Here is a 71,823-nt window from a genome sequence, read left to right as displayed (position 1 = left end):
AACCCAATCAACCAATAATCAAGCCTGTAACACCAGTGTCATCTTGTGCCGTCTTTGAAGGATGGCAGGGTGGTCGACAGACCCATACCCAAATCATTTAAAAAAACAATATGTATTTGTATGCATAAAAATATGTATTTTTAATGTTTAAACTCAATTATTCACTCATTTAAGTCAATTTAATAAAAAAAATATGTTTGCACAACCTAAATCATAATTGAGTAAGCTCATTCAAAAGTTTAATTGTTTAAACCCAACAAAACAAAACTTTTACTTAATTATAAATCTTTGTTCGCATTTCAGCCCAAAAAATTATAACAATTCTCGAAAACGGCCATGTTTGTATCCAAAAAACATACACATGAATAACATCAAACCTTTTAGTTCGAATCTATTATCTTTCAAGCGCAAAGTTAGTATGATGTTACATAAATAACAACACATAAGTTGTATGATTGATTATTTTATAAAATTTAAATGAATTTACTGATGTACGTATTTACATAAATAAGTAGAGGATTTACTTTATGATTTTAATAATTAAGAGTGTAGATTGAAGTTATATTCAGAATTTACTAAAGAGGGCTCACGTGGTAAACTGTGATCAATTGATGGTGATGCAGTGGTCGTGTGGCCCGTGGGAGACAGGTTGATTCAGCGTCGGAAATTCAATTTGTCTCGTTGTTGCAGGCAAACCCACTTTAATGAAGTAATTAAACACTTAAGAATATTTCTGGTTAAAAACGGGATGTGATATTCTTACATCCTTTATAGGGTGTACATAAAGATAAGATGTGTGTTAAAGGGTGTATAAATATCAGAAAAATGGTGTGTGAATAACCATTGTCTTAAAAACCTTTAAAGCGCACCTTTTACTAATGGTAATTTGTATAAATATAAACACAGTTTTAAGGTTAAAAAAAGGCTACAAAACAACTTACAATGCTCCAAGTTAAGAAAACTGAAGCATACACCATTTGTGCCAAATAATAGATGTATCATTTACTCTACTTTTCACCCATAAATACCTAGGGCTGTTCACGAGCCGAACCGAATCGAGCGAAGCCTTGCTCGTTGCTTGGCTTGTTTATAACTGAACCGACCGAACGGCTGAAATTCGAACCGAGCGAAAACCGAAACGAGCCAAAATCGAATCGAGCATTTTTCGATCGAACATCGAGCGATTTCGAGCATGATTTATTTATTTTTCACTTTAAAATTTTTAATAAGAAACAAGTTTAAAGGTTGTAAATTATATATTTTATAAATAAATTAGTAGTTTTTAGACAAACGTGTATAGATTGTAAATTTTTATTAAAAGTAAGTTTGAAGTGAGATAAAATGATCATGTAAACACACTTCTAGTATTCTAAAAACTTGAAGGGAACAAATAAAACTATACAATTGACGAAATAAGAAAATTTAAAGGGGTTAAAAAAATTGTAAGCTTATATTTATGTATTTTGTCTATATATTTTTTATATTTGTTCAGGGTTGAGTTATAATAAGAAGATTAGCTTTCCTATGAAAGATAGGAAATAATCTTGTCCATTCATTTGAGAATTAAATGGTTGAGATTAGATTAGAGAGATCATCAAGTGTAAAACAGGGGTAATGGCATAATAGGGATAACACATTTGTTGACTTTATCTCTTCACATGCAAGGCACATGTCAAATTCCCCCATTATTTTAAAACGTCCATAACTTTTTTATACGACATTTTTTTTTCAAAACAATTTCATCATAAAAACGAGTGTTTTTTTTATCTTTTATATGAGTACCATATTGCTTTATAAAAATTAAAAAAAATTCGCGGGTTTTTACAAAGTTTGTTTTACCATAATTGTGTTTTACAAAATTGTGTTATACAATTGTGTTTTATTTTTTCATAGCGTTTTTTTGTATTGTGTTTTTTACATTGTGTTATTTAATTGTGTTTTCATTGTGTTTTTGTCATTGTGTTTTTATTTTCATAGTGTTTTTTCCATTGTGTCTTTTTCATTGTGTTTTTCATAGTGTTTTATTTTCGACGAAATTTCCGAAGACTTTTCCGGCAAGGTGGTGGCGGGGGTTGTAGGAGATAAGTGAAACTTTAAGTGAGTTTTAATTAAGTGGTTTTTTAAATTAAATTAAGTGGGTTTTCAATATTAACGTATTAGACAAAAATGCCCTTCTTCTTAGCATTTTTAGGAAAATCAAACTTCTTACTTGATCTGTTCTCTATTTGTTCATATATAATTATATATAAAATAAATTAAAAATATTCGAGCCGAACCGAACCGAACACACCTTTGCTCGTTGCTTGGCTCGTTTGCAAACCGAACCGAGCAGAGCGGCTTGTTTACAATCGAGCGAAAAAACAAGCGAGCAGTTTTCGAGCGAGCGGCGAGCGAGTTCGAGCGACGAGCGGTTTGGACGGCCCTATAAATACCCCAATGCTTTTGTGTCTTCAATAATTGATTGAATGGTCGTTTCCTTGTATTGTTTTGTGCTTTCCAAATGCACCAACACGTCGCCCTTAATATCGCTCCTAAAACCTTCCTTCTCCTTTTGCATCCCGAGACAACTTGTGAGTATCTAAGATATCCTCTAGGGAAAAGGTGAATATTGGTTCGATCTTGTACTATTACTAATCAGAGTCATAACCATATTTGCAAGTTCATAAGAAACTAGTAGGTGTTCAACCATCTCCTCTTGCAACCCACACAAGGAGCATTGATAGGCGCTCAATTATTTCATTCATGACGAGATTTCTCTCAGTGTTATGATCCCCGTCTAGGCACCACTTCCATGTGTCTCGTCTATTTGTTAAATTGATGTTATTCAAAAGACAATTATCATATTTACATCTATCGTTTAAAAATATTATCTTTTCTCATACCTTACAAACTCTACTCATATAGTCATATCCTTTTATTTATAGTTGTATTTTGTATTTTTATCTTGGACTATATCCTTATATTTATAGTTTTATTTTGTATTTTTATCTTGGGCCTCTCTCTAGTATCCGTACATTTTTCTTTCAATAATTTTTATGAAAGGCCCAACACTATTATAAACTTCAGTTCTATAAAAATACTCAAAATCTTAATTCTATGTTATAAACATTTTGGTTTTATAGAAATGATCACGTTTTAAAATTACTTGGTTTTAAAACATTACAATTTTTTTTATAAAAATGTAGTTTAGATTTATAAGACTTTGTCAAGTGATTTTCATTGTATACCTTTTGGTGTTACCGATCTTTCCCGCCTTATCACTGGATATTTTGTTTTTTCTCGATCTTTAGATGGTTGATGCACAGTCTAGCCTTAGCATTGAAAGTGGACTTTTCTTTTCCTTGTGCAATTTTGGAACAAGGTTAGAACATAAAACATTACGGTCAATCTATGGTCTTCATGATGGATCGTGAGAATATCGTGCACTTCTGTAAAGTCCTGTTATAAGCTCTTTATTGTGCATAATACATGATACGTACGATGCTTCTTCTATTTTTTGAACTTTGAAATGCAACTTCGCGTTTGTTGTCAATAAAAAAAGAGAATGATATTAATCTAAGATGAAGAAATCGCTGATAGAGTAGTTTTCGCTTCGCCCAAATCTCACCAAGTGATGTGAAATGGTGAATTACTGAAGTTGTAAACTAGCGTTTCTAGCCCGCCTGATGTTTTTGTCTTTTTATTTCAGCCCATATAAACAAATTGTAAAATTACTTCTAGCCCAAAATACTTTTAGCCCAATATGATTTAACACGTAACGGTAAATAATGATGTTTGGGTCGCAAAACCTGCCAAAAACGTATTTTATTTCGATTAATCCTATTCCAAATTATATCATCTTTATTCGGATACTAGTTTTTATCTCCCGTATTACGGGGGCTGTTTTACATTACTCGTTTTTAATATTTATATACTTTTTTGGGTTTAATTTTATTTATTGTAATAAAATTTATAATATACTTAGAGTTTGATGATAAAAAAGTTTCACAAATAACTAAGATGTTATAATCCGGTTAAAAGTTATCTGGGTTTGGTAAGATTCAATACCCGGTTTTTTTTACTATAAAATTGTTTCTTAATTATAAATATTTTTTTTTTAAATTATAAAATAATTTTTAGTATATCCTATAAAAAATTTCACATCAATAATTTAGTTAGAATAATTTTTAATTTAGTGGGATGTTATAACCCGTTTAAGGAATATCTGGGTTTGGTAAGACACATACCCGTGAATTCAAATTAATTGCATGAGAAGCCTCCATTTTAATATGATGACTTCAAAAAAAATGGGAGCTTCCACATCGCGACACGTAGAATTTTTATATTTTTGTTTATATATATTATAGATTTGAACAACTAATTTGATCTAGGTACTTTATTCAAATAATTATGGTTGTACATACATGTATACATTTAAGTGAGCATTAGATAATCAACTTAAAAACTAAAATGAAAAAAATATCCTTACAAAATTAATAAACTAAAAAATAATAATAAAACAGTATTAAAAAATTAGTTAAACAAAATCATCTTTCTGTTTTTCTAAATGAAGTAAACAAGAATAATTGTTTACGTGAGCATTTTGATTGTACAAAAATGATCATAAGTAGCATTTAATAAATCCATAAATATAAAATTCTAAGCATTTTGAACGAGTTTATTTAACACTAGTATCTATATATGTAAACACAATACCATAAAACTTGTCATGGTGAATGGTAAATTTGTTATACATCAAAATTGTCCCAAATTAGGCCCAAAATATTTATTATGAATACTAGGATAGTACCCGTGTTACACACGGGTTGACATTAGATATATAACAAAATGTATATAAACTACCATACAATATCATAATATATATATATAAACAACAATAATATATCATTAAATTTAGAACCCAAAAAAGATATAATATTTATCTATATTGGAGATATAGATAATAAGATAGTCTACATAAATTGTTAATAATTACACAAACTTAATTTTATAATAAAAGTCATTACAACTAATTAGATGTTAACGTTGCTATACCAACATGATAGTCAAAATTTGCAACCTAAAACAAAATCATCAGTACCTAAAACCGGTTTGATATTAGATATATAACACAAGGTATATAAACTAACATACAATATAATAATATATAACGATATATAAACATTCAAAATATAATAACATATAATGCTATATAAACATTCATAAACATCCACAAAAAGAAGTACACCAAACCATTGTCTACATAATCACTAATAGAAACAAACGATTCATTGTCTTATCAACCACATTAAACCATTAGATATTAACATTACTTGAACAGGATGACCTTGAAAACTTCCGTCCAAAACAAAACCATGCACCTTAACCACCTGAAAAATATAAACAAACCATGGAACGTTATTAAGTATTAAACCAAAAAGTTGATATTGATCAGATAGTTGAAATAGAGTAAAAATAATTTAAAATTGGTTATAAATGAAACCAAAAGTCGGTTTAACCCAGGTCATCAAATTGTAAACGGGTTTCTTGAAAATATAAACATTATATTTAATCTTGGAATATAATATTATAACCTAGATATCATATCTATGGTATTTATATTGATCTTATCTTAAACTTTAATATTTGTAGAATTTAATTAAATTATTTTAAGTCTATATTGAATACATTTGTTTTAAAAATATTGAATTATGTAATCCAAAATTTAAATAAATAAATTTTTAAAAACGTAAAATAATAAAATTAAAACTAAAATATATGAGTTGCGATAAACAAAAAAACCAAAATAAGTTAAAGGATAAATACAAGAAATTAAAAACCACAATCATAAATAATAAATGCAAAACCGAAACATAAAGTCTTCAAAAACACCACCAAAATGAAGTCTTAAAATATAAATAACACCGAACACACTCAGGTGTATTTATTACTAATTACTAAACGTAAATAAAATAAAACCAAACAATGAAGTCTTCAAGTCACTTCTCGACCTTCGGAGTAATAAACTTAACACCATCCTTGCTTGATCCAACAACGCTAACCAACTCAGAATCATCTTGAACATCGCTTATCTTAGACTTAGTAGAAGAAAATCCCGATGGTTGATCACCCTCAAAAACATCCACAAGCTTACGCTTCAGTTTGTCATCTGAATCACTACTTGACATTTTGATCTCATTCACTTCATCATCAACCAAACGATAAGAAACTGGAGTCTTGTTATCCCCAAACTCATAAATCTGTCAAAAAAAAAGGTGTAAACAATATAAAAACAAACCAAAAATATCAAATAATGTAAAGTATATAGAAGTGGAAAAAACCTTTAAAGAAGCAGAACTTGTAGACTGAAGATCAGTTAAAGAATTTCCAAAAGTTAGGGATCTAGAATCAGAAGGCTACAAAATATAATACAAAGAATTAAAACATAACGCAATAATGTAGTTGATACAAGTTAAAGGAAGATGAATTTACCACTATAAACTCAGGCATTAGTCTTTTCTTAATAGCAGAAATTATTTCTTGATCGTCTGTTAGCTTTGATATACCGTATACCTCAACATCATTCCTAAAATTGAAATCGGCAATCTCAACTTTAAAAGCAAACTTCTTTTCTAACAAACAGTTCAACTCCGTGGGAAATCCACTATGCCCAACATCATCCTAAAAATTTATAATAAAAACATGTTACATAAAAAGTGTTTTAAATAAATAAAACATTAAGCAGTAGAATATGAATACATAAAAACATAACCTCATCTTTAGTAGCAAGCAATTCAGATGTTGTTTTGTTGATAATAAGTTTGACATCCCGATCAAAAATGGTCAACGAAACAACACCACTGCCATCTTGAACTCTTAGCTTAATCTTAAACCTGAAATATTTTTTTTAATCAACAACATAACAACATTTATTATTAAAACATATTTACATATACAATATAAAATATACCTAGGAGTAGGTGTAACACCCAAAGTGTTACATCTCTGATTCTTGCATTCATAAACATCTTCGCCTTTCACCACAGTCACGATCACCTTACGACTACAGCTATTACAACCGACATAGTACCATTCTGAATCCGGACAAACCTCCTTTATGGTCCCGAGTACTATAATACTCTTTGGCTGAAATAAATCAATAAAAAAAGATAACATAACGTTATGTTAAAAGATATAAATTATAATTACATATTATTATAAAAATATACCTGCAATATAGTGCAAATTTCACAAATGTTGAAAAATGATGTAGCCATCAGAAACTCTTCATCAAGAGTAGACATCAACTTTACAGGAATCGGCCTACGAACAACACCATCAACACTGAACTCTAAAAATTCAAACAAACTGCAAAACAAATTTATAAGGATTTAGAAATGCAAAGGAAATAATTATTGAATAAACAAATCAAGAGATATATTAATAATATTACCGTGTTTTATAATCTTCAATCTCAGAAATACTATCATTGAGGAACACACGAGTAACATCAGAACCGTATGAATTAAACATACGGTTTCTCTAAAAATTTAAACACAAGATAGTCATTATGATATTAAAATAAGAAAGTCTTCAATAAAAATTAATTACATATTAAAGATAAAAAGCAAACCTTTATGGTATTTAACTCTACCAAATTGCATGAGAATAATCATATGTGATTCATCAAAATGGTCAACAACATACTTAGAGAACTGTGATACGTAATCACCCCAAAAAGTAACGTAAACACTGTCACCCGCTGTAAAAACCACAAATATTATAACAAAAAGTTTATAGTGTTCCACAATTAAGAAATATTAATACAAACTGAAATATAAATTAATGAAATACATGTACCTGATATCAGAAACCTCCATAGTTAATCTTGCATTTCTTTTTACACCTCTCAGATTATAATTGTTATCTTTAAAAACATGAACAACATGTCCAATTATGTCTGGAAGACATCGGATTAAAGAATTCGAAATACAAAAAATGTTGATAAATAAAAATAAATAAACTACTTAAATAATACCTATAGTTGCTTTCAATGGGATCTCTTTATCAATAACTGACTTGAATGAGTAAAACTTAAAACCGAATGTATGACCATCAAACTGGCTACAAGGATTAATATGGGTACTGGAGTTTAACACTAACTTATTAGAGCAGTCGATAACCTTGTAATTAGACACATTAGATCCAAGGCTAGGGTTGACTATAGTTAGTGTAGCATTCTCGTTTTAAATAACGTTTAAAACGGAATATATCTTGTTTAAATACTGTAGACTGCATTCGGTTACCCTGGATTTAAAAAAAAAACAAACAACAAATTATGAAACATAACAAAAGGGACAAAAAATAATAAACATAAATGGTAAAACTAAACATTACCGATTCATCCATAAGAACCATCTCAATCAAGAAATCTTCATTAGGTTTAATGTTATCCTTGACACTCCAAACCTTCAACACTTTTACCTTAATTGTACATGGAGTAGATCTAAGAACATCAATCTCGTGTAACATAGTAAACTTCTGGGACTCCATTGACCATAAGAAATAAGAACAAAATGAATTAGTAACGTATAATGAATGAAAAATGTGATAGATAAAACAAAAAATATTAAATTAAAACTAAAAATGACATTAACTTGGATGAAGAAAAACAATTGAGGATATAGTTGCTGAAGGTGATGAGAAAGATTAAGAAATGAACGCATATATAGTGTAAATTATTTAGTTATTTATGTAAAATGAAATATAAATAGAAATGATTGATAAAATTGGGAATTATTATTATAATTATGGAAAAATAGATTTGGACATCATATAAAAGTATCAACTTGATTTTGACGGATTTCGAATTATATTGTTCCACCGATAAAATATTTTTAATGTTACAAAATAATCTAAAACATTAATATATATTATTTAGACTAAGATATCTTTAGTGTTACAAAATATATTTGTCACATATATTGTTTAAATAAAATAAAATATATGTAACATTAATTAGTTAAGGGATTGTCAACATTAAACCAGAATAAATGTGATTTGAATGAATATTGACTTTTTTCAAAATTAAATGAAACATGTTAAATAGGAAACATGAGACTTTTTGACCGTATATTTAATGAAATTAAAAGGAAACATATCAATTAATATGGATTTTTTGTTTATTATAAATTAAAATTAAAAATCAAATAATATAACAAAATGTATAGATATACCATAGATAAATTGTATAACTTGATTAACAATTTAAAGGTAAAGTAGTAAAGTTGTTACTCCGTATTATGTATTATTATTTATAGATTATGAACATTTTATTTTAAAAAAAATTGTATAACTTGATTTAATTATTATTATGTAAATTACGGTTAATTAATATTAAGAATTTTAGTATAAATGGTAGTAGTGATTTACTCATTGTATATTAATATAAATTAAATTAATTGTATTAATTGAGGAAAGTCAATGTATACCATGGTCATTCGGTTATGTCCATAAATTAGGAAAGTCAAACTATTATAAATGGAATAGTTAATGGTTTAATTTATTAACAAAATGGAAAACAAATAATATATATAATTGAAATATTTAAATACATGAATATTGAAAATTAAAATAAATATATACATGAATAAATAATAAAAATACAGATACTAAAGTCTTCATCAATAGTGATATTTGTATAGATTGGTCGAACAATATCCTGAAATAATAAAAATGAGAATTAATCATCATATTGTGGACTTTTAAACAATAATTAAAAAACGGAAAATTTAAAACGTGTTACCGGAAAAATGATATTGTCAGAATGACCATGGTATACCGGAAAAGCGATAATAGTATAGATGAGTCGAACAATAACCTGAAATAATAAAAATGAGAATTAAGAATTATATTATGGACTTTTAAACAATAATTAAAAAACGAAAAATTAAATAGGTGTTACCGGGAAAACGATGTTGTCATAATGACCATGGTATACCGGAAAAGCGATATTAGTATAGATGAGTCTAACAATAACCTGAAATAATAAATTAGACAATTAATATATATATTATGGAATTTTAAACAATAATTAAAAGACGGAAAATTTAAAAAGTGTTACCGGAAAAACGTTATTGTAAGAATGACCATGGTATACCGGAAAAGCGAAAGAAACATCTATTAATCATGAAAGTTCATATTTTGATTAACAAAATTAAATGAAGTATTGAAACAAATATAAAAAAATCATCGTTATAAACATGATAGGAAAAATAAACCGGCAACACTTACCGGAAAATTTTAAAACGTCCACATATCACCTTCATGACCGTTTTTTATTACAACTCAAATTGATTTTTTTGAAATCATCCATTCCTGAAAATAAACATATAAAACTTGTAAGAAAGAATAACCGGAAAAAATAATAAGGTTGCCGGAAATTAATTTATATAAGTTTACCTTGCATCGGAAATATTAAGCAGAAATAAGAGGCTAAGAGCGGCAATTAGGGCTTGTGAATAGTGCAAGCAGAAGAATTTAGACTTAAATATAGTATTTGAATTTACGGGTTAATGGGTTAATGGATAATGAAGACCCGCGAGAAATATACCTAAAATGGGTTAATGGGTTAAATGTAGTTTAATTGGTGATTTGGCGTGATTAACAAAGGAAATTGGTGACATGAAGTTGAAGTGGCATTCTATGTGGACACTCTAAAAGGATGCCATATGAAAATTATTCCTTGCTTTAATAGTATGTATAGATAACAATTGTACTAGGAAATATTCTTAGACCAGTCCTGTTTTAGAAAACCCTTAATTATTTTATTCATCGTTTTAAATTAATACGTTAAAGTTACATTTTTTTAATATTATTTTGGTTTGACTAAAAAGAAAAACCCTCTTTTTCACTTTTGCAGTTTTCATTTTCATTTTCATATTCCCAACATGCACTCTCTGTAACCATCTTCTTCAATCTCTCTACTAAACAAACCATGACCGCATTAAAACCGACCGATAACCTCCCATCCCACGCCGGAAAACTCAAACCCATGAAACCATCAGTCTACTACATCCACCACCGCCTCCGCTTCACCACTTCTTCACCCAAATGCGCACTCTGGTGGCTCATATTCCTATCATTAATCATCATGCTCTTCTTCCTCTCACCAACATACCGCCCTGCCACGTCACCCGCCCTATCACATTACCAAACCCAGATCAAATCATCCGCCAAACCCATCTCCGGCAGAACCCACGTCATCCTCGTCACCGGCGCCGTGGGCTTCGTCGGCGCTCACGCCTCCGTCGCCTTAAAACGCCGCGGCGACGGCGTCGTTGGGTTGGACAATTATAATAAATATTATGACGTCACGTTAAAACACTCACGCAAATCAGAGCTCTTAGACCGGGCCGGTGTGTTTGTAATTAAAGGGGACATAAACGACGCCGTTTTGCTAAACGAACTGTTTGAATTAGTCCGGTTCACTCACGTTTTACATCTGGCCGCACAAGCGGGAGTCAGGTACGCTATGGTAAACCCTAACTCGTACATCAGATCAAACATTGATGGTTTCGTTAGTCTTCTAGAAGCCGCGAAATCAGTTTACTCACCGCCTGCCATCGTCTGGGCGTCTTCTAGCTCCGTGTACGGTCTCAATTCGAAGGTTCCATTCTCCGAATCAGACCGCACGGACTCCCCCGCGAGTCTTTACGCTGCCACGAAGAAAGCCGGTGAGGCGATCGCGCATGCGTATAATCATATCCATGGATTATCCATCACTGGATTGAGGTTCTTTACTGTCTACGGACCGTATGGACGTCCGGACATGGCGTATTTCTTTTTCACGAATAATATAGTGAATAGAAAGCATATTTCGGTATTTGAAGGACCGAACCACGGGACGATTGCTAGGGATTTTACGTACATTGATGATGTGGTGAACGGGTGTTTATCCGCGATTGATACTGCGACTAAGAGTACTGGGAATGGGAATGGGAGGAAGAAGAAGGGGGAGGCGCAGTTTAGGATTATTAATATTGGGAATACGACGCCGGTTTCGGTTAATAAGTTGGTTAGGATATTGGAGAAGTTGTTGAAGGTGAAGGCGAAGAAGAAGGTGGTGTTGATGCCTCGAAATGGTGACGTGCCTTTGACGCATGCGGATATTAGTTTAGCACGGAGGGAGCTTGGGTATAAGCCGAGTGTCGATTTGGAGACCGGGTTGAGGAGGTTTGTGAAGTGGTATCTTGAGTATTATGGTGTTAAGAAGAAGAGTTCAGGGTGAAGATGGTGAAGATGAATAATAGTTGAAGGAAGCTTAAGGTTTATGCATGGATTATATGTTTGTTATAAACTTATAATTGTTATGGTGTTTTAATTTTTAAACTAAAGTAGTTGTATGGTTGAACTAAAGTTTTATTATCATTTATTTGTTTTATTTTACTTGCATTTTGATTTACACTATAAAAAAAATCAGGAAAGCGGTCATTTTGTAGGTTGTACATGTCTAAGATTGTATCGAGATCTGTTTTAAGTATATAGTCATGACTTGCAAGCCAATTTGATGCATCAATTTTGACGCGTGTATTATTTAAGATAAGTTGACGTATTAGTTTTTACACGTGTATTATTTAAAATGGGAAAGCAAAAGTTGTGGAGACACCAAACTTTAGAAGAAATATGTGGATTGTTACTTGTTTTCAATGCAATGTTATGTGAATTTGAGTTTGATAGAACATTAATCATGGATGGGCGAAAATGTATTTTGATATTAGGCTAGTAAAAATATATGTAGTCATGTGTCATGATGAGTGAGAGTAAGACCTTCCTCATGGCTACTTCAATCTAGTAAATATGTATAAAGTTATGTTTCACGAACTCATGTGGCTAGTGTAACTGGGGTTCGTGCCACGTCACGCTCATACCCTCTTTTCACGGATCATAACATCCTATTGGAACAGAATTTTTTAAGTATTAACTACATGTATAAATTTTTTCTAAGATGATAAACATGTATATCACATTAAGAATTCTGGAATTAATATCTCTATTTTTTGTGATAAAGGTACGATTTGTCTATATCTATCATTCTGATACCCTAGTTACAGCTTTCCTATTAATGAATTTCACTAGGCATAGTGGTTGTATAGTTTTTATATTTACTTTGTTAAATCTAGTAAAAGATATAAAGTGATACCATAAAGGAAGAATAGAAGATATGATGGCTCATGAAAAGCCTATAGCCTTGTTGACTGACCATTTTCATAATTTGTACTGATTTGTGGTAAACCTATAAAATAGCAACTTACGCTTTCAAATGTTCCAATAAGACCACCAATTTATTTTATTTACACATACCAACAATAAGTAAGTTTTTAAAAAAATATTAATTTTTTAACATGTTATCATTATATATACCTTGTCAAGAACGACAACTTTGTATTTAGGCTATCGCATACTTCAAATTTAAAGTAATTTTCAGAAAAGAAAAAAAATTGTAAATGTAACATTATTTATTTTATTTTAAATAAAATAATGTTAACATTGGTCTTTGAACTAAATGTTATATCATTATTTGTTTTAATCAAATGTCTTCCTAACATTGGTCTTTGGAATCGGAACAACTCAGATATTCGGTATTCATAGAAATATTCAAAATCATCATCAATCACCTAAAGTCCAAAAGGCATATGTCGAAGCACGAAATAAATCTAACCTGATCCATGACGATGTTTCCACGGATTTTCGAGATGAACGAACCACGTCTTGATCTTCTTCATCAACTGCGCCTGAGACCTGCAATGGTTTTCGGGGGTGTGGAGGTGACTGCTAAGATATCCTGAGGATTTCTTGTTCACAGACACAAAAAATTGGTGGTGGCTCTTCTTGAGCATGACCCCTAATAAGTAGGTGGAGACCTCCTTATATAGAGAGTCTCATGGCCACCATCATGGTACCCTAATGGGCCTAACCCAATTAGGGTTACCTCCACAAAACCCCCTCAGCCCAATAACATTGTATTAGTCCATATAATAAAATAAACCAAACATAATAAATTTAGGATCGTACAACCGGGTTTAGTACCATACCCCTACAAGCCCCCCCAAGTCCAGTGTTGCTCCTGGACGCGCAAGCGTCTAGGTGGAGCGCTGGACTTTATGAGGTGTGTTAGGCTATGAGGCGGTTTTTTCCCTGTTCTTTGGCATTGTCTTTATTGTCTTTGAGTTTTGGGAGATTTTTTTCATGATGGTGACGAGCTGTAAAAAAAATGAAGCCTGCGCGTGAGGCGGCTTACGAGCTATAATAATAGAGCCTGCGCGAGTTGCGGCTTACGAGCTGTAATAATAATGAAGCTTGCGCGTGAGGCGGCTTACGAGCTGTGAGTAATAATAATGTCTGCGCGCGAGAGGCGACTTACGAGCTAAGAATAATAAAGCCTGCGCGCGAGAGGCGTCTTACGAGCTGAGAATGATATAGCCTGCGCGTGAGGCGCCTTACGAGCTATGAGAATAGTAAAGCCTGCGCGTGAGAGACGTCTTATGAGCTTTGAGAATAATAATTAAGCTGGCGCGCGGGGCGACTTACGTGCTGAGAATAATAAAGCCTGCGCGCGAGGGGCGTCTTACGAGCTGTAGCATAATAAAGCCTGCGCGTGAGGCGTCTTACGAGCTAAGAATAAAAAAGCCTGCGCGCGAGAGGCGACTTACGAGCTAAGAATAATAAAGCTTGCGCGCGAGAGGCGTCTTATGAGCTTTGAGAATAATAATTGAGTTGGCGCGTGAGGCGGCTTACGAGCTGAGACTAATAAAGCTTGCGCGCGAGAGGCGTCTTATGAGCTTTGAAAATAATAATTGAGCTGGCGCGTGAGGCGGCTTACGAGCTGTGAGTAATAAAAGCTCGCGCGCGAGAGGCGTCTTATGAGCTTTGAGAATAATAATTGAGCTGGCGTGTGATGCGGCTTACGAGCTGAGAATAATAAAGCTTGCGCGCGAGAGGCGTCTTATGAGCTTTGAGAATAATAATTGAGCTGGCGCGTGAGGCGGCTTACGAGCTGTGAGTAATAAAAGCTTGCGCGCGAGAGGCGTCTTATGAGCTTTGAGAATAATAATTGAGCTGGCGCGTGAGGCGGCTTACGAGCTGAGAATAATAAAGCTTGCGCGCGAGAGGCGTCTTATGAGCTTTGAGAATAATAATTAAGCTGGCGCGCGGGGCGACTTACGAGCTGAGAATAATAAAGCCTGCGCGCGAGGGGCGTCTTACGAGCTATAGCATAATAAAGCCTGCGCGTGAGGCGTCTTACGAGCTAAGAATAATAAAGCCTGCGCGCGAGAGGCGACTTACGAGCTAAGAATAATAAAGCTTGCGCGCGAGAGGCGTCTTATGAGCTTTGAGAATAATAATTGAGCTGGCGCGTGAGGCGGCTTACGAGCTGTGAGTAATAAAGCTTGCGCGCGAGAGGCGTCTTATGAGCTTTGAGAATAATAATTGAGCTGGCGCGTGAGGCGGCTTACGAGCTGAGAATAATAAAGCTTGCGCGCGAGAGGCGTCTTATGAGCTTTGAGAATAATAATTGAGCTGGCGCGTGAGGCGGCTTACGAGCTGTGAGTAATAAAAGCTTGCGCGCGAGAGGCGTCTTATGAGCTTTGAGAATAATAATTGAGCTGGCGCGTGAGGCGGCTTACGAGCTGAGAATAATAAAACTTGCGCGCGAGAGGCGTCTTATGAGCTTTGAGAATAATAATTAAGCTGGCGCGCGGGGCGACTTACGAGCTGAGAATAATAAAGCCTGCGCGCGAGGGTCGTCTTACGAGCTGTAGCATAATAAAGCCTGCGCGTGAGGCGTCTTACGAGCTAAGAATAATAAAGCCTGCGCGCGAGAGGCGACTTACGAGCTAAGAATAATAAAGCTTGCGCGCGAGAGGCGTCTTATGAGCTTTGAGAATAATAATTGAGCTGGCGCGTGAGGCGGCTTACGAGCTGTGAGTAATAAAGCTTGCGCGCGAGAGGCGTCTTATGAGCTTTGAGAATAATAATTGAGCTGGCGCGTGAGGCGGCTTACGAGCTGAGAATAATAAAGCTTGCGCGCGAGGCGTCTTATGAGCTGTGTGAATAATAAAGCTTGCGCGTGAGGCGTCTTACGAGCTATAAGAATAATAACAGCTTGCGCGCGAGGCGTCTTATGAGCTGTGTGAATAATAAAGCTTGCGCGTGAGGCGTCTTACGAGCTATAAGAATAATAACAGCTTGCGCGCGAGGCGTCTTATGAGCTGTGTGAATATAAAAGCTTGCCCGTGAGGCGTCTTACGAGCTATAATAACAGAGCTTGCGTGCGAGGCGTCTTACGAGCTAAAAGAATAGTAACAGCTTGCGCGCGAGGCGTCTTATGAGCTGTAATAATAGTGGAGCTTGCGCGTGAGGCGGCTTACGAGCTACTTTATGTCCCGCGCCACGTGCAGATGTTGCATGCGCGTGCGCGTAGACTTTGGTTTTGTGTTATGCGCCACGCGCAGATGTTGCATGCGCGTGCGCGTAGACTGTGATGTGTGAGCATGTGATGCGTAAGCATGTGTAATATGCGTGAGCATATGTGATGCGTGAGCATATGTGGTGCATGAGCATGTGGTAAGAGGATTCCCAACCTTTAAGTTTGGCGCGTAGCCATATGGGATATTATGAGGATTCCCAACCTTTAAGTTTGGCGCGTAGCCATATGGGATATTATGAGGATTCCCAACCTTGAAGTTTGGCGCGTAGCCATATGGGATATTATGAGGATTCCCAATCTTGAAGTTTGGCGCGTAGCCATATGGGATATTATGAGGATTCCCAACCTTGAAGTTTGGCGCGGAGCCATATGGGATATTATGAGGATTCCCAACATTGAAGTTTGGCGTGTAGCCACATGGGATATTATGAGGATTCCCAACCTTTAAGTTTGGCGTGTAGCCATATGGGATATTATGAGGATTCCCAACCTTGAAGTTTGGCGCGTAGCCATAAGGGATATTATGAGGATTCCCAACCTTGAAGTTTGGCGCGTAGCCATAAGGGATATTATGAGGATTCCCAACCTTGAAGTTTGGCGCGTAGCCATATGGGATATTATGAGGATTCCCAACCTTGAAGTTTGGCGCGGAGCCATATGGGATATTATGAGGATTCCCAACCTTGAAGTTTGGCGTGTAGCCATATGGGATATTATGAGGATTCTCAACCTTGAAGTTTGGCGCGGAGCCATATGGGATATTATGAGGATTCCCAACCTTTAAGTTTGGCGCGGAGCCATATGGGATATTATGAGGATTCCCAACCTTTAAGTTTGGCGCGGAGCCATATGGGATATTATGAGGATTCCTAATCTTTAAGTTTGGCGCGGAGCCATACGGGATATTATGAGGATTCCCAACCTTTAAGTTTGGCGCGTAGCCATACGGGATATTATGAGGATTCCCAACCTTTAAGTTTGGCGCGAGGCCTGGTGCGCACATGCACGGCGATGGAGTGGTGACTCGTGTGTGCGCGTGCATGGCGGAGGTCTCTTGCGCAAAGCCCAGATGGTGGTTTCCGCGGCGGCACATGCGCGGCTGTGGAGTGAGAGTCCGCGGGCGCGCGTACATGGCGGCGGAAGTCTGGTACTTTCTGGATTTGCAATTTTAGAATCAGATCTGCAACTTTAGACCTAAAATCCAGGTCTGTAATCTAGACCTAGATCTGTAAATCAGATCTGGACAGATCTGAAGCCCGGAGCAGATTTAAAACCATCACAGATCCGAAGACCTGATCATTCGAATCAGGCCGTTTCTTCTTGCACAGATCTGGAAGCCTCTTTTAGATTTATGGATCTTTCTGAGCTTTAATAGAACAAGCCTTGAAGCCTTTTTCTGTAAAACTTCCAGATCTGGGTTTTTCCTGGGAGAGATCTGACAGCCGAGATGAAGATCGAAGGGTAGTTCGTTGCCGTCCCACGGATGGCGCCAATGTCGAAGCATGAAATGAATCTGACCTGATCCATGACGATGTTTCCACGGATTTTCGAGATGAACGGACCACGTCTTGATCTTCTTCCCGGCTGTGCTTGAGACCTGCGATGTTGAGACCTGCAATGGTTTTCGGGGGTGTGGAGGTGACTGCTAAGATATCCTGAGGATTTCTTGTTCACAGACACAAAAAAGTGGTGGTGGCTCTTCTTGAGCATGACCCCTAATAAGGAGGTGGAGACCTCCTTATATAGAGAGTCTCATGGCCACCATCATGGTACCCTAATGGGCCTAACCCAATTAGGGTTACCTCCACAAAACCCCCTCAGCCCAATAACATTGTATTAGTCCATATAATAAAATAAGCCAAACATAATAAATTTAGGATCGTACAACCGGGTTTAGTACCATACCCCTACAGCATATATCATATATGGATAAGCCGATAACTCTACTAACCTTTCCTACAATTATTGTCACATGTGTTTGAAAATGTTATAGCCCATGGGCTACGTGTCTACGTGAGCATTTGAAAAGTGAGCTTGAGTATACATGAATGAGAGACGGAATGGAATAGACAATTACCATGGAATGGAATCACTCATTACCATATTTATTTCATTCCCTCTAATACACCCCAAATTCATTCCATCTACCACCCTTGTTTTTTTTTCATTCCATCCATCTTTCACATTATATCATCTCCACCACCCAACCACCATTACTACCCATTGCTCTCTCACCACCACCACCTACTCACCACTGCCTATGCCGCCCGTTACCACCCACCACCACCACCGCCTTCGCCGTCGGCCATCACCACCACCCGCCTTCACTGCCCACCGCCACCACCACCTACCTATGCTGTCACCACCCACCACCGCCACCACCACCCATCGCTCCCCGCCACCACCCCCACCGCCCACCAACCGCCATCACCAACAATCACTCCTGCCCATCGCCACCTACCGCTTACCACCGCCACTGCCAACACCGCCTGCCACCACCAACAATCGCTTCTGCCCATCGCCACCGCCGCCCACCACCGCCCCCACCAACCATCTCTCCCGGCCATCACCACCACCACCACCTGCCACCGCCACCACCAACAATCGCTCCCGCCCATCGCCATCGCCGCCCACCACCGCCACCACAGTTTTTGCTCGCCTTCCACCATCGCCACTCACTACCATTTTTATCTTATTTCGGCTTTTTCTAGCTTAACAAAAAAAATAAAAATAAAAATAAATAATTCATGTCATTTCCACATGGTAACCAAACATGTCAACGGAATGGTAATGAGTCATTCCATTACCTTGTTCATTCCATTCCCAAGCTCATTCCATTCGATCGCTCATTCCATTACCTTATACCAAACAGACTTGGTTGGAGGTAATTGAATGAAGGGGGAATGGAATGGGAGAATGAATGGAATGAACAAGGGAATGAAATGAATCATTACCATTCGTTTGTTTTGTTTGGTTAACCTATGGAAATGAAATGAATTATTAATTAATGTTGTTTGGTATCCAAAGAAATTGTAGGAATGAAATATAAATAATAAAAATACTTTTATCTCAAAGTAAATTTTTTAACAAAAAAAAATATAACCTCCTCAATGGCGATGGTGGTGGGGGTAGCTCCGGCGACGGTGGTGGTATTGGAGGCCATGCAACAAGGGCGGTGGTGGTGGAGGGGCGGCGGTGGTCAACCGATTTATTGCATTGGTAGTGATGGCGATAGTAGAGTGGCGACGACGGTGGTGAAGCTTAGGTGGTGGTGGTCAGGCACCGACAGTGGTGGTGGTGGTGATGGTCAGGCGGCGGCAGTGATAATGGTTGCGGTGGTTACAGTGACAATGGTTGTGATGGTTATGGTGACAATGGTGGCGGCGACAGGGGCAGTGCTGGTGGTCAGGTGGTAGTGGTGGCGGCGGTGGTGGCAACAGTGGTAGCACTGGTGGTCAGGTGGTGGTGGTGGCGGTTGTGGCGGCGGCGGCAGAAGTGGTGGCGAAGGTGGTGGAGACGATGGCGGTGACGGTGGTGGTGGCGGCTATGGTAGTAGTGGTGGTTGTTGTTAGATGGTGGTGGTGTTAAAAAAATAGGGTGGATGAGGAATGGAATGAAAAAAAGAAAGGGGGTAGAAAAGAATGGTTTTGATGGAATGGGATTTCATGTGTAATTGATGATTCCATTCCATTGAGCAACCAAACACCACTTTTTACATTCCCAAGCAATGAATTATTTCATTCCCCCTGTGATTACTGCATACCAAACGCTACCTTAGAGATACGGAGAACGTTTCTTAAGCTACATATCTTCTCTCATTCTACAAAAGTATTAATATGTATTCCTAATGTTATATTTCCTTACATGTGGTAGTGGTTCAATTTTTGCAACCGCAACTTCCACCATGCATATGATAATCTTATGTTATTGTATATATTAGTTTTGGATTTTAGACTTTTAGTATGATATGCATGCGATAGTTATTATTTATTAGTGATATTGTATATTATTGTTTGTTCTTGATATAATATACAAGACTTTGTTGATCGTTTAAAAAAAGATTTCCCTTATGTGTCCTTCATGAGTATGTATCTGTTTGGTTCATGGCAGTGTCGACATTTCTATAGTAACCCATGTGTGTAAATAAAAGAAAAGGACTTGAATAAAATTTATATTGAAACATATATAAAAATCTACACGTGTTCAGTTAATTATGATGGTTCCTCGGCTATGCACATATATAAAAATCTACACATGTTAGGTTTATTATTATTTTTCATGTTTACTTTTTAACTAAATAGCAAATAAATCTAACATATAAATTATTAAAAATAAACAAAAGTGAAACATGAAAAAAGTAGAAAGAATAAAAGGGAAAAAAAAAATACCAACAAAAGACGAGAGGAAGGGGAGGGATCAAACTCACAACCCTAGTTTGTTAAATTACTTCCGTGCTACTTTTTATTTAGTTTTTGTTTAGAACTTTGGTGTGTCAAATATGTTAAAAAAATTTCATATTTAAAGGCATTAAAGATGCATGTTTTGAGCACTAAGATGAGTTTGGATGAAAACCCGAAGAACGAGACATTAACTGAGCATGATGGGTTGATAAAAAAGAGTCAAAGCTCCACACGGGTATATTCATGGGCTAGAAAACGAGTCACAGGAGACATAATATATGAAACTTAAGTTTCTTGGTGAGACAATTCCAAAAAGGAGAAAATTGGTCTCTCGACCACGACACCAAAAGGGGTGTTGCTGATGGCATTTTAAGCGAGTGAATTCTGGCGTTTGGCAGCCAAAGTTGGCGTCCCAAACCTGGCGGTGGCATCCCGACTCTGTTGACGTGTTTCAAGCATGGATTAAGGGGAAACAACTACTTTGACCGAAGTTAATTAGGGGTTTCAAATCCCATTCAATTATATTCGGTTCTAGGGTCTTTTTGGAGTGTACACACTATTATAGACTTATTCTTGAAGACCAATTAAAGATCCTAAACCTTATTACAATAAAAATGAAGATGATTTTCACAACCATGAGTGACTAATCCATTCATAATTCCCGATGTAGAGTTTTGTAAGTTCTAGGGTTTATTTTATATCTATGAACTGAGACAATATTTACACTGAGGGTAGTGGGGGGTGAGGGGTGGGCGCGGCCGCCTACGTGGCTCGCGAACACTGCTACACCCCTCCGGTGAGCGAGGGGGCGGCCGGCCGGCGTGGCTGTGGTCGCGGGGCTAACTAGCCGTTGGAGGGTGTGTTGACTGGTCAACTTTACCGTTGGCCAGTTTAAATATTTTTTTTATCTATAAATACAAATCCACATTTTCTATAAAAACTCAAACCATACATTCTCTCTATCAAAACTTCTATTTATATATTTATAAATGGCATCGTCGTCAGCGTCTTCGTCTTCCTATTCTACCGAATAAGACGAACTCATTTTTCAAGCGGTTCAAACGACGATAAGCTTTTTGAGAGATCAAAATTGCCCACGAGCCCCATTGTTCCGCCAACCGCGTATTCGTGATCGAAAGACCGCTAACGAAACTTTGATACGTCACTATTTTAGTCCCAATCCCACATATGGTTAGGATAGTTTTAGAACCCGTTTTCGAATGACTAGACGATTATTCATGCGTCTAGCAAATGATTTGCCTGAACACTTTGAGTATTTTCAACAAAGGGATGACGCTAGAGGTAAGCCCGGGTTCACGGCTACTCAAAAAATTACCGCCGCTCTTCGACAACTAGCGTATGGTGTTGGATCGGACATGTTGGACGAGTATCTACAAATGGCTAAAAAGACCGGATGCGATGCGCTTAACCACTTTTTTAGAGGTATATATTTTTTTTATGTTTGTTTATATATTTTTCAAATATTTACATAACTTATATAACTTTAATAATTATATTTAGGGGTCATATCGCTATACAAGCGGAGATACTTACGTAGACCAACAATGTATGATATCCAACGCATATACGAGGTGCACGGTGAAAAGCATGGTTTCCCCGGATGCTCGGTAGCCTTGATTGTATGCATGTTGGTTGGGCTATGTGTCCCACTGCTTGGCGAGGTCAATTCCATCAAGGTGATCACCCCGGCCCTACTATCGTACTTGAGGCGGCGGCGTCACAGGATCTTTGGATTTTGCATGCATTCTTTGGGGTTACCGGGTCTAATAATGACCTCAATGTTATCGATCAGTCACCGATAATCGATGACCTTATCGACGGGGTAGAACCTCCTCAAGCTTTTTTTGCAAATGGAGAACATTTCAAGTACGGGTACTACCTCGTTGATGGTATTTACAACGAATGGGGGATACTTGTTCAAGCTTAGGCGGCTCCAGTTTCTGACAAACGAGTACTTCACGAAGAAACAAGAATCGGAAAGGAAAGATATTGAAAGGGCGTTTGGAGTCCTAAAGAAAAGATGGGCAATGTTGGCGAATCCAATAAGATTTTGGACAAGGGAGAAGATAACGGAAGTCGTCTTCACGTGTATAATCCTGCATAACATGATACTGGAAGACGAGGGTAAAGCTATTTGTCAAAACTACCAAGGTGATATTCCAAGACAAGAATCGACGATCACCAATGAACAACGACTCGCCAACATAAATATCATCAAGAGCCGTGAGTTACATGACAACGTTCGGCATGAGTTGGTCCAGCATTTGTGGGATAGAAGACCCGATGATCTTGTATTAGACTAGTATCAACGTAATGTTTTATATTATTATTAATGTAATGTTTTATATTATTATTTAATGTATTATTTAAAATAATTAAATAAATAAAAAACTAGATCAAGCCCCTGCTCACCTGGACCACTACACCCTCTGGGGCTTGGTTGAGGGGCTTGATCCATGGCCATGTCATCGCCTACGTGTCAGATTTTGTTTGGCTCACCTGGGGCTCAACCAAGCCCCATTACCCTCAGCCTTAATGTATCATTTGGTTTGAAAAATACGAATCATGTAATCTTGTATTGTTATTTACATCGTAAGATGATATTATTATGATTCTTGAAGTGTGTTAGCGTTTGTGAATGTTCTTAATCTATATTGCATATATTTGTCCACAATCCATATTGTGGAGTTTTTCTTGCACCATTTACTTGTGATAGACGAATATTGATGCATTTCGCTATGAATATGTTTTGCTAAACCTAAATGACCATTATGATTACATGAACTCATTTCCATTGCATGCTATTACCCATAGTGCTTACACAACTTGAAACCCCGGGTGTGATCCATTCCTAGTTATTGCTTACACCCTAAATCTATTTCTTGCAAATTTCTACTTGACACGTTAATACGTGAAAACCCGTTTTAAACTTCTAAATCGTATTTCGTTTATACGACTATCAACAAAAGCTTCATAGTTCACGATCAATTAAATTTGCACATTAATCACAAACTAGCTCTTTGTGATTCGTCACCCTTTTTGTCTTAGTTAGTTTAAGCTAATAAGGAACCCATATATCACTTTCTCTTTGATCGATCCTTTCAACACCTATTGCCATATAACACAACACGTACCATTGTCCCGGCTCATACTTTTGATTTTGCTTCCAACTTCATATATCCAGGGCCGGCTCTAAGGGAGGGACCGGTGGTCGACGGACCCCGGCCAACACCTCGATAGGCCTAGATTTATATATATATATAAATGATCTTTTAAGAACTTGATGAGTTGTAAGAACTTTAAAAATTTAATATAGACCACACAATCAATTAAATATGTATTGGATATGTGGCTGAGAATAAATCTGATTAATAAATTAATCAGGAAAGAGAATAAATATTTTTGATAGTTACACAAGTTTAAATGTTAGTTACACATGTGTAAAAAAGTCGATTCGGTGTGTAAGAAAATACTATAATTTTTTATGTTACTTACACTTACATATTACATACGTGTAAAAAAAATTCAAAAAAAAAATTGTCACGTTGAGTTCTTTCGAATTCTTAAAACTCAAAATTGTTCTCAAAATAAATCAATCATATATATATATATATATATATATATATATATATATATATATATATTATGAAAAACAATATGTATATATAAGGTTTAAACTTGATTACACAACCACTAGCTTGGTAAAGGGGTATGACTTTCAACCAAAAGATTATAGATTCTAACCCCACTTGTGACATTTTAATCCTATTTTAAGAAAAAGTTACACAACCAAATCTAAATAAGCCTATTTTTAAACTAAATTGTTTAAACACAACAAGATAAGACATAAAAAAAGTTTCGCATTTAGCCAAAATTTAATTAACCGGTCTCAGAGCCGCCCCTGTATTAGTAAGAACACAAACTCCAATTTGAAACTTAGTTGACGGAAATCTACGGTATGATTGGTTGTCGTAGGTCGGTTTGTGGGCGACCTCAATTTGAAACCTAGAGTTTCTCTCGAAAGGCATAACCCCCAAAACCCCGGTCCTCTTTGCATCCTCAGCATCCTCAGGGAAACCTTCTCCCCTGATGCCACTTGACACCAGTTGCGCTGCCATAAGAGTCGAAACCCTTTGGTGTTACGCAATTAGGATAAAACTCTTATTTTCGCTCAGATTCGAACGGGTGATCTCCCGAAAAAAACAAAGTTTTTATATTCATTGTCGTAAACAACTGGGCTAGCACAGAAGATTTAAATGTGTGTGTGTGTGTGTGTGTGTGTGTGAGGGCAAATGGGTTATTTTTATTTTTTTGAAGTTGGAAAACTAGACTTCAATAATTCAAGCTATAACATATTAGTTGATAATAATCCATACTTACACTTTAACAAATAATAATCCTTACTTTTACTTTAGTTACCAATACCAATATCAGTAACATAATAATCAAGTAACATAATAATCATAGATTTATGCCAGATATTAAAACTCAAGTAATAATTTATATTTATATGCTTAAATAAAAGTTTAGGTGATTCGAAATGAGTGAACTAATTCTTTTATTGAACAACACTTAATATCACGTGTAAGCCTATTTTTTTGGGTTATACCTAAGGTTAACTCATCAACTATACCCCTAATGTGTTGGAACCAGATAGATTCGTAAACGTTCGCCCCTTGTCAAGTTCAAACCACTTGATTCGTCTATTCAACTAGATGTCCATCGCCTTACCCGAGACCAACTTCTGAAGAATAAATTAATTAATATTAGAAAAGGGAATATCCAACTAATTATCTGTCAGCTGCATTCATATTCGGGGCCCCGACCACGTGGTTCACCTTTTCCATCCTCAATCATACGATTCGATTCGATTCGATTCGATACAATAAGAAGATTCTCCGACGAAAAACGATGACCAAATCACCCCCTCGATCAACCTTCAATCTCAATCTTTGTTAATGGCCACCAAATCTACTTACACTCTTCACAATCTTCATCAAATTCTGCAATGAAAGGCGGGTTTTCTGCCCCTGGTGATTACATCTACTTCAAGTCTCAGGTTCCTCTTCACAAGATCCCTGTAAGTCTATCGGATTCTCAATTCCTTTCATCTTTTACTTAATTGGTCGATTACAGAGACACCCAATTCGGTAAATCACTGGTTTAGTTCAAATCGATTAGTAATTGAATTATGTTAAAACCCTATATTAAGTTTTGATCAATTGCACACCAAGTGTTCGACGGATTGTGTCAATGAGCTTAATTTTATGTGGGTATGGTTTAGATGTTGATTTTACTCATCAAATCGGCTAATTTGCGTATTTGAATTGGGTGTACAGTAATCATAGATGTTAAGCCTTATAACATGATCTGCAATTATTGCACACTTATTGTTCGATGTATTGTCTCAATGAGCTTAATTTCGTGTGGGTATGGTTTAGATGTTAACTTTACACATCTTTGATTTGGTTATAGTAATCATAGATGTTAAACCTTATAACATGAGCTGTAATTGTAACATGTTGGTACTAGGGTTAGATCAAAATCTGTGACACATTATCAATCTTAGATTTGGAGAACTTTGTTTTACAGATTGGTACAAAGCAATGGAGATATTATGATTTTGGTCCTAAAGTCATGCCTCCGTTAATATGTCTTCCGGGCACTGCTGGTACAGCTGATGTGTATTATAAACAAATCATGGCACTCTCGATCAAGGTCAGGCTGAACTGATTATAATGATATGTAATAATGTTTGTGGTATACATGGTAACTCTTAGCAACTGTTAATATCTTTGGTTGTTGAGATTTTGGAGATGTAACGGGGGTGCTTAAAGCTGTAATAATCAGATACGTTGCAGTGTTGATTGTTGGCAAATTCTTATTATTTAATAACTCAGTGCATAGAAATATGGAATGACTGAAACAAACATTCTTAAGAAGAAAAGAGATGCATTTTGTAATATGAGAGTAAAATTTCTTCAGGTTATGTTAAAAGAATGGATAATCAAATAATCATTTTCAAAGCACAAATTCAAAAATTGGAAAAACGGGTTCAATATTTTATAATTCAAGTGTATCATTTTGTTAAAGTTTTTCTTTTTCAGGGTTATCGAGTGATTTCTGTTGATATTCCCCGCGTATGGAACAGCCATGAGTGGGTTCAAGCATTTGAGAAGTTTTTGGATGTTATTGATGTCCACCATGTAAGATTACCACTCACTATATATGATAAATCTATTTGATTTTCCCACCATAATATTGGAAGTTTTTGCTGTTACTATTATTATTTTAGCATAAATTGTTATAGCAATATGTTAAACGAGCCTTTTTGTAACAGATACATCTTTACGGTACGTCCCTAGGGGGATTCTTAGCACTATTATATGCACAACACCGACCAAGGCGAGTAAAGTCATTGGTACTCTCGAACGCGTTTTTGGAGACCAAATATTTTGCAGCTGCCATGCCTTGGGCTCCAGTGTATGTACACATATTATCTAAAATATTTAACTAAAGTAATATGGTCAAACACGGTCAAAAGTCATCGGAAGCGTATATTTATTATTATTATTACTATTATTATTATTATTGTAATAATATAGCTTTTGATCTTTTTGTTGCAGTGTTAGTTGGACCCCTTCATTTTTGCTGAAACGATACGTGTTAACGGGAATCCCGAGCGGTCCACACGAACCGTTTATTGCTGATTCTGTGGACTTTGTGGTTGCACAGGTGACACCATTTAACTCTTTTCTAATCCTCCTCCCCCCGACCCCCTCTCCTTTCAAGTTGTTTTGAAAGTACAAAACATGCAGGTTGAGACCCTTTCAAGGGAGGATTTGGCTTCAAGGTTGACTTTAACGAGTGATGATGCATCGGTTGGACCACTTTTGATTTCAGATACAATGATCACCATAACTGACGTATGCTTTATGCATTTTTTGTACAAATATATAGATTGTGTTTATCAGTACAAATGCACTTATGTTATTTTTTTTATTTTGAAGACTAACGACAAATGTGCAATTCCTCAACAACTCAAAGATGAAGTGAGCGAACGGTTTCCCAGTGCAAGAAAAGCTTACATTAAAAGTGGTGGGGATTTTCCATTTCTTTCGCGTCCGGATGAAATAAATCTTCATCTCAAGGTACATACGTATTATATTTATTATTATTATTAGAGTTGTTTATACAGTGGTTCTTGTGGTTCATCCATACTGCTAGTTTAGTCCCTAACATTAATAGTTATTATGGTAGGCTAGTCCTTGCTGTTTGAAAAAAGTTACGTTTGAGTGACATTAGGGATCACCAATATAATTTCTCAAAGTTAGGGATTAAACCTGCATTATGGGTAAACCAAATCACTATCTGTGTAATTAACTCTTATTATTATTGTTCTAATAATAATAATAATTATTTTTATAGCAATAGGATTTGATGATTTACAAAAGGTCTCTAAAACTTGTAATAATCATGGTGACAGTTACACTTGAGACGGGTCGGTGTAGAACCTCGGGAAGATCTGGTTCCAGGAATCCCAAAACCTGCTGACGATGCTGGTGGCAGTGGTGGCTCTAGTGAACCAAAAGATGATAAAGAAGATACCGATGATGCTCCTAATGGGGACGGGTCAAAGTCGAACCCTGGCGGCTCTTCCAGTAACGAGGGCAAGCCGCCACTTATTCCCGAGAACCACAATTCTCATGGCTTAGACGACCAGCTGCCTGGCGGCACCACCATGGAAGGTGATGACACTTTTGTGCCTCTTCTTCTAGAAGCATTCTGTGAGGAAAAAGTTGTGTTGGTTACAAGTTTTTTGCATATCTTGTTTAAGGTTTTTGGTATTTATTATCAGGTTCCGTTTAGTTTGTTGAATTTGTATATCAGCAATAAGCATCATCCCAAGATTTGGTTGTCCATGTAAATGGTAAACCTTTTTTGTTTGTAAAATATTGTTTGGTCATTGTATACAACCTTTTCATTTAGTTTTGTTGGTTTTGTTTTGTCAGAGAACATGTTTACTGTATTTTGTTAACTTTATTGGTTTATGATATTTGATTATAATGTTGATTAAATAAGTAAGTTATAATTTTACCAATGCATTATGTCTCACATCATATATCATTTCATCCTTTTCTTTTCTTTTATTATTATTATTTTTATTTTCTTTTTATGTAAAAACTATTGTATCCAACTGACCGTCTGATTTCAGCAATGCCAACTAGCGATGGCTAGATGAGTGGATTAGGCTAGGGATGTTCAAAACGGTTTGGGACTAGGAACCGGAACCGGTTCCTAACCGGTTCCTATATTCAAAACCCCCTTTTAAACCGGTTCCAGGCTCGAACCGGTTAGGGAACCGAACCGGTTCTCCCACCCTCGGACCCCTAACCTATCTAACCGGTTCTTAAACCGGTTAACCGGTTACAGTGTAAAATTTTTTTTTTTTTCGTTTTTCTTTTGCGATTTGGATTCTAAACTACGATTCGTATTTGTATAGCATGAAAAATAAACAAAACAATTAACATAAAATTCATTTTATTTACTTTAAGAAGTTCAAAAAAAAAGGTTACATGTTTTAAAATCTTCAAAAACAAACTAACAAAACATTAAACTTATAAATATAAAGTTGTGACATATTATTTCTAGAAAAGCCTTCTTGTTCGTCGTAATTATTGAGCGGCGACTTCTTCCTCGGAATTACTTGTAGAAATGCCTTCTTGTTCGTCGTGCACTCGAACATCAAGTGGTGTTTCATCTTCGAGAGTGGTTACGTGTTGAATACGATCGATTGAGTCCAAGTGATCCTTTAAGCAAATTCACATCTCCACCGACTCCGAATTTAGTCTTGTTCTTCTCACCGATATTACCATGCCACTAAGAGAAAAAGCGGATTCCGAAGCTACCGTAGAAGCTTGGACGGTTAGTAAATCACGGGCCATGGTGGCAAGAATCGGAAACTCGGTTTCCTTTACCTTCCACCAAGCCAAAACATCAAAAGTGCCATATTCCTCTTCGGATAAACCGGTAGAGTAATCATTTGCACTATACCTTCCTAGTTCGCTTGAAGGGGTGTTACCCCTTTGTTTTTTAGCCGTTACGTTGCGAACGGTGTTCATAAGGCTAATCATGGGATCTCGTACTCTAGTAGCACTTGAACTTGATGAAGACCCCCCGGCATAGGCATGTGTATGTTTGACCCATATTTATTTAAATAAAAGTCATACATAAATTTAAAATTCAAGTTAAAATAATTTTTTGCCTCTGTTGAAAAGTTTGGGTCAATTTCATGCATATCTAAGGCTGAAAAAATTTCGTCTATCACACATTCAATCCCCGTAACATTTAACATTGGGTTTAAAGCGGCGGCGCAAGTAAAAACCGGTGGCAATTCAAGAAAGTATTTTTTTAATTTAAACTTCATTGGTAATATGATGTTTGAAAACATTGGACTTTTATTTTCAAATTTTTTAAGATTGTTAACCATTAAAAATAACTCCGAAAGAACCAAGGGACTTGTCGGATAATACGTTCCCGATAGTTTCGTAGTTGATGTTTTAAAAACTTCAAGAAAAGTCGATAAGTCATTGATAATTTCCCATTTCTCATTTGAAAAGGGGATTGCCAAATCACTCTCGGCAAGACTAGAATGAAACATTTGTAAAGTTTCTCTTTGTTCCAAAGCACTTTGAAACATTATGCAAGTGGAATCCATCGATGAGGTACATCCCAATTAGCTCCCAAAGCTTTTCTTCCCGTATCTTTACAAAATTTTCTATAATCCATTTGTCTTTTTTTACTTTCTTAAAAACTTCATGTATCATTAGTCTAAAATCGTTTATAACCGATGTAACCTCATCCGAAGCAAGTCCGTCTTGCACGATTAAATTAATGATATGTGCAACACACCTTGAGTGAAAAAATACACCATTGCAAATCGGCGTATATTTTAATTTTAATTTATCAACCGCCGATGTATTATTCGACGCGTTATCAAATGCCATTGAAAATATTTTATTTTCTAGTTTATAAGTTTTTATAACATAATCTAAAATTTCAAACAAATTATCTCCCGTATGTGGATACTTAAAGAGTTCGAAAGCAATGGTGCGTTTCATCATTTCCCACGATGACGGGTCTACCCAATGAGCGGTGACACAAAGATAAGATTCGGGTAGACCATGTGGAGCCGACCAAACATCACTAGTTAAGTTTATTCCCGTATTTATATTTTCAAAATATGCAATTAGTACCTCTTTGGCCTTCTTCCACAATTTTAAACAATAACGTTTAAGAGTATGACGACTTACATGAGTGTATTGTGGTTGAAGCGTATCTCGAATCATGGCGGTTAAGCGAGGGTTGTCGAAGTGGCTAAACGGCAAAGCTTCTTGAATCACAAACTTCGCCATACGATCTTGAACTCGATCAATTTGGTATGTAAATATTCCGCCTTCACTATCCATTTGCGTTTGTTGCAAATCGACGTTCTTTTTTAACGCCTTGCAATACGGTTTTTCGATGTGTTTCTTCAAATTTGAATTCGAAAGTGGGTTTAAATAAACCCCACAAAACTTGCACCGAGCCTTCAATGAATGGTCACTCAATTCAACCAAATCCCAATTGCATCAAATCTCTTGATTACGATTATGAGGTACAATACGAACGAAACTTGGTTCGGCGTTGGAACCTTGACCAACCGATGATTGTGAGGCAGCCATAACAACAAATATGAATATAGAAGAAGAGAAAACAAGAGATTAGAGAACTCAAAACGTTGTAATAGCGTTTTTTTGTATTTTTTTGCGTTCGGGTTTGCGTTTTGAGTGTAGTGATGAACCCATGACACCAAATACCTATTTATACTAGTAGTGAGTGCTTGGGGGAGCCAAAAAACGGCTATTTTTGACCCCAACGGTCAAAAAACGGCCAAAAAACGATTTCCAACGGCTTAATCGATCCAACGGATAGAACCGGTTCCTAACCGGTTCCGTATAGAACCGGTTCCTAACCGGTTCCGGTTCGGTTCCGGTTCCTACCCGCCCCACTCAGAATTGCAAGAACCGGTCACGGATCATCGGGTTGAATCAGATAGGGTCCGGTTCCTACCAAAAACGGGTAGGAACCGGTTCGGTTCCGGTTCGGGTCCACCGGTTCGGTTCCAGGAACCGGTTTTTTTGATCAACTCTAGATTAGGCAAGTCTTCTGTTGTATTTGTGTAAATCCAACCAAAGGGGTGTGACAGAGGAACATGTACACATGGAAAATTGGCACCCGGTACGTGTCTGCCTCTTATCATAAGAGTTGGGGAATCAGACCGGCTTCTAACGCTGATTCTTTTAATCTATAAACTTCTCAACAAAGGATTCCATTCAGGGCTAAGGTGATGCTAGTGCTAATGGCAAGGTATTTAAATATCGAGAACACCAATTCTAACAAATCGGTAACACCATATTATCTTACACAACATATTCAAAGCCACATTTGCCATTTACTGATTTACAGGCTTGAAAGCTCAAGTTTACAGCCAAGTTTGGGATATTAAATCCGAAATAAAATACCAAATGAGATTGTCATGCCATTTTTTAACATTAAAAAGATTTATATGAATATCAAATCATTTTTCACCGGCACAACATATTTACGAATCAAGAATAATATTTACAAATGTCTGAATTATTATGGTATTAAAACAGATACGTGTAATCCAGGGGCAGATCTACGGCCAAGCTGCAGGGGTCGCCGTCCCCTGTGAAATTCCATTTTTCTAGTGTTATATTTATGATAATTTTTGGGCCGACCCCTGTAAAATTTCGACATCGACTCCTATGAAATTTTGAAGAAAGAAAAAGAGAAAAGATGACTTAACAAAGAGTGAAAATGTTAAGAGGTCAACGGGAAGTTTTTTTTTTATGGTTGCAGGTCTTAGTTTGGAGAATATGGCATTTTTTATTTTTTAAAGTAATTTAAACTAGGTAGTAGGGTTATATTTGTAAAACAACACACCCACCAAAATATCTTGTTTCAAAGCAACAATTGTGACTAATGCAACTCTTGTAAAAAAGCTTAACCTTGAATTTATTTTACTAATATAACTGAAAATAAATACAATATATTTCGGTTGGACTTATTGTTTTTCAAGTATTTAGCTTTATGTTTATTTAGACTTAATTAGATTATTAATTTATTCTGAAAATGTCAAGATTATATATATACACACAGATTTGCAGACATGTCCAAAAAAACAAAATTCGTAGAGAACAGCTATTTGACGCATTTGTCTTGTGTAATAAAAATTAATATGGTTTTATCTATTTATTATATGACCAGACCTGACCCGAACTGACCCGGATTGAGACAAAAATATTTTAATATTTAGCATACACATCAAACCCTTGAATAGTTTCGACCCCTGTGAAAATATTTTCTGGATCCGCCACTGGTGTAATCTTGTATCGTCATGATATAAACATTCATAGACTTTTATATCTATCCAGTTGATCACATTTATGAGATAATGGTTTTATCAACTCAATATATTTTTAGTTCACGACATGCCACACAATTAGTTTGTCTAGTTCCTTTTCCTACCTTCTTTACGCTTATTCTTTGCCTTTGTCATTAAAATAATATTGTATAATAATATTATTTTCCAATTGTCACATTGAAAGAAACTTCCATAATAAGTATTACCTCCGTCTCAATTTAAATGTCCTAGTTTGACATTTTCGGTCTTTCTTATTTAACTTTGACCGACAATATTTTTGTTAGTGTTACATAATACTTGATGTAAAATATATGAATGGATTGAGTTTTAAATGTATTTTATATTGATATAATTTTCATCAAGTATTATATGATACGAACAAAAATATTTACGGTCAAAGTTGTAAAAGAAAGATTTGAAAAGTTAAACTAGGACATTTAAATTGGGACGAATGGAGTACTAAAGTAAACAGATTGATACTTTGATTAAAATATTAGCAACTAGATTTTTTAATTTATTTTTGTTTGCGAACCACCAATTAACTTCTAGAATGGCAACATATATAGATGTTGACCAAATTCAGATTTATAGCCACGTCTCCACGCGCAATATACTTTTCTTTTTATGTATTTCACTCTTAGAAATAAAAGCATTATTGTATTAACGGATTAACCATTAACAAAAATACAAAAGATACTTAGAGAGACCAATTATTATAACAAAATATATTTTTTAAGGGTAAACATAAAGATAACAGGATGCCATAAATAGGATAGGGTAGCCTCCATCGCAACATCAATCGTGCCCTCCAAAAGTCCCATATCATATCTACACCTTATACTGATATGTATTCTAAAAGTCAGCTTTGCTAACTGAATTCTAACCATCACAAATCATAGAAAATGTGTTATTAGCATAAAACAAGGAAACATAGTAAATGCACACCAAAAGCTCGTTTGATTCTGATTTCCAGTACGAATACGAACCGTGAAAGCGTGGCCTAACGATCCTTTAGACCTTCGGAATTTGAAGCTAGAGTGCTTTCTAGGGATTGCCATGGCTTTTGGCTGTTCACATTGCCTTTGTGCCTTGTGGGTTGTCACTAGTTTAGCGGTTCTTGGGAATGTCCATCGTAAAGGTGCATTAGTTGTGTTTGGTTTGTTACGGGTGGTTGGCTCTTTGCTTGTGCAACAACTTCCACCCGGCATACCTCTTCAGTTGTTTGTTTGGGCATCTATTGCCTGGCCAAATTGTGGGTTTCTGTGTTGCGTACCTAAGCATTGGTATTGTCTTGGTTGATTACAGTTGATTTCGTCTCGTGCCATTTTTGTGGCATCGGATGAACCACAAAGCGGTCTCTTTGATCCACAACATTATGCTTGCGTTGATGTTGTGGCCCATTGAGCGTTGCTTGGTATCCTGGATATGGAAAACGATGTGGGCATGGGGTCTCATGGGATCCTTGTTTTGCCCTCATTTAGCGTTTGTGCCTCTCTTAACATGACTTGCTGTCTTGCCTGGTTTGGCCTTGCCATCGGGAGGGTTTGTCAAAGTTAACAATGCTTACTGTCTTGCCTGATTTGGCCCTGCCATCGGGAGGGTTTGTCAAAGTTAACAATGCTTACTGTCTTGCCTGAAACGGCTTTGCCATCGGGAAGGTTTGTCAAAGTTAACAATGCTTACTGTCTTGCCTGAAACGGCTTTGCCATAGGGAGGGTTTGTCAAAGTTAACAATGCATACTGTCTTGCCTGAATTGGCCTTGCCATCAGGAGGGTTTGTCAAAGTTAACAATGCTTGCTGTCTTGCCTGTTTTGGCCTTGCCATCGGGAGGGTTTGTCAAAGTTAACAATGCTTACTGTCTTGCCTGAATTGGCCTTGCCATCGGGAGGGTCTGTCAAAGTTAACAATGCCTACTGTCTTGCCTGATTTGGCTTTGCCATCAGGAGGGTTTGTCAAAGTTAACATGACCTACTGTCTTGCCTGAATCGGCTTTGCCATTGGGATCAGGAGGGTTTGTCAAAGAGTGGCGCATCACCTTGAAAGACTTGCCTGTCCCGTGTTGGCTCGTACCAGCGGGCGGGTTATGTCAATTAGGGATGCTACCTGGTTGATCCTGCCAGTAGTCATATGCTTGTCTCAAAGATTAAGCCATGCATGTGTAAGTATGAACAAATTCAGACTGTGAAACTGCGAATGGCTCATTAAATCAGATATAGTTTGTTTGATGGTAACGCCCTGCTTGCGGTGCGCGCATATAATGTATATATGCGTGAACCCTCAGGTGGGCAAAAGTAAAATTGCACTAATTTTGACATTATTTTACTAATCTCATGAAAATAACGTTAAAAGTGGCGGAAGGTTAATCAGGCATCATGTGGTGGCGTTGATAGCCGAAAGACAATGGCACATGCACCAATCAGCCGGTGTCCCGATGATTGAGTGCTATGTGCCTTATGTCCAAGGCTTGATGCAAAACTACTATCGAGCCGGGGGTCTCACCGGAAGCAGTCTCTATATCCCTATGGGATAGAGTAAGGCTGTCTACATCTTACCCTCCTCAGACCCTACCATAGCATTGCTATTGGTGGGATATACTGAGTACGATGATGATGATGATGATGATGATGATACTTTAAACATACATTATAATTCAAACATTCTAATTTTAATGCTTGGATCTATCAACATAATATTGTGGCTGTTATCGTCCCGTGAATGATTGTCATCACTCCATACTATTAGTCATGGATACCGAATTGTAACTCAATTGTACAAATGTTGGTAAGCCACCAAGGCACTACTGAAACCATGACCAGAACAATAATCATTCGTTCATAGAGGACCATACATCCTAATTTTTGGCAATGTATTAACTCATTAAACCATTACCCTTTTCTTTACCATATCATTTCATACTTCAAACACTACATTGGTTTAGAAAGCATATTATAGTTTAAGGATTTAGCAGAGTATGCACACCACCCCAAAAAAGGTTAACGAGTGGTACCTAGACCTCATCTAAGCAAATAAAGTTTCTAACAAACAAGAGTCTTGATGATCATGTCCCACTTAGAACACTTGGGCAAACCGTTCAAAGTTTCACATCTGAAATAGGTAAACTTTTTCGTGTACAAATGGTGATCAAAAGTGTTAACTTTCGATGAAAGTCATAGACTCTTGTGTGAGTCCTGGGTACGAAAGTCAGGGTCTTTCGTGTTACTCTTCATTCGAAAGTTCATAACTTTATGGTCAAATCTTATATTATCCGGGAGTTCAAGACTTTCGTGTGGACATCAATACAAAAGTTTGAGACATTCTTGTGAACTTTTCATGCGAAAGTTAGGAACTTTCGTTCAACCCAAAAGTACGGAAGTTCCGGTGGTCATGAAACTTACCTACAGAATACTTCTTTTTAATCAAAGCACATCAAGAACCTAAGTCTACGGTTCTCAACACATTAATATCTTCGCAATCATTCCAAGCAAAACCCTAAACTAACACGTTAAAAAGAACGTAAAGTTGGCACCCTTTCTTGGGTAAACCGAAAACTGAGCTTGATGTCGATGATGAAAGAAAAAACAAATAATATATTAAGCAAAATTAAAAAGTAAAAACCTAACTAAGTTGAATTCTTTGCCTTCAAAAACGATTAATGTAACACGAAAATTGCCATTTCATATTTAAGAAAAATAAAATTATTCAAAGTTCCCTCGTATAAATAAATATATTTTTAAGTAAAACCATGAATTCCTTCAAAAAAAATTAAAATCCAATGGATGCCTTACCTAGCTGCCGTATCAAACAACTATGACCGTTATTCAAACCGAAGAATAAATAAGAAATTTCTGGTAAGATTCGAGTACGTTACCCACTGGTCAGCCATTTACACCCTCTTATAAATTAAATACACCTAGCTTGCTCCTTGTCCTTATTCTTCCATTCCACCAAACTCTTGAATTCTGAGGTTTCATTCTCTTGGATCAAATCAAACATGTCGATGTTGGATTCTGACACGTCTTCCCAAAGAGCTGCCAATGATCATAAAAACTTCAAACAAATCACTCGCCATCGTGAGTTTAATTTTCTCTATAACTCCGCTCCTATATATGTTTGTGTTGTATATCTATGTTCACGTATGCTTATGTTTTTCAATTTAGTTTGCCTTCAGAGATGAGGGTTTTATAAGTTGACATATCACCATGATGCATTCCTCTTTAGGATGATAGGAAAAGGTCTTAAGGTTTAGAGTTTTGCTTTCACTTGAAAGCCACTTGTCAGCGTAACCTACGATATACCTAATACAAACTCCCGTTGGTTAACAGGGAATGGAAATTTCCATGAGTTTTCCGGTAGCGGGTTCTCATGGTTAAAAAAGAAATATAACCTTGTATACCAAACAAGATTGTGTAGACCGTACGCTAATATATATTGAAATCAATAGGTTTAGATGTATCCACTTAACATTTAAATATATAATAGTTTTGCTTTCACAATATTCAGTCTAGATTGAATATATATATAGCTAAGAAAGAAAATAGTTAAAGAGAGACTGCGATTGTGACAAACGGGTGAAATTATTAAACGAACCGCAACAGCCACTCAATGTGCTTTAGTGGATATACATGGAATTGTGTATGATTAGTTTTGTGAAAGAAACTAACAAGGCAAAGAAGTGTACAAATATAGGTGAACCGGATAGAAAGAAGTCAAAGATTTAAGCATTCCTCTAAAGTATATATCTTATCTTAAATATGTATAAACGAAATCTCCTTAAATTCTCTCAAGCCACCAGATTGCTTTATTTGTAAATAAAGGTTTCTTATACATTTGACCTGAATCCACGGGTATGGGTCTCACTAAACCCAAATAGCTCTTAAACGGGTTATAACATCTCATTATATAAAAAAATAATCCATAAAATATTTGATATGAAATCCTATAAAATATGGATATACTAAAAATTAATATCTTATTTTTTTTAAAGAAAGATATCTTAGTATACTATTAAAGTAAGCAAGAGTTTTCACATGACATCATTCTAGGTTATTCACCTAGATGCCACATAGATGTCATGTCACAACTTTCCTATCTTACTAATTGCAAACTCACTTTCTTATTAATGGTCAAATGAAAAACATTACTAAATATGTTAAGATTTTAATTGTATATTTAATTAGGCTGTTTTTTTTCCAGGTTGTGAAGCAAATTAAATTAGTTTGTTTGGGTTGAATGTTGAAGTACTTGATGATTGACTAATATGATAACAACATATTTATGTCTTATTATGGTTTTTTGTTGTTAAGTGTACGTATAGTAACTTTTATGTAGACGGTATAAATGTTTAACCTTTTGATAAAAAACTTATTTCAAATGATTGTGTTGGTTGAATATGCTATCTATAGTGAGGTGTTTTGTTATTTGTGTTTCCACCCGTGTGTAACACGAGTTAATAACCTAGTTATTTTAATTAAGAAACAATTTTATAGTAAAAAAAGACGGGCTATGGGTCTCACCAAACCCAGATATCTCTTAAACCAGGTTATAACATCTTATTTATTTGTGAAACTCTTTTATCATCAAATCCTAAGTGTATTATTAATTTCCTTACAATAAATAAAATTAAAATTCTAAAAAATATATAAATATTAAAAACGAATAATGTAAAATAACCTCATAATACATCGGTTAAAAATAGTATAGTATATATAATCTTGGTCAACACAATACTTGCAAGATCTATAAGTATATGTATAACATTTCACTTAAATAATAAAATTCACACTATATGATATTATGTAAATATTATTTTATTTAAAAATAACTTAAATATAATACATTTGATTACTTGAGATGAACAAGTATATTATTCAACTTACAATATTTTTGGATACTAGCATATTTAAATCACATTTGATTATTGTATGTCTGTTCCTTGTGCATGCATGAGTACTATATGTAATGTGTTACGAGTCATATCACCATATTTGTGTTAAAACTTGATTAAAATCGATAATATCTTACTCGCACAAGATTTAATTTACTTCACCGACACTGCCCTAATAACGAATCAATATGTGACATTCAAATCAACCATTGATGTATAAGCTCACAAGCTTCATCACCCTCTCTTTTAAAGAGAGGAACTAAACCCGCCTTTAACTTCAAACATTAGTGTGTCTCAGGTCATACTTGTTACTCGGTTATTGTCTTTACAAATGTCTAGCTAAAGTAACCATAAAACTTCTAACAATCAAGAGAATCTCTTGTATAAGGATAAACGGTATTATCATTTTTGAATGCAACCTGTTGGCTACTTTCATCATCAATGAAGGTAAACCAACTATTATTTATTAGTATTAGTTCATAACAATTATCTTAATTTTTAGAATAACTTACTCATGAACTTAAACAAAAATTTCCAACTAAGAATTTCTATTTACTTTATTGATCAATTTTTAATGAATTTGTTAAAAAAAGGAAAAGACTTTCTATTTAGCAATGAAAATATAAATCAATTTCTTTGCTTTTGAACATCTATAATATACATGGGTTCATAATACAGTTGTTAGTTATATTATACATCTATAATCATGCATACATTGGCTCTTTTTTCTGTTACTATGCTCATAATTAGCTTTGCTATTTTTTCGTACATTGCACAGGATTATTAAATGAAATGATCAGATCAGCAAAAAGACCCGACTCAAAATCAAATTGGAAGGTATAACCTTTATGACCATACAATTTTCTTAATCATTAACTATAATAAAGTGGTCATGTAACAAATTTTTTGATCAAGGGTCCTCTTTATTTTGTGAGTATCTGACACTCAGTTCTTTACTTAGGTACTCGTAACGGACAAAGTTACTCGTAAAATTCTGTCAAACTCATGCACGATGTCTGAATTAACAGAAGAAGGAGTTTCATGTAAGATAGAAATTAACATTAGTCTCAGAAAATGTGACTATTAGTTATATAATAGCCCTTCTTTTTATATATAATACATGTTTTTCTAGACAAACCGGTCATATTCCTAATTTTTTGAACACACAAAAATGTTATAAAATCTCTTTTTCAGTGGTGGAAGAAATAAACAAGCGGAGACAACCATTGCCAAACTTTGATGCAGTATATTTCATCCAGCCAACAATCGAGAAGTATATATTATTATTATTATTATTATTATTATTATTATTATTATTATTATTATTATTATTATTATTATAAGGATTAAGTTATATGCAGCTATGCAGTATGTTTAGATGATATTTTCATGTTTCTGTTTGCAGTGTTATCATCCTGTTATCCGACATGGCCGGCACGACTCCGCTATATAGAGAGTATGTCAAAAGTTAAATATATATTTTTCATGTTACTGTTGATCAACTGTCTCTTTGATTTCAGGGCTTACATCTTCTTTAGTTCAACAGTTTCAAAAGAACTCGTTGCTCGTATCAAAAGGGAGCCAACCATAAGGTCCCGCTTCCGTGCCATGAAGGAGGTTAAATTATTTTTCCTTTCGTTTTTTTTAATCGTCTAATAAATTTGTTATTTTATTAATTTCTTATGGAGTTATGGGGATTTACAGTTGAACTTGGAGTATTTTGTCATTGATAGCCAGGTATATGATGTTGATTATACAAATTGGATTCATTGTTTGTCATTATTTGTCATTATTAAATAATGTGAATATTTAATAACGATATTCTGACTTGTGAAATTTATTCCATACAGTGTTTCATCACTGATTATGGTAAGGCCTTGGAAGACCTTTATGTAGATAAAGAGATTAACCAAAAAGGAGAGGAATGTCTAGCTGCAATGGCCAACCGAATTGCAACTGTTTTTGCTTCATTGTCGGTAGGAAATTCTGCCATATTCACTTATTTTCCAAATACATTTGTAGCTTATAAGCGCGCTTTTATGTTTCAGGAGTTCCCATTTGTTCGTTACCGAGCAGCCAAATCCCTTGACCTTACAACAATGACAACATTTAGTGATCTGATCCCAACAAAACTTGCTTCTTATGTTTGGAATTGTCTTGTGGAATATAAAACTCTTAAAAATTTTCCACAGACCGAAACATGCGAGTTGCTCATCCTAGATAGATCAATAGACCAGGTTACATATATTCTTGAATAAGTTAGTTTCATTATTATTTTTTTTTATAAGAAAAAAGTTAGAATGTTAATTTGCTTTCTGCAATTTCTAATCTTCCATTTGTCCCGTGTAGGTTGCACCTGTCATTCATGAATGGACATATGATGCCATGTGCCATGATTTACTAGAAATGGATGGGAATAAGTATGTTCATGAGGTTAGTCAGACTGCAGGGTAATGTGTCATAATAAGCTCAGGTTAAAACATGTCACTTTTTAGTACCGCTTAGATTAAGACGACCCGTAAACACTTCTTTATTCATTTCTACTTCTTTTATGAGTAATTCGTGCATTAAGTTTAATTGGAATACATCTTTAATTTAAATCTGTGAATAAAGTGGAGAACTTTCAACCTGTTTGACTCATTTGAGCTTTAAAATAACAACCCAAATCACTCATTCATAAGTATGATTTGTAATGTCGATAAGATTATTTGACTAAGCTTATGCTCGCTTGCTATTGTATGCTTAGGTTCCAAATGGAACGGGTGGTTTTGAATGGAAAGAGGTCCTTCTTGATCAGGAACATGATCCAGTATGGCTAGAGCTACGCCATTCACACATAGCTGATGTAATATGTTATGTCTATACAACATTTTACTTTAGTTTTTAAAAATTTCAATTATATGGTTTTTAGATTAAGGGTCCCTTGACAGGCGAGTGATCGGTTACATGACAAATTAACAAATTTCATGTCAAAGAATAAAGCTGCACAGATGCATCAAGGTTCAAGGTATGTTTGCATATTCTTTTGACGAAACCAAACATTTTATGGTTTACAAATTTATAGTTTGTTAATTGTTTTTAAGTGTCCTGTTAACATGAAAAACTTAATAGCGTGAAGTTACCCTTCTTTTTATTGCATATAAATCTGACTTGGTTACTATTGTGTTTTGCTAATTTTTATATTCTTTTTATTTTGTCCTCTGCAGAGAAGGCGATCACGAGTTATCTACTCATGATTTGCAAAAGCTTGTTCAATCATTGCCACAATTTAGCGAACAAAAGGAGAAACTATCCCTGCATGCTGATGTAAGTCTTGAAACAGCTCATCTTTCCTAACGATGTCTTTTATTTTATTTTTAAGATGACACAAAACCTGGTTCGATTGAAATAGATCGCGGTGAAGATACACAATATTCGTCATAAGACAGCACTTAACGGTGTGGGGAAACTAGAGCAGGATCTAGTATTTGGAGATGCAGGAACCAAGGATGTCATTAACTTTCTTAAAGAACAAACGGTGGGAAAATGTTATTAATGCGTCTCTATGTGTTTTAGGGGGCCGATGTTCTTACTTGTTTAAGATGCCTATTCATGCAGGATATAACACATGAATGCAAGGTGAGATTATTAATGATCTACGCAGCAACTCGTCCCCGGAAGTTTGAGAGTGAAAAACTTAGAAAATTAATGGATGTAAGGATTTCTTTCATCATTTTAATTTCATAATCTGGGTATTTTTTGTGTTAAATGTATACAACATTTTAACTTGTATATTTAGTTTGTTTTTAATTTATTTTTGGCCATTTTGTTTTCAGTTAGCAAACCTATCTCCTGATGATATGAATGCTGTTTACAATATGAGATTTCTCGCGGCAGCACCAGAATCCAAGATGACAGCCTTCACCAATGCCTTCTCTTTAAAAATTCATCATAAGGTATATCCATGACCCGATTCGATGTAGAGGTGGTTAAATGGGCTTGGTTTTGGGTTTGGGTCACATAAGCCGGTCAAAACTGCCACCTCTAACTCCACGTGCGATTTGTTGACTTCCATTTTTTAATATGAATTCAGAAGAAGAAGCATAGTCTTAGGACCGATCGTCCCGGTGAAGAACCAGCTTTGCAGTTATCGCGCTTCCATCCCATGATTGAAGTTGGTGTGACAAATAATCTCCAAATAAATGAAACAAGTCTTACAAATATTATTAAAAACCATATTAATTATTAACTTTTCAGGAGCTGATTGAAAAACTTAGCAAAAATGAACTTCCAATGAATGAATATCCATGCCTGAATGACCCAACTCCAACTAATTTGGATGGGACTTCGCATTCTAAGTCAGCCCGTGTACATGATATTCCGGGTCGGTCAATGAGATCCAGGCCATCAACATGGGCTAGACCCCGCTCTTCTGATGAAAGGTATACATAGCTTGTATATTTGATTTCTGCCATTATTATATTGTTACTGAAAGTGAAGTGACTTTTATGCAGTGATCCAGTCATGAGTCGCCCGACTCGTGAGGTCAAGAAGACGGGGAAACGTATTTTTGTTTTCATTGTTGGTGGTGCAACTAGATCAGAGGTGAGAATTATCATCTTTTTTTTTTTTCTTTTTGAAAGTAGCAAATGTTTGTATTTTTTTTTCTAACATTTTCATTTCTTTCAGCTGCGGGTTTGTCACGAGTTAACAACAAAACTAAGAAGAGAAATCATTTTAGGTTCATCTAGTCTTGATGATCCTGCTCAATTTGTTGAGGTAGTGTGTGATTCTTTATTTAATTATTTATTTATTAATGGAACTGATAATAATATATACAATATTGCTGGTTTCTTTTTTTCCTTGCAGAAAGTGAAGTCGCTGACTCCAAACGACAACGAGATCTCGTTGGATGATCTTGGAATCTAGAAATTTGGATATGTATTCAGTTTATGAACATAAAACAGTTGTGATTATTTAATTCTTTGTCCCATCATTTAAGTTAAAAATCATCTATGTAAAGCTATTTTCATATGTATATTTGTAGCATATGGACATAGATTCAAATATTTGTATGTGTTTATGGATAGTATATGCGATCAAAACCGAAAATTAACGTGGAGAAGATTAATAACCAAAGTCCAAAAGGGAGACCGAGATAATATATTGGTTGCGAAAACTGGTTACATATCTGAATGTCCTCTTAACTTCGAGAAAACACGGTTTACGATTCATGTGAGTACATGGTTAAGACTTACAAATTAGGTAAGGTTATCTGTTAGTCTTTGTTGTTTGTATTATTCCTATATATTGCTTTATAATTATAATTAGTTATGCTGTTTTGTCGCAATGAACATATGTCTTGTATGTTTCGTGAAATAATCTATAGATGACAATAGACTCTAAGCTAATATGATTTGTACTTTATGGATCTAGAAGACATAATTAAGAAAGAGAAATATAATTAAACATGAACAAAAATGAAAGATAAACAAAGAAAGGTGAATAAACCAACCGCATGATAAATTGTTCCCAAAATAAAGATATTGTGTAGAATAATATAGTAGACATATTACATGATTGCATGTCTACATGAGGATCACTACGCAAGACTATATATACACAATTCGAGCCACAATAGGTGAAATGCAACCCTCGTTGTGATCTATGGAGGATGTCTATGATGCGGGAGCATCTATTTAAAATCTAAATTTATTTATTGTTTTCTATTTGTTTAAATTTTAAATTCTAAGTTTATCTTTTTTATTGTTTTAGTATAAATAGGGCTATTAGGTATCTTGTTTAGGCAGTTGATTGTTTTTAATTAAAGTATTTGTAAGCTTTTAAGCTTGTTCACCAAATCATTCGGTTTGAATCGTTTGAATGAAATCATTGTGTTCTTGAGCCATTTGATTGCTAGTCAAAACTGTATCAGACTACCAACAATGGGGGATGGCTTTAGGCTCGTTCACTTAAACTCAACGCATCTTCATGTAATAATCTGATTATTCCCATGAGGGTTTTAAATATGCAGAGAGTGAAATATATAAATAAAGCATCTTACACATGTATAAAGTTAAAAGAAAAATATGCAAAAATAAAGATGATATGATGTAAAGACAATACAAATATATTCTTTCACAACAATTTATAACTTTTATTTGTGTTAAATGGTACTAAACATGATTAAACAAGTTAGTAAACATAGATCCAAACATAACAAGTTTATTGTAAGTGTATATAGAAAGAAAGAAAGAAGCAAGTAAAAGGCAGCCCCAGAAGAAGAAGAGATGGGTGAGATACTGGCATGGCTGCTGTTCTTCTTCATCCACATAGCTCTCCTAGTTGTCGTCATCTATCAGGTTCTTCATTCTCCAAATTACAACTTTACCCCTTTCAATTCTAGTCTCTTAATCTCCAATTCGCCATCCATTGAAATCAATCATTATTAATCAATCACGCCCCTTGATCTCCTCAATTTTAATCTAATTGGGTAAATTAGGGTTCTTGGTGAATTGATATGATTCAGAATTACCCATCTGTTGTAATTAATTCGATTGAGATTTCGATTATTTGGTTATTATGAAATTTGTTGTTATGTGTTTTATGTTTATGTTTATGTTTTGTGCTCTAATCATTGGTTGACCTTTTGAACCATTCTTATTGCTTAAACTTCAACATTTTTTGTAAAATAAAATAATGCATTCTTGCAAGAAAGCAAGATGGTTGGTTTGTTGGAAGTGAAAGTTGAAATGTCAGGTATAAAAAACACTTGTTCTGTATAAAAACCGGTTAGGTTCGGTTTGCAGTTTCAGTTGGAACCAATTTAGTATCAAAAAATATTTTTTTTTTCAAATATAATAACTAAATACATATCATAAACAACATAAAATTCATACTAACAAAATCATAGGTTTATCGGTACCAAACCAGTTTCAGTTTGGGCCGCTTCTGGTTTTGGTCCGGGTACCTCTACATGACATGTTTGATCCATTTATCTAAACAAGTCATATAGGTTGGCAGGTTTAAATGAATTGTAAACTTGTAATCAAGTTTTAAACTTGTTAAATGGGTTGTGATAAATGATTCAAACTTGTTGGTGGGTTGGCAGTTTTAAATGGATTATAAACTTGTAATCAAGTTTTAAACTTGTTAAATGGGTTGTAATAAGTGATTTAAACTTGTTGATGGGTTGACGGGTCAACATGTCTAATTTAATGTAAAACATGTCAACCCAAACACAACATTTTCAAACCGGTTGTCATAAGCCAAAACCTAATAATTTCCGTATTGTGTTAGGAACTGCCATCCCTAATTTTAATTATTTGGAAAGACGGTAACTCAAAGAACAACCTTTAATAAGGAATAGACATGAAGAAAGATTATGAGTTTTTGTCCACTTGTAAGTCAAATCTTTATATGATGGTTCTTTTAAACAAACTTGTGATATTATAAGTAAAATCTTTAGGTTGAGCATACTTCAATTAATCTATAAATCAACATCTATTTTTGTGTTTTGAATCATAATTTATTAATTTCTATGGCTTAGAACAATTGTGACTTTGAATTTATATTTGTTTTGCAGCTTATGTGCTTAGCAGATTTAGAGTTTGATTACATTAACCCTTATGACTCTGCATCTCGGATAAACTTTGTGATATTACCAGAATTCATAACACACGGCGTATTATGTTTGATATATCTTATCACGGGTCATTGGGTGATGTTTCTTCTTGCATTACCATACCTTTACTACAACGTGAGATTGTAAGTGGTGTTTACCATTTACTCATTACAAATGTTCACGAATATAAATATTTTATGCTCATTCGTTTTCGTTTATGTTTGTTTATATATAAACAATACAAACAAACGTTATCGAACATAGACGAATGAACGTAACTGAACATAAACGAATGGACATAACTAAAACCAATTAAATGTATATGTTGATGTGTTGGGCCTTAAAAGATACTAAACTACACTAAACTGTAATGTGCCTAACAACTTTAAATGAATATATTAATGAACGTACGCGAGGAACATAAACAGACGTAAACTAACGAACGTAAATAAACATAAAAAAATTAAATGAACGAACAAGACATATGTTCATGTTTGTTCGTTTAAGTGAATGAAGAATTTTTTTTTCTTTATGTTCGTTCGTTTATTTGAACTTCCTTTGAGCGGTTCACTGAACGTTCGGTTCGTTTACAGGCCTAATTGTGTCACCCGTTGAAAGTTTATAGGAACTTTATTTAACGTGTGTAATGATCGTATCTAAACTTATATTATTAGGTACACTCGAAAACAACACCTTGTGGATGTGACTGAGATCTTTAATCAACTCAATTGGGAAAAGAAGCAACGGCTTTTCAAGCTCGGATATCTTGTGTTTCTTCTCTTCATTACATTATTTTGGTAATACGTTTTTTCATCAATTATTTATGCCACGGTTAATGCTCGTTTGGGATTGTTAATAACTAGTTTTTGGTCATTGTAGGATGATCTATAACGCGTTGGACGATGATGAAATGTAGGTTTTGAAGGAGAACCAAGGCATTGAAGTTTGAGTTATTCATACTTAGGTTTAGACTGTTTGGGTAGATTTTAAATTATAGAGTGAACTGCGGTTTTCGTCCCTATGGTTTGTCCAAATCTGCGGTTTTAGTCCAATAGTTTCAAATTTGCGATTTTCGTCCATGTGGTTTCATTTCACTAGCAATTAAACCCAAATTCACTAATCTCGTTAAGTATGGTCATTAAACCCGTCAGCGTGCTCTTCACGTGAGTGGCAGTTTTGTACTTTTTTTTCCCAAATACACCCCAGCCTCTCACGTGAGGGGTTTGCGAATTAGGATTGGGGTTTATTTGAAGAAAAAGAGAACAAAACTGAGGGGCACGCTGATGTGTTTAACGACCAGACTCAACGGGGTTAATGAATTCGGGTTTAATTGCAAGTGAAATGAAACCACATGGACGAAAATCGCAAATTTGAAACTATTGGACTAAAACCACATATTTGGACAAACCACAGGGACGAAAACCGCAGTTTACTCTAAATTATAAAATCATTTGTTGTTGTATCATTTTCTTTTTTCTTGTGTTTCAGATTTTTTAATGGTATTCATTTCTCATGGTTTTTTGTATTGCAAGTTTGCAACACTTGATTTTGATTTTATGTTCATCTTAGTTATTTCATTTTTATATACTTTTATGCAGACTTTTGGTCATATTTTTGCAGTACTGTTTTCTTTATGTAAATTCACTTTCATTAATGAATCAAAAGTAATAGCATCGGTCCTACACCGAATCGGTTGAATTCTGCACTCTTGATATCTAATCTTCTTTTGTTTTCTGTACCCAAAGGTAAGTTAGTTGTTTCAATATCTCTATGTTGGTGTTTGTTTGGATTTCTTTCACTGTTTTGTCATTTTTTTTGGGTCTAACTTTGATTCAGATGTAAAAAAAAATTAGAATTTTCTTCTATGATATATTATTTCCCTCTTTAGATTTTTTAACACACCCTTACATTTTGATGTTATTAGTAAACACTGAAAAAAAAAAACAATTTTGTAACTGTTTAATGTAACTGGTTTAACAACCCATTTTTCTTCTCTACTAACAAAATTTTTTAAATGAACATATCTTGCATCAAAAACAAGAATAAAGACGAAAACTCAAAATGTAACCCAGTGCAAAAAAAATGAAGCATTCGAACCAGTTATTCATGCTTAGAGCGAGTTTACAATTTCATGCAGTTTATTCCGACATGATATTGTGTAATACTAAGTTACTAACCCAATGGCCAGAATTTTCATATACCCATATGTATTAATATATTATTAATCTTACTTACATAAAAAAATAGTATGTTAAAGTTTTCGGTAACTTCAAATTATCAAACTTGAAATATTTGATACTTCAACGAGTCTACTTTCAAACCAGACGGCGTCGTAAGACTAGATATAAGACACGATTATATGATTAAGTATGAAACTTAAGTTATCACATACGGAGCCCTAATATATAACAACAATCCTTAGTGCTGCAACGGACCGAATGAACACGAACAAAACCTTGTTTATATTCATTTGTTAAGGAAACAATGTGTTCACGAACACTTACCGAACGAGATTTTATATTCATGCTCGTTCATTAAGAAAATGAATGTGTTCATGAACGATTCACGAACACAAATAAAATCGGTGAATCATAGAGATTGAGATCGATGTATTTATTAATTTGAATAACGAGAAATGGAATAAGAACAATAAAAAAATAGTGTGAGAATGTGGTTGACTAGTTAAAGGTAATAAAGTAAAGAACATAAAATGTTTAGATAAAATAAATAAATGTACAAAAAAACTTTTATGAATATGTATAAAAGGGCATGAATGAACGTTCATGAACACATTACCGAACGTTCACGGACACAAATGAACGAGCGGGGGCTCTGTTCATGTTCGTTCATTTATTAAACGAATTTTCTGTCGAACGGCTCACAAATTGTTCGGTGAACGTTTGGTTCGTTTATAGCCCTATAAAACTGGTTAGAAAAGTGTGTTGTGAAATAGTGAGGGACTATGATTGTAATTTGACTTCATAAGCTCGTTGGTTCATCTTACAATTTACGACTGCAAATCCGGCCAACGGAGAATCGCCTAACGCAGTAAGATTCGCTTATCAGTTGATCTATGTAATTGATGCCGCAATATATCACTGTCAATTGTTAATTTTGTTTTAGTAATTGGTAATATCTTCATCTAGAAATCTAGGGTTTCTAATTGACTTCTCTGCAATGTCAAATTTTTGTTTTTTGTTCTTCCATATATTTGATATCCAGTTTATAGAATTAGTTGCTACAATGATATGCTACCTACAGTGTTCATTTAAATTCATAATGTTAGCCATTCTTCAGTAAATCCACAAAATTCAGGTTTTGTTCATCATTTCTAATCCGTTTAATAAACTGTCGTGTTCGTCAAACAGGTCATCCGTCAACCCATTTAAAATAAAACGTATATATTTTTTTACATGGTCAATCCGTCTGCCAGTTTATAACACGGCAACCTGTTTGACTTGTTTAAATGTATGAGTTACACGTCTGGTTGGTTACATGGGTCGTATTTGGGTTACACGGTTTGTAAGTTTGTCCAGTTTTGGATTGATGTCTTTGACATGGTGAATATACGGGTTATGCTTTAATTCATCAATGAATAAATTGTACCATCAAATTGTCAAACCTTTATAGATTGATGATTTTGACTAATTTCTTTATTTATACAACAATGTTAATCTTATAAAACCGACTTTGCATACGTTGTTATTGCAGTTAACTACTAAAACATTGTTTCTGCATTCAGCATCATGGTTCATGCAGCCAAAGGAATCTTTATTTCATGGTAAGCCACGTTATTGTCCAAATCTATGTTTTTTTTACAATTTTATGCAAATCGTAAAAGAACTTGTTTGTTTCTTTGTTTTCTCGATGCAGCGACATACCAATGGCGCAATTTATAATTAATTACAACGCTTCGTTACCGCAATCACAGAAGTTCATTATACACATTTTGGATGGTACGCATCTTTTTGTTAGTAGCAATGTAGAGGGTATGATAAGAAGTGCCATTCAAGAGTTTAGAGAGAAGAACACCTATGAGAAACCTGCTTGATTTGCAGTCAAAATAAGTAAAACCTTGTCATTTAAAAGTGAATTCTGATATTGTTTTTGTGCTTTATGCTTCTACATGTGGTTATGACCTTTCAGTTCTGATTTACATGTGTGAATTTGAATCTTATCTTTATGTGATTTGTGCTTCTACATCGCCACATTTACGGATTTCATCTATCAACGTCGCCTAGATGATGCTGTCAATCAATTGTGATTTTAACTTCACGCTGATCTCAAATTTAGGTTTAAATGGATCAATCCTCTATCGGAATCTGTTTCGGTTAGTAGGTAACTTCATTGCGCTCCGATTGGAGACAACCGCTCCGTCTCCACCAGAGATTTCTATGTGTCAAGTGTTCGTGAAAATGTCCAGGTGAGTTTTTGTTTCTTTATAGGCAAAACTTTTTCTGAAAGTTAAATCAATTTAGTTTTAGCATGTTAGTTCTCTTGATAAATTGTAGAAGTGGAAGTTCATGCTATTGATTAAATAGAGTACTTGTAATGAAATATATATGCATACACAGATATGCCTTTCAAAAGCTTAAACATATACCACTAAATAAGTTTTCCGTGACTGTCACCCGAAATGTGCAGAGAGATATCAAGATATTAAAATTCAGAACATTAAAGGGCTTGCCTTGAGAGTCTATTAACAACAATTATATATATATATTAAAACGCAGATAGCGGTTATCACACAAACTTTACTGTTCATCAGAGTAGCCTCTCAATTTTTAACACGTATGAACAAGCTCTAACTTCAAAGTGGGTAGTTACAAAAGTTCTCAACTCTTCTGGAATAAGTTCAGTATTAATTTCCCCGGCAGAACTTCAACCGCAGGCGCTGCCGGTAACCACCGTTCCGACACAACCCCTTCACCCCGCATAACTCACAACCTCATCCTTTTGCTTCTTCCTCCTATCTCGGCCTCACTTTCGGTTCTAAGCAGAGGCCCCCTGGTAGCACCAGCAGCCGCCGCGTAACGATGGCAGTTCAAGTGACTTGGTTCGGTTTCGATGATGTCACGGCTTCACGCTGCACTTCTGTCGACTGTCATGGTCGTTTTAGACGGAGCAATTGCAAGTTCCACCTTTAATTTCCCCCTAATGAAAAACTAGGGTTAATGATATTGATTTGCATCCAATGGACAATTGCAAATTTCCTTACGGTCTCTGCACAGGTCACAAAGCTGCAGTTACATGTTTACCTTTGATTATGCATAACTTTGAATGTAATTTATGTGAACTCAAAACTATTTGGCATCTTGCTTTGCGTTATTAAATATATGTGCTTGCAATTTTGGTGGCATCGTGCATATAAAATAGTTGTAAGTCCACTAATTATACTTTTTAACCTGTTTCGTGTTATAATTTGATTATGTGTTTAGAGTCATCACCGTAAGTAGTTGAGTAGTAGCCACTAGCCATATGCCATCGGCAAATCAGCAGCAACAACTTTCATCCGATATGCCCATTTTTTAAACCATCTTTATGTTTTAGGACCTTATTAATGGCAAGTGCTACTGAACTTACTATTTTTTGTTACACCTCAAATGTTGTAATAACTGCAATATCAGCTACTTATACTGTTAAAATGTTGCAATGAACAAGGCTAACTATTCTCTTTAAGCAGATTGTTGCACATTGAATGAAACCATATTTGGCTGTTAAATTAAACTATATGTAGTAAAAAAGTCAATTAGTAACCCAAAACTGCAGTCTGACTTTATACAGTCAAACTGTCAAAAATAATAAAATTTCTCTTAATTTTTCAAAAAACCAAAATGACCTTGACATTAAGCCTCGACCCGTTTGCATTATATCTCGATAGCAACATGAAAATACTCAAAAATCGGTAACTCACTGACTCACTGTTCCATTTCTCAATATCCATTTGTACTTCATCTGACCCGTTTAACAATTTTCAAACCAATTCCAGAAATGCCCTTGACATCAACTTGACTGCTACTACTGCTGATAAGCTGATTGTATGTTACCCCATATTGAACCCATATTAACCCTTAACACAAACCGATCAAACTGAGAATGTAGTAACTGGTCCGAACACAAATAAATAACAAAAATACTGCAGCAAATTACTTTCAAAACTACAGTTTGACTTTCAAGTAATCAAAAAATGCATTTAACTTCTTGACCAAACTTAGAGAATGATAATTCTGTTGGCGGTCTAATGAACTAAGCTGAGCCAAATGGATCGGTCAAATATTAACTGGTAAAAAATGACGAATAAAAGTTACCTTAAATACACTTTGCCTAAAATTGTATAATGCTTAACCCATTATGCAGTTCCGCAAACAACTTCTAAGACCGGGAAGAAAAGGTAGGTTTGGCCAGCCCAATAGTGACTCAGTCGGTTTGCTTCTTTTAGCAAATCATTACAGACATAGAACCCGCCGCGAAGCGCGGGGGTCATTTACTAGTTTATCATTAAAAGTTCAAAATCTCATTACAACCCATAATGTTAGCAAATTGCAGCACTCTTCAAACCTGCATGTATTTAATTGAACTGCTAGCGCGCAACTCAGTTCATACAATTCCAAATTGAAATCAACTTACGAACCATGAAATAGTGTGCACCGAGAATATGCATTGCCAACTTTAGCCCGCACAAACATCTTTATTTTATCTACGTTTTAGTAATAATAAATTTCGATAACGATCTATTTTCTATCGCCTTTACATGTCAACACGCTACTTACTGATTCAACACGGGCCCAGCACAACACCCGGGTCCTCAGTTCTAATTTTTATATAAAGTGTAGAAATAAAAATGTGTTGAAGTGGGTGTGAATTTTTCGCATTCTCAACTTAACCAGCAACTTCGCCTATTTAAGCCAAGATCATTCGATTTCAGCAAAGCAAGTGCGTGGACTCCAATTACTTCAGATTTATTTTGTCCAGTTATGTGAATTGTTTTGTATTATAAGCGTTCAAGGATGACATCGGTACCGTACCCGTACCCATACCTGTACCCGAAAATACTCGTATCTAAAATCAGTAGATCTTGGTACCCATACCCGTACCCGAATTTTATGGTATAAGTACAAGTGCAGGTACTTTTGGTACGATGCCTGCTTCGGTGCCGCTTTTTTTTTAAAAAAAATCTCCACTAAACTTGGTATCGATACCGGTACCATACCAACAATCAATGATCTATAATACCAACACCAAAACCGTAATACCATAGCCAAAACATAATACCGAAACTAAAAATGGAACAAGTCAACCATCATATAAATTATTGATTGGAAGAAGAAGCGAAAAGAAGTAGGGTTTGATTAGAACTGTTAGTACTTAATATTTTGATTATCAGTGGTTTTGAAAAACCCACTTGAAGCCTTGAGAATATCCCAATAAAAACACATTTAGAGTTATGAGTTTTGAAATCTCAATACAAACCTCAACATATTCTTAACGGGTATCGATATATGTACTGAACGGGTACAAGTACAGGTATTCAGGAAAAAACTCTTATCCCTAAGCGTAATTTGTTATTCAATATAAACTCTATATTCAAAGCTCGTATATATAAATGAAGCTTTTATCTTTAAAATTTAGCACAATTTTTTTTTTAATTTATAACTATTCTTACTCAATAGTTATTAATTCTTGTCTTATAATTAATTATTTAATTATTGTAAGAGTATCTAAAAGTAAATAAGGTTATATGAAAAATATGTTTGGAGAACCCTTTTTTTATATATAAACATTTAGTTAGATTGATTTTAAATGATCAAATGCAATAATTAATTCATATTTCTACGGTCCAAAAATTACTTATATAGTCATATTAGATTATGAGTCAAGTTATTCTTTAAAGAAAATAAAAAAGAGAAGGACGAGAAGTATTTGTAATCATATAAATAAAAAAACTTTTCAAAAAAATTCTAAAAAAATCATAACTCAAAATTTAATAAAAAAAGAAAAAGTAAAAATACAAAAATGTTTTCACCGTTTTTCTCGTTCTAAAAAAACACAATGTTGAGTGAAAAAGATCATTGTGTCTTTTTGTTTATCATTGTGTTTTGCGTTTATTTTTATTATTGATTATGTTTTTTTCCTTGACATTGTGCCTTTTTTCTTTATATTGTGTTATATTACCCAACACTATGTTATATTTTGTTCGGCATTGTGTTATATTTTGCGATTTATTGTGTCTTTTTTAGTTATAATTCTGTCTTTTGTTCATTTTCGTCACTGTGTCTTTGATCTCGGCATTGTGTCTTTTCGTCAATTTTTTTTATTATTTTTTTGAACGTGAATGATGGAGGAAACATTTTAGTTTTTTAATGTTTTCGTTATTTATTTACATTTTGAGTTATGATTTCTTAATTATCTTTTTAAATTTACTTTTAAGGGTTTTTTGTGCGGCACAAATCTTTCTCACACTTCTTAATTTTTTTATTTTTTTATTTTAATTTTACCCTTAGTTTATATCAAAACTTCATAAATAATTAGTTCAATTGAATACCCTTAAAGAATACGTAAGAATCTAGCCTTTATTTATTCCATAGAAATTTAATTAATTTGTGATTGTACAAACGAAAATAATTTGTCTTTTTTTAAGAATTAAGTTTATATACGTGTCATGTTTAATGTAACTAGTTTAAAGTTCATTATATGCTCTGCTAACAAAAAAAAAGATACCGGGTGAACATACCATATTTAAAAAAAATCGTATAACCTCTGGCGTTACATAAAAATGAAAATAAAGACGCAAAAACAAAATACAACTCAATGTGAAAAAAATGAAACATGTGGAACGTTTTATAAGATAACAGGTTCATGATGTCATGAGACCGGTATATAAGATACAATTATAATCAAGCATGAAATGAAATCGAAGCTACCAAAACTAGTCTCATATAGAGCCATTGACATCTCTGAGAATAAATGGAGTGTCCTCAGGGGTGGGCTTGGGGAGGTTTCGGGACTGTCAGGAATACCACCTCGTATCCCTCGTGCACAATAAAAAACATCCCGGCTCGGGGTCACCAAATGATTCAGGAATGAGACAAAGAAGGAAAAGGGCGGGAAGCAAATTGGGGCTGAATGGCTTGCCGCTTGGGTGTGGGCAGGAACATCACCGAGCAAATCAAATCATGATGATTCCGGTCACCCTAATAAATAAACATATCGTGAAATAGGAGGCCAGAGGGTGTTTGGGATTTCCTTATCATGCCTCCTTACAGTAACAGATCCAGAAATTTTAGCTAGTGGGTGCAAAAAAAGGTTAACCTAGAATGGTTCTAGTCAAATTAAACGGGTCAACCCAAGATGGATCGGGTCAAACCAAAATGGGGCGGGTAAAAAGGTTACATTAAATAACTATGTATAGAAATTTAAGCAACAAATTTCATTAAACAAATATATATTAGAATTGACCTTTACGTGATTTTATCTTTTGAAAATGGTCAATTACAATCTCATTTATAACATCTGCAAGTGTTTTTTTATCATTTAAATAGTGTAGAATTATTAATCATTAAAAGATGATACTATTAATAAATTCAAATTTTGGTCTAATTATTATAAAAGTCATATTAGACTCTAAATTAGCTAGAATGTTTTAGAAACCTAGAACCCATATCATCATTCCTCAAATGACAACAAAAATCTTATATCTTTTGGATTTCAAGAAACACATAAACAATCAAATCAAAACGAAACCAACGAAAATTAAAATAAAAAAGTTTATGAGCGTATCTCGTATTTCAAAATAAAAACAAGAAACCGAAATCACAATAAAAAAATCTGAACGACATATACATGATCAGCTTTGAAAATATTTTCATCTCTCACTCCCATATAACTAACTTGCAGGTTCCAAATGATGTGGTTAGACAATTAAGCGTTCAAACTTGTCATTTTCCAAAACAAAATAAATTTAGACTTGGAAAGTTGAACTCAAAAGGTTGGGGTTGGAGCATTGAAAATAATAAGGATGGGCATATGGGTCGTTATGCTTAATATTAAAAGTTTAGAACATAAACTAGAGATTTAAGCGGGTGCATATGCTCCCTGACCCAACACTGGATCCACCCCTGCCTCCTTATGACTTTTCAAAAAGTTGACAATTCACAAAAAGTATAATAACTTTTCCTCTTCACGTCAAAAGCAACCCCAAACACAGCTAATTTTACTCCATCTTACAATTTACCACTCTTATCTTTGATACGTCTGAATCGGTAATACCGAATCCATCATCGGTCCAAGAAGTGCAGCCTCAAACTTCATCAAAGACCCAAAGCCAAAAGGCCACTCGTTTCTCTCTTAAGCTCCAAGAATAATTGCAAACAACTTCTAGAAGATTCCAAAGAGATAAAACACAAATTATTTACTTCCTTATTGTCAGTTATTTAAGTTTTCAAAAGATCTGTTTCTTGTTCTTCAAGTTTCTTATTCCATTAACTATATCAGTACCTTTGAGTTTAACTCTACAAGTACCTTTGATCTATAAGTACCTTTGAGCTTTTAATAATAATCATCAGAAAATTATCCCACGTTCTCTTCTTCTTCTCTAGTGTTCTTGGAGATTGACCGTCTCGAATCATGTCTTATCAACCTCCCTCCAAGGCTCACGATCTCAGTCAGCCACAAATGCAGTAAGTTTTGAAATAACAATATATCACTTTCAACTGTTAGTTTTCTTGTTGTAATCTAGGGTAATATCCTCATCTAGGGTTACAACTTGATCACAACCCGGTTGACTTGTAAGATAAATGGGTTACACGGGGTCGTGTTTGTGTTACAACCAGACAGATCCGCTAGATTCATTCATGTTCTCTCTATTAAAATTGTTTTCTTCATTTTAAAATTGAACCAAACTATATATATTAAAATTTTCTTTATTTGTGCAACAATGTTCATCTGTTAAATATTATAAATCCAACTTCTGCAGGGTTGCCATTGCAGTTAACTAATAAAACTTTGTATCTACATTCAACATTCAACATCATGGTACAAGCAGCCAAAGGAATCTTTATTTCATGGTAAGCCACTTTATTGTCCCAATCTATGTTTTAATTACAATTTTGTACAAACCATAAGAGAACCTATCTGTTAATTTGTGATGATGCAGCGACATACCAATGGCGCAATTTATAATCGATTACAACTCGTCGTTACCGCAATCACAGAAGTTCATTATACACATCTTGGATGATACTCATCTTTTTGTTAGAAGCGATGCGGATAAAATGATAAGAGATGCCATTAAAGATTTTAGAGAGAAGAACACCTTTGAGAAGCCTGCTTGATTTGCAGTCCAAATGAGTAAAACTTTGTCATCTAAAAGTTTATTTTTTGTGTTTTGTGCTTGTACGTGTGGTTTTGACTTATTACTTGTGATTAAGTTTTGTAACCCAATACAAGCCATCATAGTCACCCTTATTATGATTACTATTATCTTATGATTTTTTAAACACCTAACTAGTGGTGGAACTTAAACATCTAAATTTAGGGGCCGAAAATATAAAAAAAACCATATGTTGAATTGAGGCTCTTGGATTAAAATGGGCAAACCAAATAAAGATAATATTAATCAAAGTTAACAGGTTAAACTTACACTTCTAAGCCTAAAAATAGGGGGGCATACCGCTTTTGGTGGGGGGGGGGGGGCATTGAAGCCCCTCCATAGTGCCACGTCAACGCCACATAAGCACCGGGGACATCAAAGCCAACCCAATAATGTCCCGATGTGGTTTAAAGCCTGCTGGCGCCCTTATTATATATATGTATATATACATATATATGTATGTGTGTGAGAGAGATGGAGGAGAACAGCACCCACTTTTAATTTTATATATTACTCTCATCCATGATTTGTTGTTTGTTAGGGTATATGTACTGGAGGCATGTTTTGCTCCACGTGAGTAGAAAACATTCAAAATATCAAAACGGGAGGGCCGTTTTCAAAGCGTTGATGGTGCTAGCGGAAACAGAGAAACATCGTGATGCAGGAATATTTTTTTAATTAGCTTTATGCGCAATAAAATCATGTCACCTCACATCTTTTTTGTACATGTTTTATCTTTATTTAACTTTCATGTGAAATCATTATACATTTTTAAGGCGTTTTTCACCTACATGGGGGCGTTTTCACCCATTATATGACAAGTTTTTAAAGTATAAAATAGAACAATACACACATCGAACTATCAAAGTTCGTATGTATGAATTAAGCCTTTATCCTTAAAATTAAGTCTTTTTCATAGATAACTACTATTAAATAATTTATTAACTTTTAAGCGTTTTGTAATTTTTGTTAGCCTACCAATATTAGACAATAGCTAGAGTATCTAACGGTACACAAGGTTATATGAATAATATGTTTTGAAAACCTTTTTTAAATACTTTAATAAGTTGATTTTAAATGAATAAATACAATTAAAAATCTATCTATCTATTCTAATAAAAGACTATCAAATTTTACCACTTATCAATCTAATAGCCCTTCTCATCTTTTCTTTTAACCTATTTTAATATATGGTCATTATCTTTAAGTCATTTCAATATTCAAGTTTTTTTATTAAATGTAAATCCTAACCAATTCATTAAACAGCATTGATAGTGAAATAAGAAAATAAAGAAATATCAAAATTGAGGCTGCAACTTGTTAGAATAGGTAATTTCAAATTAAAGAAAATAAAGTTGCACCATTGTCGAAGAATTTCAATTTGTATAGTAATAAATTATAAATTGTTTTTAAACTGGGTTTCGAGCAGAAGTGCATAATTTTATTTACATAAGATTGGTTTCAAATTTGATTTAAATCTTTCTCATATCCATTTGAACTCAGAAAAATGTGTGTTTTCTTAATTATTTCCAAACATTTTGTATAAATAGTGCAAACATTAAGAATATCTATTATATATATCTTGGTGTTTAGTATTAAATCATTGAAATTAAATATTATAATTATAATGAATATATATAACAATTTACTATATGAACTATCTGTCATTTACTTATATGATTTTTTTTGTGTAGTATAATATAAATGGTTTTAGCAATAAAAATGTCAATATTTAGTTTTAAATAGTTTCTTTCATAATTCAGACCACAATGTTTCATAAATATATATTTTATTACTTGATTTATACTTTTTTTTATACATTTGAATATATTTATTTAATATGCATTAGAAGACAAATTACTTAATTAAATGCATTCAAAATTTTAAACAAATAAATCTATTTGCATCCCATCCTTGCATTTCGTTTTATAAAATCATTTAAGATATTGAAACAGAGAATATCGTTTTCATCAGTTATTTATATAATTTCAATATTTATTAGGTTATTAATTTTATATTTATACAAATACAACGAATTGGGGTTATGTAATTAGTATGATAAAGTTAAAATACAAAGAGAGACAAAAATAAGAAGCGTGAGAAGGATTTATTACCACATAAAAACCCCCTTAAAAAACTCAAAAAACAAATCCATAACTCAAAATATAAAAAAAAAATTAAAAACTTAAATGTTTCCCCATCATTCCGGTTCATAAACAAAAATCGACGAAAAGACACGATGTAGAATAAAATATAACACAATGTTGAGTAATATAACACAATATTAAGAAAAAAAAATACACAATCAATCACGAAAATAAACACAAAATACAATGATAAACAAAAAGACACAATAATCTTTTCACTCACCATTGTGTCTTTTTTTTAGAATAAGAAAGTTGATGGAAACATTTTTGTGTTTTTGCTTTTTTTTTATTAACTTTTGAGTTATGGTTTTTTTTATTTATTTAAAGGTTTTTTGTGTGGCTACAAACATTCGCATCTTTCTCATTTTTGTTCTCTTTTATAGAATAACTTGACCTTATGTTAATATTATATGTTGTTTAGTACATAATCAAAGTGTTTATATTCAAATAATAAAATACATAAATTTTTTAAAATTTAAGTTATAACATTTATTATTAAAACATGTTATAAAAATTCATTAAGATTTACACCTAACTGTAATGTAACTTAATATAAATATTTGTTATTTTTATTATAGAATAACTTGACCTTATGTTAATATTATATGTTGTTTAGTACATAATTAAAGTGTTTATATTCAAATAATAAAATATATAAATTTTTTAAAATTAAAGTTATAACATTTATTATTAAAATATGTTATAAAAATTCATTAAGATTTACACCTAACTGTAATGTAACTTAATATAAATATTTATTATTTTTATTTTGTTATTAATTATAACATAATATTGTTCCTCATCACATTTAAGCGATATTCCATTTTCACATTAATTTAAAAAAATAGTTAAACCGATTGAAAGTCTTTTACATGGTTCCAATTAAATCCGAGTTCTTGCAATCAGATTTACTCATAAACACAGTTCTTACAATCAGAGTTAATTAAAACTTTCGCGGAAACGTTTACTTGAAGCATTCATTACAAAACATTCAATCTCTTCTTTGATACTATAAAACAAATCATTATATTTAAAACATCTTTTCTTCCATCTGAAGATGCCAGCCGTTCAATCCATGCCATGTGCCATACTCATGCTAGTTCTTTGGTCTGATCACCTGCGTGCATACTAAAAGTCAGCTACGCTGAGTGAGTTCTAGTTAATCAAGCAACTTATCATACAACCACTACTTGCATCATATACGTATCCGAAGACACGTAGTCCACTATCTAACCTGCTTACCTTACCACTTAGCCTCTTATTTACACCTACCACCTTGCCACTTTGCCACTTTAATAACGTATAACGTTATGCCACTTTGCCACTTTGCCACTTTAATGACGTAGTCACGTATAGGCTTACCCTACCACGTACTATCGTCATGCCACTAACACTCTTACTATACTCTCGCCACTTCTAACACGCTCTACCTCTACTTGTCTACAACATGCTTCATATCATTTACATAATAAGCAAGTCACATCATAGCATTCATACACACTAATAACCACTTGGCAATCACTATCCTTGGCGATGCGTGCAATATCCGAAGATCGTTCACGCACCAACAAGTATTATATAGTAGCCCTACCTCGTATAACATCTATAGCATACACTTACCACTTAAGGTAAGTGTATTCACACTTCACATCGAGTATGCACACAGCCCCGAAAACATAACAAGGAAATGGGGCTAGAAACTCACCTGAACACGGTTACGTTCACCGTTAATCGTAATCCCTTTCTTCGGTTGTGCACGGCTGACTGTATAACAAGTATACGTATCAATTAACTATCACTACTCATATCATCTTTCTAGTCTTAACTACTACCCACAACGAACGGGGGTCCGGGGGCAGCGCCCCTGGCAGCGGGGTCTAGGGGCGGCAGCCCCTAGCAGGGTCCAAGGGGCAGAGCCCCTGGCTGGGGTCGAGCTACCAGGTCAGCTTGAAAAAATTTTATTTACATTAACTGTCTTAACACATTTTTCATTAGGTTTTTAATTTATTTTCTAATCGAACTCGACTTTATGCGAAGTTAAACCTTAGGCGAACTTAGCTTTAGGCGAAGTTAAACCTTAGGCGAACTTAGCTTTAGGCGAAGTTGTCATCAGGCGAACTTAGCTTTAGGCGAAGTTGTCATCAGGCGAACTTAGCTTTGCAGGCGAAGTTCATCAGGCGAACTTAGCTTGCAGAGGAAGTTGTCGGCTGCAGCTACTGTTCGTATTTAAATCCCTTAATCATCTTCATTTCTTAACCAAATAACTTGATTTAGGTATTCATGGAATCGTCTGACCAGCGCCTACAAACCCCAACCATCAAATCGACCTAACATCGATGTTTAAAGGGTGCGATTTAGGCATATAGGTTACGGGTTCTTTTATCAATCGATTAACCCATCAAATCATAACCATTTTCAGTAAGTTTAGCTTTGTTGGATTCGTTTTTACCATACAAACACAGATCTATCATTTCTATAGTAATCCCAACCTAAACGAACAAGTTCTCGATATAAACGTACCGTAAATGAGTCGAACTACGAACACGAGCTGGTCTTGTTGCTTTGGTTCGTCACGACGATCTAGCACCAACAAGCTCGGGTCCTCGCCTTGGGATCTTGGTTCGGGTTGTGTGTGTATTTTGGGGTGTGTAGAGATTAGGATGGATAAATGGATGGAATGGAAAGGATTAGGGTTTAAGGGGGTATTTGTACTCCCTTAAGCCCATGGACCGAAGGCCCATATTTCCTTTTGGTCCCTATCTAATCCCATCTAATTATCTTACTAAGTCTTCATATTTTGCTATTATTATTATCGTTCCACTAACTCATTTATTTCACCCGACAAAATAATATATTAAATATTACTTTAGAAATTTCGGGATGTTACAAATTAAATCCGAAATCTTTGCTTCTTTTTTTTTCTTTTTTGTATAAGTTGTTAAAATATATATCAATTAATCAAATATTTCAACAACTTCCCATAATATTAACTAATAACACGGTGTTAGTATTCAAAACTTAAACATTCATTATGCAATATTTTCAACTATAATAAATTTTTTTAGAACGACGATTTTCTTTGTATTTAGGCTACCGCACTCTCCAAATTTGGAGAGCCCCGATGCCACACTCTGGCCAGACTATGTTGTCTTAACAGGGCCCACGCTGGCTTCAGAGTTTTGCTTGAGCGTTCCCCCGGGAAACCATACTGCCGACTGCCACTTGACAGTCGTTGTGCCACCACAAGAGCATAACTCTCTAGCGTAACACACGGTGGGACGAAAACCCGGGTGGGCTCAGGGTTCAAACTGACAACCTTTGTACAAGGCCTAGCTTAAATCCTTCATTGCTAATATCCATCCAAATATGACACAAGTGGGATTCGAACCTGAGTCTCCATTAGGGAACCCAAGCCTATTACCACTAGACCACAAGTGGGGGATATCGGTGATTATTCAACTTTTAATAAATAATAATCACCACATTCACTTAATGTAACTTTAAATATTCTAATATGCTGCTAATTCAAAATAATCACTTTTATTTGAACAATGGTTTTAAGGTTAGTATGTCAGTTATAAGTTTAGTATGTCTTTATCATTTTCTCGAATATTACATTTGAATGAAATGAAACAAATCATTTTGTTACATTTTAATTTTTGGTTTTATGTGTTGCTCGATTATACAATTGTTAACTGTAAATTAAAAAATTGTCCTACATAGAATATTAATGACAACAGATTTAAAATGCTGAATCAATTTCAAATTCTAAGGATTCTTAAGAGTTATATAAAGTTTAAGCATATAGGTTTTTTGGATAATCATGTTTTTTTGGATAACATAAGCAGATGATCTCAAATGATATTATATTAATTGATTAAAAGGTATGATCGATATTCAATGTATATGAATATCTTTTTTGTTAGTTTCATGAATATATTATCATTTATCCAGGGCTGATATGTACATGAAAGAACCTTATTTGTCATGCGGATAACTATACATGGCTATATCAAGAATTACAAGCACACCTATATGTTACCTTATCAAGAGTTACAAGTAGACATGGATTAAAGATTTTGATATTTTGATAAAGAATGTATACCGACCACTACAATCACAAATTTAATATATAAGAAAGTTTTTACTTATTTGTAACATATTTGTGTAATCTTAGTTATATAAATTTCTGGAATTTTAATGTAAATTATAACTGTATTAACAATGTATGATCATTTTGTTGATTGTTTTTCACTTAATGATTACAATTCTAAATTTTTATCAATTACCCATATAATAGACGGACATCAAATTAGTTCATATGTGTACAATCAAAAAATTCCTAATGAATCATACTAGTTTATATCAAAACTTTATAAAAAAAATCAGTTCAAATAAAATCACCCCTAAAAAGACCATAAGAATCTGGTATTTATTTATTTCATAGGAATTTAAATAATTTGTGATTGTACAAACGTAAATTAAAATATTACAGTTAAAAATTATGTTTATGTACGTATTATTTGATTTTAAGTTTATGATAATAAACTAATCATTTTGGGTTTTACCTCCTTAACCAACTTTTCTTTAGTTCACATGGCCTTGCTGCTTTATTGGAGTCCTACTTCAAAATATAATAGTTTTAAACAATTTGTCAGATTAAATTACATATATATATATATATATATATATATATATATATATATATATATATATATAAATTAGCATTGATTTTGAAAGAAACATTTTTTTATAATTATTTAAATATATCTTAAACATCAATTATTGCTTGTAAAATATAAAAAATAATCGTTGATTTTTTATAACATTAAAGAATTTTTAATTTGATTGGTATATAGTTACTACTTTTTATCCCACGTAGTACGATCCTTGTTTTACATTATTCGTTTTTAATATTTATATATATTTTTAATTTTAATTTTATTTATTGTAAAAAAGTTAATAATATACTTAGGGTTTGATGATGAAAATATTTCACAAATAAATAAGATGTTATAATCTGGTTTAAAAGCTATATGGGTTTGGTGAGACCCATAATCTGCTTATTTTTTTTTACTATAAAATTGTTTCCTAATTATAAATAATATATATTTTTTTTTTAAAAAAAATCGGATATTAATTTTTAGTATATCCTTATTTTATAGGATTTTCATATCAAATATTTGGTGAGATTAATTTTTAATCTAATAAGATGTTATAGCCTATTTAAGAGTTACTTGGGTTTAGTGTGACTCGTATCCGTGAATTCAGGTCAAATGCATTAAAAGTCTTTATTTACAAATAAAACAATATGATGGCTTGAAATAATATATGAATGTTTCGTTTATATATATTTAAGATTTGTATTAAGTTTAAACAACATCTAATATAACCACATTAATTACTTTTGATAGGTATTGATAATTAAATCTTCGAAACATATGTAAATGGGTGAGAAAAAACCAAAAAAGGTTGAACGAAACAATCGAACAAACCTATTTGGTTGTCTTTCTATTAATTGAATTTTATGATTCATTTATTGGAATATGTGTTGAAATAACCTAACTAATCAAACCGAACTATAACTAAAACAATATGTAAAATTTTTATTTTTTTAAAATTTTATTTGTTATCATAAAAGTTCGTTATAATTCACATAATTAACACGTTAGCATCGCTTGTTCTACTTTACTGGTTTACTGAGTAAAGTTATCATACACAGTCTTTTAAATCTATAAAGACACAATATATTATAAAATATAAAACAATTTTAAGAAGAAAAAAAAGACAAAATTTTGAGGGAAAAAAAAGAGAAGATAAACAAAAACAATGATAAATAAAAATATACAATAATCTGAACAAAAATCATAAAATCTACAAGCTATAAGTTGAAATACTAAATTATAAAAAAATAATATCTTAAAGTTTGACGAGACGGTTCCAATGCGACTGGTTTGAATTTTAGAAACCTTGTATTTGAACTCAACGCTAGTTTATAAATTATTAAAGTTTTATTAGTGCTTAATTTGAACCAACATATCATTAAATTTATTAACCGAAATTAGCTTGAATTTACCCATGTCTAGAACCACTTGGTGAACCCAACCATCATTTTGAATTATTAAAAGAACCGAAGCGTTTATAACCGAGACCGGCTTGTTAAAAACATAAGTTACAAGTCCGGTCGAACAAGACTGAACCGAACCAAACCAAACCGTACCTCATTCAACATATTGTAAAGAAAGAAACACAAACATATAAACATTTGATTTTTATTATTCAGTTATTTGATTTTTTTTTAAGCATCCGTATCATGAAACATGCAATATGCATAATTAACACAACTTCTACCATTCAAATTTTCATAAAATAACTCAGATGAACTGGAAAATTCCAAATCATCTTACAGGACAACAGCTAATGATCATGCTAAACATGAAATTTCTTCTAAAAATAAATCTAATTCTAATAATCAAATCTCCTATCAACCATCAATCAAACTTCAAAACTAAAAACAATAACAATCACAGTTTTACATACAAACAACCACATTATATGAGAGGTCAGACATTCATCATCTACCTCAGTTTTACCAAATCACCCATTGTAACTAACTACTCAACGTTCACATTGATGTCAGTTGACTTATTTTCTTTAGCAGAATTCACCTCACTGGTCTCCGAACCCGGTGCAGGCACAATCGAAAAGGTAACAGGAACCGGAACAGCCGTTGATGTCGCGAATGCGACCGTTATGTTGTCGGGTTTTTGTTTCTTGGCGGTTTTCTGTTCTTGTTGGACGCCCGTTAAGAAACTTCCTACGATAATCTGGTTTACAACAAACAAATAAAACACGTAGATAATAACCAAAAAGATGAATTCGAGAAGTATAAATCAACGAGGATGGAATAATTATATACCTGCACGGGGCTGGCGGCCACCAGCAGACCCGCCACGCTGCCGCCAACGACCCGCCCATCGGCGCTTGAGAGAGAAACACTCATCCCACCGGATCGGTTTCTCATTCCTCCGCTCTCAGATGGAATAAATGATCCCGCCAACGAAAGGATTTCAAACCGACCCTTGATAATAAACAAAACATCAAAATATTTAGAAACGTGAAGTAATAACTAATGAAAGATCAAATTAGGTCAATTTGTTACCTCATAAGTCAATGTACCACCCGACGAGTCAGGTTGACGAAGAGTAACACTGGAAATGACACCATTTGCGGACAAAATGCATATTGCACGTGGTCCTTGTTGAGAAAATGATATAACCTTCATTGTCACATCCTAATGGAACCAAAAACGTATATGTTTAACGAAAATAAACTAATTCGAAGCGGTTTAATAACATCGAATTTTACCTCTCCTGTTTCCACATTGATGATATGAGACATAAAGTTAGCCCCAACCGAGCTTGAAACCCAATTACCTGACAAAAAACAATATTAATAACTTTTCACAACATTTAACATAACATTGTGACCGAAACGGCGAAACCCAAACGTACGACAAACAAAATGCTCAAGAAACCAACCCCACAACATAATAAAAGCAAAATCTTGGTTGTTACATATAAATAGAGTGACAACAACACATGTAATCATACTTCTTGAAACCTTAATTTTGTAGAAAAAATTCAAAACCTATATATGTTCTTAAAAGTTAAGGAACAAAATAAATTGGAATCATCTGTTAGAAGATTCTCCTAACTCACACACACACACAAAAAGCAAAGAGCTTCTAGAAGTAGAACCATCTATTAACATTAAGATGTAATAATAAGTTGGAAGTGTTCTATTCATTTAGGTCCCACTTGAATCAAACTCTTGAAACAATATTAAAGAGATTTAAACACTCCAACATTATTATTACTATTATGATTATTATTATTACCTAAAGGTTCAATTTCCTTGGGAGGTGGTGGTTGTGGTTTTCCGGCAGAGGAGAGTGGCCGGACTTTGCCACTTTTTCCGGTGGAGAAGTCGATGACCGGCGTCGGGGCGGCGGAGGAGATGGGTTTTGGAGATAAAGCCTTTCTGACGCCGGACTGATCGGAATCGTACTTTCTTGGCCGGCCTCTTTTCTTCTTCTCCGGCAAGGCTGTTACGCCGGCCGCCGGGTACGGAGGAGATGATGTAGCTAATTGGTTTGTGATGGATTGAGGGATTGCTTCGGTTCTTGGAGCAATATGGTACTCCGAAGGTGCGTCGGATCCGACCACCGTAACGCCGCCGTGAGTCATTTTTTTAAAAGTTTTTGAAATGTTTTGATATAAATTTTTACAATTTTTTTTTCATTTAAAACCCAAAACCCAGAAAGGAAATTAAATAAAAAGATTAAAATCTTTTAAGAAAGAAATAAAAATCTGGGAAAGCTTATTAATCAAAGATGGATTAAACAACAAAAAAACAGAAATTATTATGAACAGCCAGTGGACAGTATGAAGAAGATGATGAATAATTTTAAAAAAAATAATAATTAAAATTGAAAAGAAATAATTTGGAATTTTGAGAGAGAAAGATTGAAATTCAGAAAGATGTATGGAAATTTGTGGTTGTTTTAGATGTTAAAAAGCAATTTTGGTTCCATAGTTTTCTCAAGATTGTCCAAAATATATAAATTAAATTAAAAACTATATTAAAAGAATAAAAAAGAAATTATTTAATGTTGAGCTTTAATTATCAACTATTAAAGTGGGAGAAAATTATGTATTTTGGTTAATAATGGGTTGGAGTCCGGTAAAAGAAAAGTGAAATTAGGTTGCAGAATGAAGACAACCATACTTCTTTTTTTTCTGAAAATAAATAATATTTTTTTTTCTATTTAATACATAATAAAATATAGAAATAATGTTATTTTAATGAAATAAAGAAAGGCGTATGAAAACAATTGAAATAGTATAAAATAAAAAAGAATATTAATGTATTTAAAGATGATTATTTAACTAAAAAGCCCATCTTGGTTTCTACCCCAAGGCAATGAATCTCAAACTAGGACTTTTATATTACTCCTTTTTTGCTCTTTTCTTTTTAATTTAATTTATATTTAGAATAAAATTATATATGTCCAAACTAATAAGCAATAAGATTGACTGAGTTTAGGAAACGTATTAAACAAGTTGATTTTTAGGGTTCCAATTCTTAAAGCATTTTAAGGATTTAACATGTAATTTCTTGTTTAAATGAAATTTGTTTGGTTTTTAAGGTCAAACCCGTAAAGATTTTTAACTTAATGGATTAGACTCATGTTAATTTAGTGGGTTTGCAAATTCATATGATTAAAATTTAAAACTTTTTAACTTTAGTAAATTGTGTATAGTGGTTAAACTGACATTTTACGTCAAATATTAAAATAATTAAAATATTTTTTCACATCTTACAAATTTTTTTTTTGTATTTGATTAAAATTTTTATATATAACACAAACCGAGCTACATCTGGATAATGAGTAAACAAGCAACAAGCTGCGCCGCTATCCCCCTTTGAATCGCAAAGCCTATTATACTAAATATAAATTCTTGGTTCCTCGGGCTCTGCGAGTCACTGTGAACCACCTTCTGCACCCGCTCCAAGAAGCGAACCGCCTCGAGAGTTAGGGATCAAAAAGTGTCGAAGGCAAATGGAATGAACACGTGCTGATTCTCCAAACACGCTGTCTCATGCTTAGCAACCTTCCTAGATTCCACTCTCAAAACCGTCTGTCCCGGTACGAAGCCACTGTCTCTCAGCCCCACCAACGGGGACACCCCAGTGAGGTCAACACACGCATGCTTACCCCTTGCCCAGCCAAACACAAGAACATCCGCAGGACTCAGGGTAGATCTACCCTCTCGCGGATCAGTCAAAAAGTTAACAAGTGCCTCTTTCTTGGCTGGGATCCTGGCACGTCTAAGAACATCTCATAAGACATCTCTAACCCAGTCATGACGATACTTAAATCCTGGCAATTCCTTACAGTGGAGGGCGTGCTCACCAAATCTATCCAAACAAGCTTTTTTACAAATGGGGCATGATTCATCTGGAGGGAAAAGAGGAATCATAAGCCGGTATTTAAGGATGACTCTGTATTCAACTGCCGACATCCGTTGCCCAAGACTTTCAATGGGCACAACAGTCAAAAAATCATGGGCATGAGCCCCCTTGAGACAAGCTAAAACTGCCTTTTTGTCTCGGGGTCATATCAAATCGCTCCTCCAAGCTAAAACTACCTACACGATGTTTGTGGTAGATGCCGCTCTCCTTGAGCGCATCCTCGCCATTCCTATTGCTATTGTCAAGAGTATCCCGCCCGCGTGTCGCATGGCTTTTGCCCAGGCTTTGTCAGGGGGGCTCCGTAAAGTGGTGGATGCCCCGAGGTCTATTCAGGCTTGGGTTAAACTTCTGTTGTTGCCTCGCATCACGTTACGTGTTGTTAAACCGGCTACTAGGCAAGAACGAAGGTCCAGTAACAGGAAATCGCTTCAATGTAGCTCCATTATGCGGGCTTTGGCTGTTTGGAAAGATGGGGCAGGTTTAGAAGTCCTTACCTGTTAAGGCCTTACCTGTTACCTATTAAAGTCGTGTATGTACGTGTCATGTATTCGTGTCTCGTGTATAAATTGTCAGCCCTAGTTTTGTTCCATTAAACTTTCTTATATTGCTTTTATTTCAACTAAAATGTTTAAAAATATTAATTTGATTGGCTGAATTAAAGATTTTGATTCTCATATCCAGAAAATAAAGTTTTAATTAAAAGGGTGGCAAACTATAAATTGCTATTACTATAAAATTGTAAACACTTTCAATTTGTATGTGTAATTTGATCAAAATATATTAGAAAATCATCATGAACGCATAAATATAATGGCTTTTTATGTTAATTATTTATTTTAATTTATGTATGCGTGTATGTATTCAGTGGTGATGGGGTCTAAATTATATATATATAATATTAATTTTTTTTATACATTTTTATTTGGTTTCGAGCTAGTTTTTATTAAATAACATTTTTATATGGCTCATATTCAAATTTTAATGATTTCAAGAGTCAACGAGTTAAACTGGAACAGTTTTACTAAACCAACGAGCAAACTTTTTGACAAATTTTATTTGTCATTGTTTTCCTTTTCCTTGATTATTATTAGTATTTAACAAAAAGAACAAAATAGGAAAGGGTTGGTCTGGTTGAATATTATTATTATATTAACAATATTATTATTCAATATATGGTACATCTCAATTTCGTGAATTATTATTATTATTGTAGGCCCACCATGATGAAAGACACATAAAGAGTAGAACATGGATTCATGGATGGTCAAGACTCCTTCAATAATCTTAAAATTTGGGCTGGTCAATTTTTGGCTAGACAAGAATTATGGACCCGGTGAAGCCTCTAGGTTAGAGATGTTAACTTGTGGCAAAAGTTAAAAAGAAAGATATATATATATGATTGG

General features: G+C 34.2%; 6 protein-coding genes and 1 pseudogene across 7 annotated transcripts; 5 read left to right on the top strand and 2 right to left on the bottom strand.

The window, feature by feature from the left end:
- Window positions 1–5,978: 5,978 nt before the first annotated feature.
- Window positions 5,979–8,532, bottom strand: LOC143579663 (uncharacterized). Its single transcript, XM_077062905.1, has 12 exons — window positions 8,377–8,532; window positions 8,266–8,286; window positions 8,018–8,162; window positions 7,840–7,939; window positions 7,629–7,731; window positions 7,433–7,521; window positions 7,209–7,347; window positions 6,950–7,125; window positions 6,752–6,872; window positions 6,472–6,660; window positions 6,321–6,395; window positions 5,979–6,239 (listed from the first exon to the last, which is right to left on the bottom strand). Exons 1-12 carry the CDS (start codon window positions 8,530–8,532, stop codon window positions 5,979–5,981), a joined length of 1,575 nt encoding a protein of 524 aa, XP_076919020.1.
- Window positions 8,533–10,975: 2,443 nt separating this feature from the next.
- LOC143579657 (UDP-glucuronate 4-epimerase 5 pseudogene) lies at window positions 10,976–12,268 on the top strand (annotated as a pseudogene).
- Window positions 12,269–25,684: 13,416 nt separating this feature from the next.
- LOC143579656 (uncharacterized) lies at window positions 25,685–29,120 on the top strand. Of its 2 annotated transcripts, XM_077062901.1 has the most exons (9): window positions 25,685–25,969; window positions 26,482–26,607; window positions 26,997–27,095; window positions 27,230–27,372; window positions 27,516–27,624; window positions 27,708–27,815; window positions 27,900–28,040; window positions 28,376–28,637; window positions 28,748–28,856. In XM_077062901.1, the coding sequence occupies exons 1-9, from the start codon at window positions 25,898–25,900 to the stop codon at window positions 28,756–28,758; spliced, it is 1,071 nt and encodes a 356-aa protein (XP_076919016.1). In that variant the 5' UTR covers window positions 25,685–25,897; the 3' UTR covers window positions 28,759–28,856. The 2 variants fall into 2 exon arrangements, with proteins under 2 accessions (XP_076919016.1, XP_076919015.1); XM_077062900.1 differs by having other exon boundaries at window positions 25,686–25,969; window positions 28,376–29,120.
- A 10,928-nt stretch (window positions 29,121–40,048) lies between these two features.
- LOC143579661 (SNARE-interacting protein KEULE-like) lies at window positions 40,049–44,172 on the top strand. The gene is made up of 20 exons (XM_077062904.1): window positions 40,049–40,101; window positions 40,226–40,307; window positions 40,459–40,537; window positions 40,670–40,720; window positions 40,785–40,881; window positions 40,969–41,001; window positions 41,115–41,240; window positions 41,313–41,501; window positions 41,614–41,697; window positions 42,011–42,109; window positions 42,195–42,271; window positions 42,471–42,570; window positions 42,656–42,781; window positions 42,862–42,957; window positions 43,080–43,199; window positions 43,337–43,417; window positions 43,501–43,685; window positions 43,758–43,848; window positions 43,933–44,022; window positions 44,113–44,172. Exons 1-20 carry the CDS (start codon window positions 40,057–40,059, stop codon window positions 44,170–44,172), a joined length of 1,911 nt encoding a protein of 636 aa, XP_076919019.1. The 5' UTR covers window positions 40,049–40,056.
- A 1,291-nt stretch (window positions 44,173–45,463) lies between these two features.
- Window positions 45,464–47,872, top strand: LOC143579654 (protein cornichon homolog 4-like). Its single transcript, XM_077062899.1, has 4 exons — window positions 45,464–45,605; window positions 46,829–47,010; window positions 47,542–47,664; window positions 47,747–47,872. The coding sequence occupies exons 1-4, from the start codon at window positions 45,534–45,536 to the stop codon at window positions 47,781–47,783; spliced, it is 414 nt and encodes a 137-aa protein (XP_076919014.1). The 5' UTR covers window positions 45,464–45,533; the 3' UTR covers window positions 47,784–47,872.
- A 2,458-nt stretch (window positions 47,873–50,330) lies between these two features.
- Window positions 50,331–51,284, top strand: LOC143579653 (general transcription and DNA repair factor IIH subunit TFB5-like). Its single transcript, XM_077062897.1, has 2 exons — window positions 50,331–50,648; window positions 50,741–51,284. Exons 1-2 carry the CDS (start codon window positions 50,614–50,616, stop codon window positions 50,916–50,918), a joined length of 213 nt encoding a protein of 70 aa, XP_076919012.1. The 5' UTR covers window positions 50,331–50,613; the 3' UTR covers window positions 50,919–51,284.
- A 15,568-nt stretch (window positions 51,285–66,852) lies between these two features.
- LOC143579652 (AT-hook motif nuclear-localized protein 1-like) lies at window positions 66,853–68,751 on the bottom strand. Its single transcript, XM_077062896.1, has 5 exons — window positions 68,283–68,751; window positions 67,751–67,818; window positions 67,545–67,676; window positions 67,302–67,463; window positions 66,853–67,209 (listed from the first exon to the last, which is right to left on the bottom strand). The coding sequence occupies exons 1-5, from the start codon at window positions 68,629–68,631 to the stop codon at window positions 66,997–66,999; spliced, it is 924 nt and encodes a 307-aa protein (XP_076919011.1). The 5' UTR covers window positions 68,632–68,751; the 3' UTR covers window positions 66,853–66,996.
- Window positions 68,752–71,823: the final 3,072 nt, after the last annotated feature.

Source organism: Bidens hawaiensis, unplaced genomic scaffold (assembly GCF_021521415.1).
Source record: "Bidens hawaiensis isolate Kalapana, Puna unplaced genomic scaffold, B.hawaiensis_p1.1 tig00029892_1, whole genome shotgun sequence".
Classification (NCBI taxonomy): domain Eukaryota; kingdom Viridiplantae; phylum Streptophyta; class Magnoliopsida; order Asterales; family Asteraceae; genus Bidens; species Bidens hawaiensis.
The sequence above is the reverse complement of the archived record's forward strand: the minus strand, read 5'-3'. Positions and strand labels throughout refer to the sequence as shown.

What these genes read in the sequence shown, in the direction of transcription:
- LOC143579653 (XM_077062897.1), top strand. Translation starts at nt 50,614, where the DNA reads ATGGTTCATGCAGCCAAAGGAATCTTTATTTCATG. An exon ending in AAAGGAATCTTTATTTCATG is followed by an intron (nt 50,649 to 50,740) that starts GTAAGCCACGTT and finishes TTCTCGATGCAG; the next exon opens with CGACATACCAATGGCGCAAT.
- LOC143579661 (XM_077062904.1), top strand. Translation starts at nt 40,057, where the DNA reads ATGATCAGATCAGCAAAAAGACCCGACTCAAAATCAAATTGGAAG. An exon ending in CTGTTTTTGCTTCATTGTCG is followed by an intron (nt 41,241 to 41,312) that starts GTAGGAAATTCT and finishes TTTATGTTTCAG; the next exon opens with GAGTTCCCATTTGTTCGTTA. An exon ending in ATCCTGCTCAATTTGTTGAG is followed by an intron (nt 44,023 to 44,112) that starts GTAGTGTGTGAT and finishes TTTTCCTTGCAG; the next exon opens with AAAGTGAAGTCGCTGACTCC.
- LOC143579656 (XM_077062900.1), top strand. Translation starts at nt 25,898, where the DNA reads ATGAAAGGCGGGTTTTCTGCCCCTGGTGATTACATCTACTTCAAGTCT. An exon ending in TCATGGCACTCTCGATCAAG is followed by an intron (nt 26,608 to 26,996) that starts GTCAGGCTGAAC and finishes TTTCTTTTTCAG; the next exon opens with GGTTATCGAGTGATTTCTGT. An exon ending in CAATGATCACCATAACTGAC is followed by an intron (nt 27,816 to 27,899) that starts GTATGCTTTATG and finishes TTTATTTTGAAG; the next exon opens with ACTAACGACAAATGTGCAAT.
- LOC143579652 (XM_077062896.1), bottom strand. Translation starts at nt 68,631, where the DNA reads ATGACTCACGGCGGCGTTACGGTGGTCGGATCCGACGCACCTTCGGAG. An exon ending in GTGGTACATTGACTTATGAG is followed by an intron (nt 67,464 to 67,544) that starts GTAACAAATTGA and finishes TTTATTATCAAG; the next exon opens with GGTCGGTTTGAAATCCTTTC. An exon ending in TGGCCGCCAGCCCCGTGCAG is followed by an intron (nt 67,210 to 67,301) that starts GTATATAATTAT and finishes GTTGTAAACCAG; the next exon opens with ATTATCGTAGGAAGTTTCTT.
- LOC143579663 (XM_077062905.1), bottom strand. Translation starts at nt 8,532, where the DNA reads ATGGAGTCCCAGAAGTTTACTATGTTACACGAGATTGATGTTCTTAGA. An exon ending in CCCATTGAAAGCAACTATAG is followed by an intron (nt 7,940 to 8,017) that starts GTATTATTTAAG and finishes GATGTCTTCCAG; the next exon opens with ACATAATTGGACATGTTGTT. An exon ending in TTCTCATGCAATTTGGTAGA is followed by an intron (nt 7,522 to 7,628) that starts GTTAAATACCAT and finishes TTAAATTTTTAG; the next exon opens with AGAAACCGTATGTTTAATTC.
- LOC143579654 (XM_077062899.1), top strand. Translation starts at nt 45,534, where the DNA reads ATGGGTGAGATACTGGCATGGCTGCTGTTCTTCTTCATCCACATAGCT. An exon ending in TAGTTGTCGTCATCTATCAG is followed by an intron (nt 45,606 to 46,828) that starts GTTCTTCATTCT and finishes TTTGTTTTGCAG; the next exon opens with CTTATGTGCTTAGCAGATTT. An exon ending in CTTTACTACAACGTGAGATT is followed by an intron (nt 47,011 to 47,541) that starts GTAAGTGGTGTT and finishes TTATATTATTAG; the next exon opens with GTACACTCGAAAACAACACC.